Raw genomic sequence first — 72089 nt, 5'->3', positions numbered from 1 at the left:
TAGCCATGTAGTGTTTTTGGTGCTATCAAGCAGTAAACATAATGTATATACTTTCTGTTATTGTAATACTTTTAGCTGCTATACTGTGATATTGCGGTTGGTATTGGGCAACTAGTATGGGTGGCCAAGCTGAACATTAATGACTAATCTGGGTCTGGTCACAAACATTAATGCTATGCTAAATAAATAAGGACAACAATTGCTTAGGCAAACTGATCACATGTGAGCAGTGGCTTAGGTTTTCACTTTTATCTTTCTTACTCAGGTTTATGACTGGAGATTAGGTTCTATTAGGCTTAGGAGCAAAGCAAAAACAAAAGTATCTTTGCACCTGGACAAACCATGTCATATTGTAAGGGGTGCAATGCATTCTTTGGGGGGCTATCTAGTGTAAACACTGGCTGCTTTTGCATGTAGACCATTATTGCTGGACAGCATATTTTTACACTGCAATTTAGAATTGAGTTTGGAAATGCCTCCCAACTCTGAATCAGGACCACTATCTTTAACCAAGCATTAGCAAACACTCTGTACTCTCACATAACCATAGTGAATCAATCTACCTCTCTTCTATGTAAACAATATCTCTTGCCGTAGTCCTGCAGAAGGACCAAGTATTGGCAAAAACTCTGGTGCTAGTTGGCAATAGTGTGCAAATGGAGTTGACGTAACCAGTGGAAGGTTTATTAACCAGGTACAAACAGGAACAAAAGAACACAGGGTTAACGCAGGTACAAGTTCTAAGACTTTCCCCACTTGACGCCAGGAGCATTTGTAGGGTTATGATGGGCATTGTGGTGCGCTGGGTATTTGCGCACTCACACCTTCACTGTAATCAGTGGTGGAAGCGGGATGCGGATGCTTAATATATTGTGCAGTAGTCGGCAGCTGGTAAGTAACAGAGGCAGCGCAAACTGCGCCTCTAACACCAAGTACTTCCTAATTTACAGACTGGTTAGTAAGGGACCTACCGACAGCTTCATTAGCTCTGAAGAGTTAGAACTTGTAGGCTAGAACCTTCTAGTCAAAGCTGACTACAAAATAAAAACACAAGCTTGTATTTGCTACCATCAGACTTGAGTTTCAGTAGGACTCCAGTGGCGATGTACATCATATATAACCCTGTCATATATACCTGTTTACAATAGAGGGCCTGATTCAGAGATGTTCACTAATGCTGCCACTGCTGACAATTTATATGCAGCAGGTGTGTGAAATTATGCCAAAACCGCAGCCACCGGGATTTGTATTGAGGTTCCCAATGGTGTCTTCATAGATACTAGTGAATGTGTAGAAGGACACTTCAACTGTCATAGCTCAATCAATTATTAAGTTCCTGATTAACCATATGAAAGCTGCACAACCAGCACCAATGTAACTGATGCAGGGGTGTGGCCATACAGAAGGTTTTTTTTGTAAACATATCAAATTCACAAACGAGTCAAGGTCAAATGTGGTGTTAGCATAAAACCTTTAGTGAAATTTAGGCTTATTTTCAGTTCCTTTGCAGCGCCACAAAAGGAAAGCACAGAACAAGCCCATCCTCAACAGAGGAAGGTGAAGTGACAGGTAAAATAGATTTAACAATTTAGCACACATATAGGGAAATTTACTAAGGTCCCGATTCCATTCGAGTTTGTGTTTTTTTTCTAAGTGGCATCTCGGTAATTTACTAAACATTAAACTAGGCAGAGTGTTGCCCATTTGTTTTGTTTTTCACGGCCGTCTACACAAATATGACCATCGGTCAAATACGGTTGTTATTTCATGCAACACAGTAATTTACCAAGGATTCGTATTTATGAATGCGGATGGAAATACCTTCAACTTGGCCGCAAAAGGCCTCAAAGCGTAGAAATTAAGACATTTCAAATAGAACTGCTTTTGGCTAGCGTGTTTAACAACTGTCACTACTGTCCAATTACTAAGGTAAGTGTTATAACATCCCTGTATGGTTTTGAGCATAGTGTATAAGTTTTATTGTAGTATTGTTATTTTTTAAACATACCACTTTTTACTGTATGCATTATACATTGCAATCTATAATAACTGCAATAAAGTTAGTATAAACATTATAGTAGCACAGTATTCTATATTCTATGTGGTTTTTTTCTGCTTTGTGTATGTTTGCCCATGCTTTTACATCTCCTTAAGGTCATTTTTATGAATAGAATAAACTGTTATTAAGGACACTCTACTCTATATCAATACTTTACTACTGCTGCATGTGTAATCTATGGTGCTTGAATGTGACCATGCATATTGTCGAAGTCAAAAATATTACATAATGAGAACATACAAACTACACACATCATAAGTCGCTATACTTGCAAATATGCACAGCGAGCACAGCAATATATGGTAACACACGCATTTACACGGACATGCCACAGAGATGGATTCGACACATTTCATGCAGTACATAATTGTGGTGGTATCAAGCGCCAGACATCATGATGATTTAAAATTATATATATTGAAGTAATGTCAGGTATGTGTATTATGTGAACGAAACCAGATAGACCGGTCATGTTTACTATTGAAGCAACCAGATTGATGTGTAGATTCATTTGATGCTTGTTGTGAAGTTGTGGGACATTGCAGCGAATAGTTATGATTACATGTATAAAAGCTAAAATCAGAACAATAGATATTCCAAACAGGTAGAGGAGAAGAAAATCAGGCCAGCCCTTTGGATGTCTTCAAGGCTGAACCTGATCAGCATATACAAAGAGAATAGTGACTCATCATGAATCCCTCCCCCAGAAACTAGATAACACATTGCTGACCACACAGGAAGCTCAGTGGCTTTTTGGTCTCAGGATGATGGACTTGCTGTCAGTTCAGTTCCTGTATTTATTTACAGAGAGAGAGAGAGAGAGACATAAGATGCATTTGGAGGGAATGGTAATTGTATCGCTGGCATGTAACTGTATGTAATGGCATGTAACTGTATGTAACTATATGTATTAACTGCTTACTGTGTGAGTTGTAATCATGTAACTCTAGGTATACTGTACTTTGTAATATATATTGAATCCATATCCTTTTAATAACAAATATATACTTCAATGAGCTTTGGAACTCAGATAATGTGTGGGTGTATTGTTTTCTCTTATGGGATACAGGGTTTTGCGATGTATAGCGCACTATTATCGTATATGGTAATAAGATGCACCTGGCGTCTGCAATATATATTAGAGCGGGCATTTTAAATATTTGTGAGAAATCAATTTGGCATTCTTAGATGGGGGCTGGTCCGCGATATCACGTTCTTAATGATGCACTGCACATTACAAATGCGGCTGTAATTGACCGGCTCTGATGGACGCATCGCGAAGCTGATGAAAATAACATCCACGTTAATGTATTGTTGTGTTATCAGTAAGCCGCTGATATGAAATTCAAGGGACAATGCGTTTCTCATAATATTTAAGATGCTAAAATTTATTTTTATTGTTGCAAAACAAGGTTCAAATAAGTCATATTGTGTTCGATTCAGATTGGATTGTTTATCTGTTTAAGTAGGTTTAAAAGTATATTTAAAAGTTGCTGCATAGCCTTGATATAGTTTTTATTTTTAACTCAGGCCTAAAATAACTTCTGGTGCTTGTATGATGTGTGATTTCTTTGTGACAAAGGAAGCCGCATGGTCTGTCCTCCATTTTGGACTAGCCACATGTCCTGTCCACCATTTTGTGTAACCATCATGGATGTGGAAGGGGGAGGAGTAGTGGCCATTATGGGAAGGTCATTTTCTAAATGGCTGATTTTCACTGCTCAGAATAATCAGCTTTCCTTGGTCACATCAAACACCATTTCTGAGTTACCAATGCATTTATTTAACCCATGCCATAGTCAATTACAAATAGTTTCAGCTGGGCCTAGTGAGAGTTAATACATGAATACTTGATGTAAGAATTACACACAGATATAAACAAAGTTTTTTTTCCCCTTCCAAGACTTGTAGAATCTGCTTGCTATAAGATAGCCATTGAAATGTAAATTAACATGTGTAACTGCTTTTTATTAGCAGTAAAAAAAAAACACTTTTACAGGCAGGCAAAAGCACATAGCTTTGATATGCAAATTAGAAGCACTGAATGGGTAAATGAGTCTCATAGGAGACCAGTGAATGGTACATATATATATATATATAATATTATTAGAATTATGTGTGTGTTTATATCAGTGTATGTTCTGCAGGATAGCTATCCAATCTGAATAATATCATTTAAATTATTGATTATTGCTAGATTCATTATAGATCTGTGTGAATCCAAATACATTTGTTGCTATATAGTTAAAACTAAAATAAATGTTTAAGGAAGTAAGTGTAAAGCACAAACGCAGTCTGGCCTGGTTGTAAAGATTTATACAGAAAGAAACTGTGTGTTGTGTTAAGTGAGCGATTATAGTTAATATTGCTCACATTTATCGAAGTTGTGTGAGTTGTTTTATTGTGTACGCACATTGGTACGCGTAATACGGAACATGAGGACAGCGTACAAAAACGTGCACGTGGCGCAAGGCCGCACACGTGGCATAGAGGTACGCACGGTTGCGTAATTATGCAAGCTTGCATAGGGTTGTGTGCGCATAATAAAACTAAACAATAGTTCGTTTAGTTTAAAGGTGGGACAGTAGCCACGCTACAATAGCACAAAACTACTCGGTTTCCAAAAATTAGTATAAAACTTTTTGTTTAAACTGTATTGCATCTGGGGGTAAAGCTGCTTATCTGAATGAATCAACATTTTCTGTACAGAAAAATAAAGTATACCTGAGTGAGCGAACGTAGGAGTGAGTGAAATTCGAACCCCGGAATTCGGGATCCCGTCCTTTGGTACACCAAGTGAGTGGAGGCTTGGTGCCGTGAGAAGGCTGACTCACGTTATTATAAGGTTTAATACGCAAATCGTGAGGTGATTTGCAGAGGAGCGTGATAGTGCATAGTATTGAGAAGTATTGAAGTTAAAAGGTTTTTGTATTACGCTCCGGACTGAGGGTCGCAGTTTGTACAATGACCCGTGGTCGTACGGCAGATAAGTATCAAGTATCTATACGCTGTGCGATTGGACCCAGTGGCGCACCCAGGGGGGGTTTCCGAGTACCCAGAAACCCCCCTCCACTAAAAAAAAAAAAAAAAACAATTTTTTTTTTTTTTTTTTCCTTAGCTGCATGAGTATTATTAATGACTGTCTAGCGTCCTCAGCAGCCTGCTGTCTTCCTGGTGGCACTTACAAGTGCAATAAAAGTTTACTTTATTTTAATTATAGTACACATATATCCATGTGCCTACATATATACACATGTATATACATACATACATACATATAAACACACACACATATGATATATATATATATATATATATATATATACATGTGTATATATATGTGTACTGTATGTGTGTATATATATATATATATATATATATATATATAAAAAAGTATGCATGTTTAATATGCTATGTATATGTGTATATGGGTTCACTACGAACTCCCGGCGGCCGGCCTCCCGGCAACCGGCATACCGGCGCCGGGAGGCCGGCCGCCGGCTTACCAACAGTGTGGCGAGCGCAAATGAGCCCCTTGCGGGCTCGCTGCGCTCGCCACACTATTCTACTCTCCCTCCAGGGGGGTCGTGGACCCCCACGAGGGAGAATAAGTGTCGGTATGCCGGCGGTCAGGCTCCCGGCGCCGGTATGCTGGTCGCCGGGAGCCCGACCGCCGGCATACTGAAGACCACCCGTGTATATGTATGTGTGTGTGTAGATATATGTATATATATATATGTAGATAAATATATATATATATATATATACACACACACACACACACACACACACACAGACACACTAGTTTTACGGACCCAGCATATACTGGGTCACCTCAGTCCCCACCCCCGTGATTGGCTCCGCCCAGTTCTGGAAACCCCCCCATGCAAATCCTGCGTTTGCCACTGGGACCGCACGTTTGTTGGTGCGATACAAAGCGCAACGTGATATCCTTTTAGGAGCTTTTGCGTAAAATCGCGGTATCATTAGCGCTATATAGAGCATACGCAAGCGTGATTTGTGTATAATAAAGTGCATAGGGAGTTTTCGCTGGTCTCTCTCAGGAAGATCTCCAACGACTGATACTTTACTGGAAAGGGTAAGTTATTCCTAAAAACTTCCAGTAAATATAGGTCAGATAGGGCCCTAGGTTGGGTACATTGCCTTCGCTATTGACAGTGTATGGTAGTACTGGCCAACGTGGGCGTGAGTGGGTGACAGCGCTCTAAGAACTTTCACCGTCTATTCGTATTGTGCTTTGGGGATTGCGTAAAAGGAAAAAATCCGTGATGGGATCCAATTGCACAAGCGGTGGACGTTTTGTAACCAGGGTTCAGGTTGAAGAGCCGCGGCCCAAGGGGTCAGCGAGGTTTGTTATGTGTGGAAAATATGGATCACACACGGAAGACTTTTTGTCTGAATGGGTACGTATGACTGACAAAGATAGGGTACCATTCCCTAAAGTGGGCAGCTTTGAACCAGAGATATAGCTGAACTTAAGGATAAGAATATGTCTGATAAAATCCTGAAAACAAAGGGTCAGACATACAAAGTGTTTAAACCTGTGACAGCAAGAGGGGTTGGTGAGTTTGATCCTAAGGTATTGCAGGTGGTATGTCTAACCAAAGTCATATAAGACAAGAATGGGAATATGATAACTGTTTGAACTTGTAGCAACAATAAATAAGTAGGAAAAAAAAAAAAAAAAGAGAATGCAAGTACACCGCCTTATGTAGATGTGGAAGCAGTTACGGCCAGCATACAAACTATAGAAAATAATAAAAATATGAAAAATATGACTGTAACCTATATATGTACTAATGAATGTTGAAGTGTTATTTAGGAGGAGAAGGTGACCTGATTGTTTTCAGCCATTTCTCATGCACTTAGAGGAGTATCCAACTGGTAAAAGAAGAGCAGTATCCTGTGGGGGAAGTGGCTGAGACCAGTGGAACAGGTAAGTATGGCATCATTTGTGTACATATATAGTAAAACAAAAAAATAAAACTAAAAAAAAAATCAAGAAAGTAACGTCAGAAATGGATAAAAAAACCTGTCCGCACATTAGTATTTGCCAGTAGGAAAGTGGACAGAGACAAGGTAACCCCAGGGTATTTCTTTCAGTTACCATATAAGAAGTATTTGTTCCTATTAATGCCCCTAGTAAAGATGAGCTTGGAAATGTTTGTTGGACCATGTACAGACCCTTAATACGGGATGAGAAGGATTGAATGAAATACTTCGCATGACCTAGAAGCTTGTTAAACTTTTTTTGTTTTTGTCTCTTGCAGAAATAGAAAACTCTGCATCTGGATAAGATCACAGGTAAACACTAATTCGGTAAATGGGAGGTGGCTGTCTCAAATGGATGGGCTCAATAAGGCATTGAGTGTCAGGGTGCAGACATCCTTGCAAAATTGGAAAGGGGTCACAGTAGCTAATCTTAGATAGTGTGCTATTGAACATCACAAGAATAGTGCTAGGCGCAGAGAACAACAGGTGGAGAGGTTGAGGACGGTAAGTATACTGGCACATACAGGAAAGACCCATCAGTCCAAACCCCAGATCCCTAATGATCAATATTATGTTACACTTGTAGGAAGGAAGGGCATTTTGCCAGAGATTGTAGGAGTAGTAGGACACATAGTCAATATAGATCCCCTAGACAGAAAACACAAGCCACATTATTAAACACATAGACGGGACCAAGGGACATATAGTAAGGAATCATAAGCCATATAGAAAACACAGATTCGGCAAATGGGAAGAACAAAATAAATGCAACATTACCCTTTGACAAAACTTGAAGACTAATGTCGCATTCTGCTGTTCTAGATGCATGTACATCACAGGTAGAGGAAATTACCTCACAGATACCGGGTTCCCTATGAACTTAGGATGGACAGGACACTGGATTGATGGCTGGGATTGTCCCAGTAGAGATAAGACACACAGAATTTTTTTTTTTTAAGGGGAGTAGACCAAGTAGAGAATCACTTCCTCGTAGTGCCCAATCCAATTGTCAAATTTTTATAAAATCTTCTCCACCTCTACAAACTCATCTGTCACCAACCTCTATTATGTTTCTCTATAGTTTTCCTCTTCTTTTTTTGCGTTCACACAGGGTGGTACAATACATGGACCCAAGTACAGTTCAAACTCCACATGCCTAGGTCCTTCAGAGTTCTGCCCAAACCCAGTATATCTCAACAGCACGATGACACCAGTATTACTGCAGTGTGCCTTGTCATGCACAAAGGGTGGAGAATGGGAATACTGGTGAAGGGAAATTTTGTATAGACACTGATATGCCTGTTGGTGAATGGCAAACCTGACATTTTCTTTTTCATTTTCTTCTTCTTTCTTTCCTCTAGAGATGTTTCTTTTTTCTTTTTTTTTGAGTTATGCTCATGGTACTCTACACTGCAAACACACGATAGTTAAATTAAGATACAAAAAAAAAATTGTGTTCCCTGCAGGAAGAGGCAGTCTGGAGGACAAAGGGGTATGGCCAGGAGTCCTTAGGACTGTGGGCAGGTGGACACGGTAAGCCAGTAGCCCCCAGAGCATACCTTCCAAGTCTAGATGAGGTGGCACATGGTCTGACTCATCTAGGCAAAGAGGGTAGATGCAGGCTGATGAGAGTCTACTGGTGTGCGCCAGGATTCTATTCTCATGCAGGTAAGAGAGCAATGACCTGTCTTACTTGCTTGAGGAAGAATATTGGTAAAGCAATACCAACAGAGCCATCCCATATCCCTCCTGCAGTCGGATCTTTTCAGGAAATACAAATCGACTTTGTACAGTTAACACCCTTTAGGAATTATTGTTATGTATTGGTGTGCACTGATGTTTTCTCAAACTGGGTAGAGGCATTTCCTGCTGCCACGGATGCTGCTGTGTTTACCGCAAAGAAAAATTGCGCAAAAATTTGTGTGTAGATAATGGTACCCCTAGAAGTAGGAGCAAAGCTTGAAATTGTACTATTGTGATCATAGATACTGCCACTAGTATTATGTAGCTTCGGATCCACTCCCAGATCTTCACTCGACGAATCACCCTCTTCGAAATTTGTTTTTGTTTTGGTATTTGTGTCTTTTTTTGGGGTTGTTTTTGGAAGACAACCTCATGTCATGATTGATCCGCACAATGATCAGAAATACACCAATGAGGTGACAGTACAGTACCTTGTTGAGATGAGCCAGCATTTGAGAACTTGACAAAAGAACTTGAAACTGTTGATTGCTGGTATGCCAAATGCTAACTGTCTTGATTATGAACCAAGAAACTGTGTGATTGTCCTTACGCTCAGGCTGCCTAATAGACGGGTGGGAAGGACCATACCAAGATTTGTTGACAGCACTAAAGGTCGCCGAAAGAGAGACTTGGGTCAACTCATCCCACTGCAAGAAGGTCGCTGACCCGGAGAGAACTTGTGACAAAGTAGTTTATTGCTCACATTCATCGAGTTTGTGAACTGTGTGTTCCAAGTAAACTGTGTGTTCAAAGAGCAAGGCAAATAGAACCTCGTATCACTAGAGACTCTGTTCCATGAAGACTGAGAAGCGGCACTGTTGAACACTACCTGAGTGAACTAAAGGATTGCAGAAAGACCAGTCATTGTAATTGATTTGTTATGAACAAGAGTTGTTTTGTTCTATTTCTCTTTTCTCTCTTTCCCGCTGACAAACATTTTCTTTCAGGATATTCTATTTTTGCGAGGTTTTTTTTATGAGGAGTCGAGTGTGAGACTGGTACTGGTTTCTGGAGGAAGGAGTGATTTCCTTATAGGATTCCAGGGTTAGACGATCAGTTTGTTAAAATCAGAGAAGAAAAATCAAAGGTCTAGTAGTTATGGAGTTCAGAGGTAATCAGGAACAATCAGACAATGGCTATTCGCACATTGCAGATAAGGAGCTCATTAATATATGTGGAAGAAAGGTTTATGAGTGTCTCTCCCCGAACTCCGAAGGTTTATGTTATTTAGGAAGGACACTACTTATAACCCTTGTTCAATGATTAAACAGACCTAGCATACGTTCCAGAAATGGAAACAATGTTCAGAAAATGATAGGAATATGTAGATCATGAGAATTTTATATGTCACTGTCACGATTTGTTTGTGTCTTCTTTATCTACCCAGCAGAACCTCAATCGAATCCAAACATCAGTGTACAAAGACGTAGGTACATGTATGTGTGAAATGTTCATCGCAAATCAGACATTATAGGCCAAAGCACTGTCCCAGCATACTCTATAGGTTGAATGTTGTCCCACACCCAACCAGTGGTCCCGTGACCGCTGAGTGCATATAGAGGATGTCTCGTCCTCCTCCCTGTCTTCCCCAAATATGGTCAAGTGTCTGATTTGCGAAATGAATACATACTTGTGTCTAGGTCACCGATTATTGTTTGAAATATTTTTTCTTATGTTAATAATTGATGGCAGTTATTGTTTACTGCCAAAGGGTGGACTGTCGAAGTCAAAAATATTACATAAAGAGAACATACAAACTACACACATCAGAAGTCGCTATACTTGCAAATATGCGCAGCGAGCACAGCAATATATGGTAACACACGCATTTACACGGACATGCCACAGAGATGGATTTGACACTTATTTCATGCAGTACATAATTGAGGTGGTATCAAGCGCCAGACATCATGATGATTTAAAATGATATATATTGAAGTAATGTCAGGTATGTGTATTATTTGAACGAAACCAGATAGACCGGTCATGTTTACTATTGAAGCAACCAGATTGATGTGTAGATTCATTTGATGCTTGTTGTGAAGTTGTGGGACATTGCAGCGAATAGTTATGATTACATGTATAAAAGCTAAAATTACTTTTATTAGAACAATAGATATTCCAAACAGGTAGAGGACAGGAAACTCAGGCCAGCCCTTTGGATGTCTTCAAGGCTGAACCTGATCAGCATATACAAAGAGAATAGTGACTCATCATGAATCCCTCCCCCACAAACTAGATAACACATTGCTGACCACACAGGAAGCTCAGTGGCTTTTTGGTCTCAAAGGATGATGGATTTGCTGCCAGTTCAGTTCATGTATTTATTTACAGAGAGAGAGAGACATAAGATGCATTGGAGGGAATGGTAATTGTATCGCTGGCATGTAACTGTATGTAATGGCATGTAACTGTATGTAACTATATGTATTAACTGCTTACTGTGTGAGTTGTAATCATGTAACTCTAGGTATACTGTACTTTGTAATATATATTGAATCCATATCCTTTTAATAACAAATATATACTTCAATGAGCTTTGGAACTCAGATAATGTGTGGGTGTATTGTTTTCTCTTATGGGATACAGTGTTTTGCGATGTATAGCGCACTTTTATCGTATATGGTAATAAGATGCACCTGGCATCTGCAATATATATTAGAGCGGGCATTTTAAATATTTGTGAGAAATCAATTTGGCATTCTTAATATTATATACTTAAACAACTAGACTTAAATTCCTCTAGAGTTAATTGACAGACAACTATATCTTTTTTTCGGGTTCCGGATGACACGCCGACCGGAAGAATGCAGACAGCAAAAAGACCGACAACAGAAGACAGACAGACACCAGTCAGACAGTGGTGAAACACCGACAGATAAAACTCAGACAAAGTTAATATATAGACAATGGAAACACCGACAAGGCCAACAGCCCTACAGAACAAAGACTGACAGTTCATAAGTCAGACAACAGTCACATCGACAACCCCAAAACCGAGAGCGCATACATCGACAACAAAACAGACCGACACGTCATCCATCAGACAACAAGGATACTGAACCACCACAGACCGACAGCATATACAGACACATAAAAGACGACAGAACACACATCAGATGTGCATTAGACCGAAACACAAAAGACCAACAGCGCATACATAGACAGTAAAAGAGACTGAAATGTCATTTACCAGGCATCAATTAAACAGACAATCCCAGAATGCAGACAACACATACATAGACAGCTAAATGACCGACAATATATATAACAGACTCCAATAAGACCGACATGTAAAGTCCGACAGCGTATACATAGACAGCTAAATGCCCGACAATACATAACTCAGACCCCAATAAGACCGACACGTAAAAGACCGACAGCCCATACATAGACAGCTAAATGACCGACAATACATACTGTACATATAACAGAATCAAATAATACCGACACGCAAAGACCGACAGATTATTAGGACAGGGGCCCATATATCGATGTCATAGACTTCTGAGATTTTCATTTCCCCACACTACCCTCCTACACACAGACATGTCACCGCATTCACACACCTGCACCCTTGGCTCCAAATAGCTATTGCGGGTGGACGGGGATCCCAGCGTTTTTAAAAAAAATTACCAAAAAATAAACCATGGCCTTAATTGTGACCAGAACATGTGAAATGCTACTTGCATAAAATTACCAATCTACATTTCAAACACATGATTAAGATCAAATATTTGCAGGTCATCCTCTGGAGCTGGATGTCCCTTTCCCACTTGTGTCTGGTCGTGTTCAGGCAGAACGTCTTGGTGGTGAAGTTACAGGTGACACTAGGGGGTTGTGGCTGTAGAACTGGTACTTGTTCGCTCAGATTGATGAGTGAGATGCTGGGTTAGTGTAGTTATAGTGAGATTTAAGTCTCTAGTTGCTGTCGTGTGGCTTTCCATGATTTGCACCATGCTCTCTTGAGTGATTTGTGTTGCTGTTAATATCTGTAGGTAGGTTTGATGGAGCCTCTGATTCTCATCAATGATTCTTTGGTATGTGTCTAGCATCCTATTATTGTCTGCCCTCTGGTGATTTCTGTGGTTTGTCTACTGTTGCTTCTGCCTAATCCGGGACAGACTGTGATGGGACAGACCACCAATAAATTGGGTTTGCCTACGCAAACAATCTAAGTTGTTGGCTTGCTGGGTGGACCAGCTGTCCCAAAAAGCCTGTTCTTGAGACTGTGGTAGTGGTGTGGTAGGGCATATGTCCTGTTCTGGTGTCCTTTGAGTGGATGGAGTAGACAAATGTGTTGTGTTGGGTCAGGAGGTTGTATTGCTGTGAAATTTAAGATGAATGTGTCTTCATTATCAGGTTCCTGCACTTGGCCTGGCTGAGTTGGGTGGAGAATGGTATCCCCTGAAAGGAGAGACCACAGTAACATGTAAGTATAATTTGATAGACTCATGAAGATTTTTCTATGTGTTTTGCTTCCTAGGGCTACAAATGTTAAGTTACTTTAATTAAGAATTTGTGGATGTTGTCCATATCCACATTTGGTATATTTGCCATATTTTTGGGTAATTTATTTCCTACATTATATTCTGATTTTGTTTGATGGCTATGGACAACATATGCACCACTATTTTCTTTGTTTTATTTATTTAAGACCATAATGTGTTTTTTGTGGTGCATTATTTACGTCACCACTTTGACACTAAACTGACTCCTTAAACTGTGTAACTACAATGATGAATTTTTTCTAAGATGGGAGTTCTATTTTAGATTGGATGTTGCACATACCAACCGATCATATTCCATGTTTTTCCTTCTAGAAGGTGCTACATAAATGAGAACTAGAATGTGATTGGTTGCAATGGGCAATATCCCATCTTAAATGGAACTTCCATCTTTGAAAATTTTGCCCAATGTTTGACTTATGGTAAAGTGTGTATGTGAAAGTATGTGTCATTTTTGTGTTTTTTTACTTACTCACCAGGCAGATGTGGTGAATGTGGTGACAATGGCTGCGGACTGTCGAGGAGTTGCATTGGTGGCAGCATCATCAGCATCCTCAGGTTCAGTAGGAGTGGAGACAGGGCCAGAGGGTTTTTGTGACTTTTTGGAGACTGCAAATGGATATGATGCATACAATTATTAACCAAACAAATGATTCAACACACATATGTTTCTTCTCATGATTTCAAAACAGATGATTTACATATCTTTAAAGTTTTTTTTTTTTTTAAACAACAATATCCAAAATGTATGCATACTTTTTAAACAACTATAACACATAATGTGATTAACCATTGTAACAGAAGTCTTGCTAGAATGTGCTCTGCTACAAAAATTTCATCAGCGACCGACTCCAGGCTTGTGCAAAAACAACAAATACCTTTTATTCAGGTTGCTCAAAAACAAAGATACACATTCAATAAAGATCACTATCTTTAGTATAAACAACCAGGGAGGTTAAGCCCTGCCTCACTCCCTCTTACTTAATAAGGAACCCTTCAGGTCCCGGCATCCAGACACTAGTGCCCCAGTCTTCCGGATCCCACTGTCCCTAGCAGGCCTATCACCTGGACACTAACTGCCTTCAGGAGCCCTGACTCATGGAGAGACTCTGCTTTAAACCCAGCACCCAGGTGCTGGCAGATGAAGCAGCTTCTTGGGCTAAGAAGCCTATAAGACCTGGTCTGGGCCAAATGGATGGGAACCCAGTCCATCCACACTTCCCATCCACCCCCAGGACGCTGTGTGTAGCTTACAGGTGGCAAAGCACCTCTCCTGTCACACCTTGTATTTAAAATATCACCACCTCTCTATCAGTTTGGAAATATACAATGCATATTTAAACACAGTATGGTAGGAATACTATTTATGTACAATACCCAAATAACATATTTAAGATTGGTGTGCATGATTCTACAACAAAAGTCATGAAAAATGTATCATAAACTACATACTGAAAAAATGAAGACCAAAAAAAAACCAACTTCTCAACATACATTTCAATGTTGTCAGCATACACATTTAAAAAATACAGGTATTTAAAATTAACAGCGTTTACACAGGCAGCCCACTTTCGATACATAACTGACTGGATGACTGGTAGATTTGTGTACACGAATGGAGAACTCGAGGAAGCTCTGTTTTGCCCTTACTCACCTGTAGCTCTCTTACACTCCCCAAGGAATCTAATTCCTACAGATGTCTATACAAATGTCTTATTTAAGGAATGCTATATCACCTGGCGAGCTATCAATAAAAGATTTGACAGAAATTATGCTAGCTTTTACCACTCTTTGGGGCAACCTTCTTTTTACTCCTGGCCTCGAAAATCATACTCTTTTTGAGGTGAAACACAAAGGTATTTCAGCAATTAGAACAGTCTTTGATCCTGGGGGTACTATGACCTCATTTGCATCATTAGTTGAAACATTACAGATACCTAATAAGCAATTTATTATGTTTCTTCAGGCCCGTCATTTTATTGCAACTCAACCTCCAGCTTTTTTTATGATCCCTGAGTCCGACCCAATTCTCTCACTAATATCACATAATCATGAAATGGGTTATTGTATAAAATGTCTTTATTCTAACCTCCTGTTAGCTAAGAACAATTTGTTCAGGAACTCTTTGTGCTTAAAATGGGCAGATGACTTTCCTGATCTTCATACTTATTCTACTTTGCTGAAACATTGATCTGCTACCTTGAAACACTTACAATCTGCTTGTCTGCAGGAGACACATTTAAGAGTAATGCATAGAGCGTATGTGGCGCAAGCACAATGTAGTTATTTTGTGCCTGAAGAAACTGGGTCATGACCTAAATGTAGCGCCCAAAAGGCGACCTTCTTTCATAACTTCTAGGAGTGTGGCAAAATCAGAAAATTCTGGGATAAATTGATTGGATTTATCAACTCTCTTTTTTCTCTCGTATTAGTCAAACATCCACTTCCATGCCTCTTTATCTATCTTTCTTACTGGGACCTGGGCCCCGTCAGAAACAAGGTTATACCATTATTAACGGTAATCCTTACATTGGCCAAAAAACTGATCTTGATTTATAGGATTCATAAACAAACACCGTCTTTGACGGAACTTAAACGTATTTTATTAGACACCCTTTTCCAGGAAAGACAAGCCACACTCCCAGACGTGGAGAGAGGGGTTGCCAAGTTCTATAACAAATAGGACCCTTTTATATCTGACTTGGACCCAGATACCCAAACTCAGATACACAAGATTTTTGAAACCACTACTTGGTTCCTCTATCGTAGATTAGAGAGAGATGACTGACTTTGTTTCCAGGGAAAGGTTCTGAGGCAATGTATCGAATACTATGTCATTGTCTTGTTGTTGTCCCCATCTTGCGTATCCTACCCCCATTTCCCTCCCATGTTTATGTGTTTTTATCCTTTGTTCTTTTCAGTGTTACTTTTGTTCCCAATTGCTTTCACCAATGTTTGGGTTCTTATACATTACCTTTATGTCTACATTGAGTGCTGATATATCTTGGATATACTGTTACTTACTTTCATCGATAATATAGTCTGATGAAACCAGCCCTATCTCTCTGATCATTCATTACACAACAACTGAATTACTGTTTAGATATGACTTTATTTGAATGACTTTTGATATTTAAGACCCGACAATGTATGTTTATCACTCTGTATATGATATGAAATGCCTGCTTTTTCTGCTGGTCATTGCGAACTTATAACACTTGTCTGTTATTTCTGATAAAAATTTAAAAAAAATTGTTTGAAAAAAAAACATGCTTCATTATTACTGACCAATACATGTATTAAATGCACAGTACAAAGCATACTTAAAACAATTTACATATTAGTGCATATACAAATTAATAATAACTTACCAGCCTCCCTGGGCCGATCTGAGTCCCGGACATAAGTCCCCCTCACTACTTCCGGAGAAATCAGGTTCTGCAGGAGCTCCTCATACTCTAAATAAGAGGCCACAAAAGGACGCCCACCTCCTGTTTGGCGTGCAGATTTGGCCTTCTTGGCCATTTTGGCTTTTACATGCCGCTTAATAGCGTAAAACCTCTTTCTACAGGTCACCTCGGTTCGCTTCACCAAGCCCTCACTATTAACAGCATCAACCACCTTTTTCCAGATGGCTGATTTTTACAGGATGAGTCCTTAGGAGCCTCTGGTGCAAAAAGCTGCCAATGGTACCTCATAATCACTGGCACCAGGGCCACATTTTCATTAAAAGTGAATTTAACATTGCACCCTGTCTTGGTCCTGGTGCATGGCTGCGGAGCCACATCACTCTCACTAGAGGACTCAGGCGCATCCTGTGCCACCTACTCCCCCTCACCCCCCTCACTAACCTCCTCCGCCTCACCTCCCTCACAAACCTCCTCCACCTCACCTCCCTCACTAACCTCCACCTCACCTCCCTCACTAACCTCCTCCACCTCACTAACCTCTGCATGTGACATACTTAAGACAAACAACACAGAACAATCACAAATAAAGACAAACAAAACACACTCCTCCTCTACCTCTACATAGCACAAACACACACACATACATACATACATACATACATACATACAAACAAACAAACACTGACAAGAGACTAAATTTAAAAAAACACTGACAGAAAATGTGACAAACTAATAACTAACAATACAATAATAAAGACAAGACAACTTTCAAACACAATACAGCAATCAGAAATCGAAAAATAGAAAAGCACCACACTCACCAACTCCTCAGACCACTATCTCTCACCTCTCCACTAGCTAAACCCACGAGATGCAGACGGTTTGGGGCATATTTATATGGTTACGCTTAGACACTCCCACGTATTCTACACAACCAATCATGCATCACCTTTAAAATCGAAAGTAAATGTAAAAACGCGGCCGCACTGACCACAAAACACTGCCGCACTTTAAAAATACGAATCATGCATCCAAATATCCATGTTCGGCCGAACACAAACACGTACCACAAATACGAATGACGTCAACATCGGAAAATAGGAAAATAACAAACACGGCAGCTTAGTAAATTACAGAATTCAAATTTAAAAAGTTGCAATTTTGCACGGCTGATGTCAGTCGACTTCTATTTCGACTGAAATTGGCAAAAATACAATTCTTAGTAAATATACCCCATAGTGCCAACATGTAAACTGCTATTTATTGTGTAGGTCCATTAAGGACTGTGGCCACGACTCCAGCATTGCCGCATCTTCCTGAGGAGATAGAAAGACCTTCTCCAGTTACTGAAGCTTCAGTGGAGACATCCACTCCACCTTGTGCACAGCCAATAGGTAAGTTCCTGTTTCTAAGCAAAACACAAGAATAATTACTAGTCCACTGTACAAATGCACATTTGCTCTGACATACAGTAGCAGTGTTTTGTTTTCTTCTTCTTTTGGCCCAAATTGCTGTCCAAATGTTTATTTGATTTTTATGCTAATTTCTTTTTAAGAAAAATCAAGACTAATTTTTTGTAACAGATTTTTTTCTCTACTGAAAACATGTAATTTTGTTTGTCAGCTGTGTAATTTTCTACAAATGACAGACTGTCTGTGCATTATTCAGATTTGTTCGAAACACGCCATGATGCACTACTGTTAACAATTTTCCGAAAACTCTTCTTTACCCAACAGATACAGAGGGTTTAATTACACTCGCAACAGCTGCTGATCATGCTGAAGGCCCTTTTGATTGAGATGAGGAAGACATGATGGGTTTACGTCTTAGGCATCTCACCATCAAGTGTACCAAGCCCTACACCACCAAAGCAGCAACTGCAGGCACTCACTGTCACACCTGCTACAGATCCTATGGTTCTAATAATAAATGCTAGATCTGTATGTAGGAAAAGACAGGTAAAGTTGACGGGAACTTAAATCTGCCAAATAGGACACCTGTCTAGGTAAATGAGATGCAGGAACCGGGTTTAGTATGTTTGAATGGCGGACGGGATGCCGGCGGTTACAATACGGAAGCCGGCATCCAGATCTTTTAAATCCCGACAGGGGCGAGGTAAGTATGTTAACCCCTCTCCCCTACCCAATAACCCTAACCTTAACTTCCTCCCTTAGTACCTAACCCTAACCTCCTCCTGGTGGTGCCGAAACCTCCCCCCTTCCCTGCAGCCTAACCCTCCCCACTTAGTGCCTAAACCTAACCTCCTTCTGGTGGTGCCTAACCTTAACCCTCCCTCTCCAAAGCATAGCCCTAAGCCCCCCGGGTGGCACCTAAACCTAATCCCCCCCCCCTGGTCCTACCCTAAGCAGCCCGCTATACTTACGTTCGAGATGCAAGATGTCAGGATTTTGTCATCAACATTCTGAAGGGTGTCATGATTACAGCGTCAGTATTCTGGCTGCTGGGATCCTGACAGCCGGCATCTTAACTGCATCCCCAGGAACCATATATAGTCTGCCATTAATGTGAATATTAATAGGTTGTGTTCATGTGTTGAAAATAAAACTATGGCACTCTGCAGAATGCATAATGCCAGCCTTAGAATGGGAAAGCATATTTAGGATACAATCATCCAGGGCCGGTTCTAGGGTGTTTGGTGCCCTCCTGCAAAATATAAATTTGCGCCCTCCCATACTTTACATGCAGGGCTGAAGGGTTACCATGGCCTCTTGGGCCCCTGCGCTGCAGGAGATCCGTGTAAGCCTATGGATGTGAACTCTCTGCCCACCCACACTTTGTACAGCGCTAGTTACGGCTCTGCACACAGACAGTGCTGTAACTAGACATTTTAGCGCTGTGTGCAAGAGAGGGCATTGGCGGCCTCCCTGTATGTAAAATAGGGGCACTGCGCGCCGCATGCGCGTGCAAAAAAATAAGGGGCGTGGCATCATGGGGAAGGGGTGTGGCCACAAAATAATACCAATTCATATTACATATTATAGTAGTCTCCATTATTCAAACTACGCCGCACAGCAGCGCCACTACACCAGGTAGAGCCCCTTTTACACATTACAGTGGACAGATTTCCCTTTTTACACATTACGGCAGACAGCGCACCCCCTTTTTACACATTACGGCAGACAGCATCCCCTTTTTACACATTACGGCAAACTGCGTTCCCTTTTTACACATTACGGCAGACAGCGTCCCCCTTTTTACACATTATGGCAGACAGCGTCCCCCTTTTTACACATTACGGCAGACAGCATCCCCCTTCTTACACATTTCGGTGGACAGAGTCCCTTTTTACACATTACGGCAGACAGCGTACCCTTTTTACACATTACGGCAGACAGCGTCCCCCTATTTACACATTACGGCGGACAGTGTCCCTTTTTTACACATTACGGCAGACAGTGTCCCCCTTATTACACATTACGGCAGACAGCATCCCCCTTTTTACACATTACGGCAGACAGTGTCTCTTTTTTTACACATTACGCTCTGCATACAGATACACACATACATAAATACAGTATATACATAAATACAAACACACACATACCCAGACACACACACACACACACACATACCCAGACACACACACACACACACAGACACACACACACACACACACACACACACACTTTCTCTCTCACGCTCTTTTTATATCCACTTACCACAGTTGTGCTGGCCAGATCTTCAACAGCATGATCCTGTGTAGCTCCGCCCCTTTTCAGCCGAACGATCACTGACACTCCTCTCCCTGTCATAGGGGAGAGAGGAGAAGGCTTCATGCTGCCGGCGCTGCTGCGGCTGCCTGTCAGTGTGACAGGGCAGGCACAGCAGCAGCAGCAGGGGGGACAGGACGGCGCTTCAGCTGGGATGCAGAGCTGTGAAGGCACCTCTCTTGCCCGGCGCCTACCTGCTCTGCATCCCTTTGCTGAGCGGGTAGCGCCGGGCCTGCAATCATCATTTCTTAGGATGCAACAATCACAAAACAATGCTTTGCACATTAGGAGCACAATTGATAGCACGAATACCTGAGACACATACAGTATAATGACATCTGAAACAGCACACCACAAACTGGTCCTGCCTCATCAACACCAGCTCAGCATTGACCCCGCCCTAGAAGTGGACATGAGCAGAGAAGACCCGGAGGTCGCCCTCCTAGTCAACTTCTTAAACGGAGAAAAGAAATGATGCAATACACATTTTATTGCCACAGACATAGGTTACAACATAGATTATTATAAAATAAGATTTTGCTATTTTTGCAGTGTTTGTATGATGATTGGCCCTTATGTTCATAATTGTATAATTTAACATTGGTTCGTACTACTTTGAACTTTTGAGACATTTTTCTGTCTATGTGAAATAATCAATAGTTGGTCTGATGGTCTGTTCACATCCATTGCCTTCTAAAGTCTTTGTTTTGTCTGCAAATTACTGTCGGCTTTGCTTTTAGTAGATCTCCGATGTGGAAATCAACAGCAAATCACAGAAAAACCGATGCTTAGTAAGTTTATTCCCAAGAGTTGTGTCAGGACTTATTTTGTCTCGATTTTGCATGGTAAATGTTGGTTAGCAGGGACTATTTCTTTTTATTATTTTCCTATCATCATCATAAACATATGCCTAAAATACACAAAACATAATGTATAGAGAACGAAGGACATTTCATATGTCCATAGTGACATAAAATTCTGAGTAGTATACTGAATGAAGCAGCAAGGACAGGTGGAGGTGTGTCCATGATAACTGCTTGACCTATGAGATTGCTGAGGAATCAGGTGATGGGAGGGGCTGAGTTCTTATGAGGGGAGGATTGATTACGTTCTCCCTCTTTTCCTCAGGAAAAATTGAACAGTGAAGTGCTCTGTGTTTATGTTGTCCTGAACTATTTATAACTACGTTTTGTGGTATTTTCTTCTCATTTCCTTTCAATCTTTACTACTCTCTATTTTCTCACCCTTTTTTCTCTAAATCTTTCTTTATCTTACTATTCTATAATTTAACATGTCAAGGCCCAGTCGTGCTGCGGGTCCCCCTATCCGTTTTATTGAAAGCGGTGAAAGGGATACTGCTGAGTCTGTGTCAGGTGGGGACAGGTTATTTCAGCACAGGGAGGACAGCGAGGTGTATTAAATGTGGGTGGTAAATCCTCCACCAGGGGTCGGACTCGACAGCCTGAGAGGGCTGTGGCAGGCGGAGCTGCGTTACGCAGAGGCTGGGTGACCAGCTTGTCTGTGTCATGCACTGGTGGCGTACTTTGTGCTGTGAGTGCTAATCCTTTTGAAGTACAATCTGAAGGTGCTATGTCTTTGAGCGTGGGTGCTATGGTGGAGTCATGGAGCAGGGTGATGCGAAGAGCGGTAACATCAAGAGGGGTTACCTCATGAGTGCATGTGCCGGAGGTGTGGTGCGGTTGCCTCATGGGCCCACGGGGGACCGTGGCTGCCAGAGGCGCTCGTTGCAGTACCGTTATTTCCAGAGGTGAGCAAACTGGAAGGGGCACAAGTGAGCAATTGGTGGTGCAAGGAGTGGAAGCACCTAATAGAGGCGTTAACAGGGAAAGGGCCAGTTTAAGGGGTACCTGTGAAATCGTGGAGGGAGTTGGTCAGTGCGCGGGTACTTCAGGCATGGAAAATGCTGGTGGGCATCAAGGAATGGAGCCTGTTAACCTGAGTATGAGGGGCAGAAAGGTGGCGTCTGAGGTAAATAAAAACAGGTGCAGTTTCTAGGCATTCATATGCAGATGCTGTGCGTTTTGGGCGAGAAGCTGCTGGCTGGAACTCGTCTGAAGTAGCGTCTATATGCACTTCAGTAATATCAGCACTGGTCCCTGTTCTTACTGCAAGTCATACTGAGGGGAGAGTCTTGAGGAAGCAGAATCCCTCTATGATGAATGAGGATAGTGTAATGCTGCTTTCACATCGCAAAACCTGCTTTTGAAACGGTTCTTTAAACGGTTCTTAAAACGGGTCTGAGCAGTTAAACCCCCTTCACATCACATGTTGTAACCAGTATATTACCATTTCATTACCGTTTTGGTACCTTTCACACTGAACCCGTTTCACCCATACAAAACAGTGGTTGTCATTTTAAATGTTTATTTCCTGCTTCTGCCTGGTGAGATCACACATGGAGACAGCCTATCACCTTCTGGGGCTTGCAAATACCGTTTCAGACCCTTTCACATTGCACAATTAAACGGGTAGGACCCTGCTTTTTTACCGTTTCAAAATACCGGTATTTTGTAAACGGTAAATTGAAGGTGACCCTTTCACATCGCAGCTCGAACCGTTTAGGAAGCCGCGGGTTCACGTGCTAGAGCACGCAGGAAAAGAGGGGGTAATGTGATACTTAATGAGTGTCTGGTGGATTTCTCCCCTTGCATTTCTCCTGCAGAATCATTGATTGTCCCCGAACTAAAGGAGGATCCAGGGGAGTCGGCGGCTGTGGTCGAATCCGCTCTGGATGAGGGCGGTCGATTTTATTATGAGTCTGATGTTTACCCTAAAGTGTATCAGGAGGATGCAGTAGCCAGCTCGGGCAATAAGTCATTGGTTAAGGAGAAAACATGCAAGCAAAAAGTTGCGTATAAACAAAAGCGTAGGCGCAGGCTCAGGAGGGAGAGTGGTTCATCCTCATCTTCCTGTGAGTCATCTGATTCAGTAGACAGCGATTGCAGTGGTTGCGGGAAAAAACACAAAAGAAGGCACAGACACAGCAGTTCTAGTATGTCCTCGGAGGAGGGTCCTGAGAACTCTCTGCAATGCGCTAATATGGCTGCCTTGAGAGAAGTACGGTCCAGAATTAGGGATCGTATACGAGAGGGCAGATTTGTTAACATGTGTGCGTTAACTAGCAAAGCAAAGAAGGCTTTAGCTGCAGCCAGAAAGAAATCGGGTATAGGTGAGGAGGCATATAAATCATATTCTAACTGCCAAAAAGGCATGCTGGTCTTTGCGACCTGCTATTTAGAGACGAGACCTCAAGAGCACATGAACATAATCAAATATATGTATTTGTTACATGAATTGGTGAGATCAGGTCGCGGGACAGCTTGGAGGTCTATTGACGAGGAGTTTCGGAGAAAACAGAATGGTAGAGTGGTTATAGATTTTGGTAAAAAGATGTGGAGATTTTTGTAGATGTTACACAACCACTGAAGAGTGGTGCAGAGGTTATGGGTGTAAAATGTGGCAGTAACAGTAATAGATGGATAGCAGGTAAGAACAGACAAGGCAGGTGCTATACTTTTAATAATAGTCAATGCACCCTAGGGTCAAGGTGTCATTTTCGGCATGTTTGTATCCGCTGTGGGGGATCACATCCCATTAGAGACTGCTCGCGGACCCCAGGTGGTAGAGGAGGTTTTCACAGACCGCAGAACCATGCTCCCGCAGTTGCCAATGCTAAGTAGTGCCCTGACTCCTGTGAGATTGGATAAATTATCTTATTGGTTAGAATCTCATCCAAATAGAGAGGATTTCCGTTGCCTATTAAGGGCCAGGTTAGTTGTGGTTTTGTTCATAATTTGCGCTCGGCTGAGCAGTTTCCGGAAATTTTGAAAAAAAAGTTGATAAAGAGGTTGTTTGGGAAGAATGGTAGTGCCTTTTAGTTATCCACCAGTTCCAGATTGAATTTTGTCCCCGGTTGGTATTGTTCCTAAAAAGACACTGGGAAAGTTCAGATTAATTCAACATTTATCCTGTCCAAAGGGGTCCTCAGTTAATGATGCAATTCCCGAGTCTTTGTCCATGGTAGTTTATCAATCTTTTGAAGATGCGTTGGCAAAGATTATGTTACAGGGTAAAGGAGCGTCGATGAGTAAAATTGATGTATGGTCGGCTTTTCGACTTTTGCCCATTGATCCGGAATTTTTTCTTTATTTGGGTTTCCGCCTGAATGATGGTTTTTATGTTGATAGATGTCTTCCGATGGGTTGTTCTATATCTTGTTCGTATTTTGAAAAGTTTAGTAGCCTTTTACATTGGTGCATTGCAGAATATTCAGGTCAGTCTGGAATTGTTCATTATTTAGATGATTTTTTGTTCATGGGACCAGCTGAGTCTGATATTTGTGGTAATATTTTATCAAATGCTTTGCCATTGTTTACTGAATTTGGAGTCCCAGTAGCTGAGAAAAAGACGGTAGGCCCTATATCGATGTTGACCTTCTTGGGTATTGAAATTGATACGATTGAGCGTTGCTGCCATTTGCCCATGGAAAAGATAGCTAAGCTGAAGGAGGAGATAATGGTGGCATTGGCCAATGGCAAGGTGACATTGTAACAAGTTCAATCATTATTGGGATCTCTCAATTTTGCTTGCAGAGTTATCCCAATGGGTAAGTTCTTTAGCAGGAAGATGGAAAGAACGACAGCGGGTGTTAAAAAGCCTGGTCATTTTATACGATTATCTAAGGAAATTCATAGGTGTTTGCATACTTGGGAAGAGTTTTTGTCAAATTTTAATGGTGTTCACATTTGGCAGTCTGAACCCAGATCCAATGTTGAGTTGCAATTATTCACGGATGCAGCTGGTTCTTTGGGTTTCGGAGTGTATCTGGAGGGTAGGTGGTGTGCTTCCCCATGGCCTAAAGCATGGTTTGATGAAGGCCTTACTGGGAATCTGTTGTTAGAAGTGTTCCCAATCATGGTTGCACTGGAGTTATGGTATGAGGTATTGGCCAATGTTTCGGTAGTTTGTTGGTGCAATAATTTGGCAGTAGTTCATGCGATTAACAGACAAAAAGCTGCTGGTCTACCTGTTTTGCGATTGTTGGATCAGATTGTCCTGCGTTGCCTTCAATGGAATATAAATTTTTGCGCTGAGCATGTTCCAGGCATTGAAAATGGCGTGGTAGATGCTCTTTCACGTTTTGAGTGGCACAGGTTCAGCGTGCTAGCGCCGGATGCGAATGTATCTGGTGACCCTTGCCCGTCTTATACCTGGCAGGTGATACAACCGGATTGGGGGGCTTAGCGCTAAGATCCTTGGCGCCTTCCACCCTTCGGGGGCACCGAACTGCAATGAAAGAGTGGGAGAGATATGTCCACATGCATCGAGACCAAGGTAAGAACAATTATACCATGTTATTGGATTATGTTTGGGAATGTTTTAGCGCAGGCAGGCCAAGAGGATTCGTATCACGTTTACTGACTGCTCTATCTTACTTCTTGAGACTTGAAGGCCGGCATGATTTCACTACATATTTCCTTTTAATGAGAGTACTGAAAGGGTGGGCATGAGCGATGCCCCCTGTACCGGACGCACGAAGGCCAATAACCATTTTAATGTTGCAGCGCATGGCGGTCATTTTGCAGGAGGTCTGGGCATCTAATTATTAAGCACTTGTATTTAAATTGTGTTTTGTGATGGCCTTCTTTGGGGCTTTTAGAGTCAGTGAATTGGTGGCCGCATTAAAAACAGCGAAGTCACCTATGCTTCGTGAGCATGTGTCACTGGAAGAAGGATGCAACGTTCCAAAACCGATCAATTAGGTAAAGGGTGTTGGGTGGCCTTGAGGTGTGTTGACGATATTGAGATTTGCCCAGTGTCACTGGCAAAGGCATATTTGAGAGCAAGGACTGATATTCCAGGTCCATGGTTGCAACATATGGATGGTATGCCGGTTACTCAATTCCAGTTTAGATGGGTGATGGAACGTTGTATTTTCACGATGGGTTTACCAGTATCAAAATACGGTACCCATTCGTTCTGCATAGGTGCGGCGACAACAGCAGCTGCGGAGGGCTGTTCAAACAGGCAAAATAGAGCTCTTGGGAGGTGGAAGTCTGATGTATTTCAGAAATATATCAGGTTTAGACCTGGGGTATCTATATCAAACTTGAGGTTTCAGCCACTCGCCATATTTGGGGGTCTTGAGGAATTTTTTATCCTGTTAGGTGCCTTAAGCCTTGGGGTTACACCCGCTTGACAGGTGTGTTTTTTGCCTCTCGTCAAGTCTGATTATTCATATTCCCTTCCCCCAACTACCCTACCTTTTAAATTTGTCATCTTAGAGTCCAAATTAATAATAGCTTAATGAGTACAAATACCATGTTAGAAAGGTTATAATGGGAATAGTTGGGGGATTATTGTCTTGAAAAAAAGGTTGTTCTATAGGTTATCTTATTTTGAATTCTTGTAGTATAAAGGTTCTGTGAATATTGTTTTGTATTTTCAGATTGGTGTTTGGAAGAGTGTCCGATATGGATTGTGGGGCACTCGTATGTCTTCCACGGTGAAAGGTCTGGGTTGGAGTGCCTTCAGTTCCCTGATGCGAAGCTGATCAGATGGATTGGTGTGAGGGGCTTACGTTGGGAGCAAGTCATGCCCCTATTTTGGCAGCAGATGCAGAGGTCGGGATGCCCGTTGAGAGTGGTGTTACATGCCGGGGGAAATGACTTGACCAAAAGGTCGGGTCTTGACCTTCGGAAAACTATGGTTAGGGACTTAGCCTACAAAACAGGTCACCCTTCCTAAGTGTGGGATGGTCTGACATTGCTCCACGGTTGGTGTGGAGAGGTGCAGAGAGACCGGCTGCCATAGAGTTGGTCCAGCGCCGGATCATTTCTGTGGTGGGCCGGGCTGTGAGTGAGAATCGGGGGTTTGTGGTCCCGCATCCCTCCATTTCAGTTTCTGCCCCTCAACTTTACATGGCTGATGGTGTCCATTTGAATTTGAGAGGTATGGAAATCTTTCTGGAGGACTTGTTGTCCTCAGTTTGTAGTTTGGCATTTTATTACTTAGGTAGAAGGACTTTTAGGAGGAGTAAGAGGAGTGTTTTTAAGGTTTGAGGTATGGTGGCGGGGTTTCATTGAAACTGTGATGGGTTGGGACGGCCTGAAATTGTGGCTGTAGTTGAAAAAGGTTTTATAGGTGCTCAGGAGATGAGAAGGTGGTGGAGTTTGATACATTACGGGACCGGGGTACCATCGGACCAGGTGGGCTACGGTCTCCGGTGGAGTTGGTAGACACCTGAGCACCTTTTTGGTTTGGAGTTGGGGAATACCTTGAGTGGAGAGTTGGCCACCGTATCCCCAGTAAAGATGAATCAACACAAGGGGTGGCAAATGGCCCCTTATAGCCCCTTGTGATGCGATGGAGGCTGGGCTGAAGTTGGGCTCTTGCCCCTTTGTGATGCGATGGAGGCAGGGCTGAAGTTGGGCCCTTGTGTAATCTTCCTAATCCACATCTTTTTGTGTCTATAAAAAACATTTCCCTTTTGCTGCTTGAGCCTTGCTCTGCTACACGGTATATTCTTTTCATGTACAGTATACATCAGGAAATGGGTATCCGGACTCCAGGTCGACAACAAAAAGGTCGACACACCTTAGGTCGACGCCAATTGGTCGACACACCTTAGGTCTACATGGACAAAAGGTCGACATGGACAAGGTCGACATGGAAAAAGGTCGACATGAGTTTTTCACTATTTTTTTCTTTTTTGGAACCTTTTCATACTTAGCGATCCACGTGGACTACGATTGGAACGGTAATCTGTGCCGAGCGAAGCGGAGCGAAGGCACCATGCCCGAAGCATGGCGAGCGAAGCCAGTCATGCGAGGGGACGTGGTGCACTAATTGGGGTTCCCGTTCACTCTACGAAGAAAACGACACCAAAAAAACATAAAAAACTCATGTCGACCTTTTTCCATGTCGACCTTGTTCCTGTCGACCTTTTGTCCATGTCGACCTAAGGTGTGTTGACCAATTGGCGTTGACCTAAGGTGTGTCGACCTTTTTGTAGTCGACCTGGAGTCCCAGACCCCAGGAAATGTCTCCATTCTCACCAGTTCTGTATGTAAAGTCCTGTCTTCTGAATATAATGTTGCCAGATCATCAATGCTTAATAAATATTTACTCACAAAACCAATGGAATCTATGATTATAAAATGATATGTTTGTTTATGATTAAATGCAGGTTTCTTCTACCAGTCATAATCTGGTTGAAAATGTTAAAATACTTTTTCCTGCCAGGGCCAGTATTTACTAAAAATCTGAGTTTGTCCGATTTGTGTTTTTTTTTTCTAAGTCCCAATCCGGGAATTCACTAAGCACCAATCTCGGCAGTGTTTGGACTATTCGTAATGGTTTGAATGACAACGTTCCGAAATACGAATGAATAGACCATCGGTCAAACATGGCTGTTTATTTCATAGAATACGGGAATTCACTATTCATTCATATTTGGGTGTTAGTTTCTGAGTGCTTAATTGCGGTCGTATTTTTTGGGGAATCGGTAAAAAAAGCGGCAAAAAAATAGACCTGCTTTTTTCATCCGTGTTTACATGTGTTGACACTTACAAATCAATCTAACCTGATTTAGGATGCCTATAAAAGGGACACAAACTTCTCTCATGCAAAATAATTTATTTCCTTATGTTTGCAGCCCAAAACTTGTAGATTTGTAAGGCAATACACATTTTTCAACATATATCCATTATTACACACATTTGTGTTCAACTTTCAAATATTTCAAATGTTGTTGTTTCTGCATCATGTTTTTAAATCTGATTACTTATTTTTAACACACACACAAACATGGCACAACAATAATGTCAGTCATTTTCGGACTGAATTATCTAAATATTATCCCCAACATATTAGGACACTTTTAGCCAACTCAATTGTGTTTTTATTGTCAATTCATCTAGAGAAGAAATGTGAAACAGTTACAATTCACATTGTAAATTGTATTGGTCATGGATGAATCTGCCTGGCTGCCAATTAGTCTGTCTGCTGGCTCAAAGAATGATTAGAATCTAGAAAGAGTAATGATTAGAAAAAAAATCAAGTGGTCTGCTTTCTGCCTGCTTAAGACAATCTGCCTGGCTGCCAATTAGTCTGTCTGCTGGCTCAAAGAATGATTAGAATCTAGAAAGAGTAATGATTAGAAAAAAATCAAGTGGTCTGCTTTCTGCCTGCTTAAGACAATCTGCCTGGCTGCCAATTAGTCTGTCTTCTGGCTCAAAGAATGATTAGAATCTAGAAAGAGTAATGATTAGAAAAAAATCAAGTGGTCTGCTTTCTGCATGCTAACATCTATGTGCAGCTCAAACAACAGTTTCCTGCTAACATAAAATACAAAGATGATAAAGAGGAAATGTGCGTACAAAATTCCTGTTGTTGTTTGTACCAGTTATAATTAATGATGTTGTACAAATTGTGAAGGAGCTAAGTGTTATATATATTCTGTTAATCATACACTTGGTAAGTGTTTTGTTTCTCTTCTCTTTAAAGAAATGGGTGTGTGTTTTTTAAATGTTTATTTGGGTGGTTGCTTGTCCTGGCCTTTGCCTTTACCACTGTCGTGTTGGCGTGCTCTGGTGGAGCGCCTTGGTGGTGATGACACTGACGTTACATTTGTAGTAGTCGTACCAGAACTGCTGCTTGTTTGCTGTTGCTGCAGGGTTCTGAGTGTTTCATTGAGGTTAGTGAGGGTGGCATTGAGTTCACGTGTTGCAGCATTTTGATTGTCTACAATTCTGGACATGGATTCATTGATCATTTGATTGCTTTCTAAAATGTTGATATAGCTTTGCTGTTGTCTGTGCTGTTCTTCCATTATGCGCTGTAAGTTGCCCATGACATGTGTAATGTCTGCACGCATGATTTCCATGGTATTTGCAATTCTTTTGTTTGTTTCATTTTGTCTACTCAGATTTCTGCTGATTCGTCTGAGGTGAGATGGTAGGCTTGCAAACATTTGGGTCTGCCTACGCAGGCAATCTTCATTAGTGGCCTGCTGTCTAGCCCAAATGGACCAGAACACTTGATCAGGGCCTTGTGTTACTGGTGTTGTTAGGCTGTGTTGGGGTGGTGGTGTGCTTTGCTGTGGTGGAGTACTCACAGGTGCTGGGGGGCTGATTCCTTCGATTACTGGATGCATTTCTAACATGATTGTGTCATCCATGTCACTGTTTTGCTGTTGTTGCGGAGGGATGCTGGTAAAAGGACTAGAAGCTGAAATTAAAAACATTTATCCGTTACTTATCCATATGTTTAATACATTGGTACAAAGCACTAAACATGGAACACATGTAATGGACTGGTGCTTTCAGATATCTGGCCTAGCAACATCATCACTCATTACTTAAATACATACATACTGTATGCCTGTTTGTGGCAAATGTGTCTGGTTACTTCATTCTGAAAGCAAACACATGAGTTGTATGGTACATCAGACATACTCCTGCCTAAAAACACATTGTAATCCATAATGTGTTGCCTTATAGTGTCTCCAACCAAAACATAGTAATGTTTTTGTATGCAGTTGGCAATGTTAGGACAAACACACATGTGTAAATGAATCTAACAACCTTACTATTTGCAAAGCTTACACATGAGTTTCTGTTGCAGCATCTTCCACACATTGTGCTACTGTATGGCTGATGTGGACATACGTATCTTTACTGGATGTTGTGAAGGTCATTTTGTTAGGTTTCCATTTCATGTTTTACTGACTTGGGTAAGTATAGCAGATTTTGATGGGTATTTACTTAATGAGTTTAAGTAAATGGTTTTTTAAAGATCTGACATTTTTAATTGTTATCACAGTTTGTTACTCACAATCAAGATGAGGGGAGTGTGGTTGGCGTCTTGGAGGTGTGTCCAAAATTTGGAGTGGGGGCACCGAACAAACAGTAGATAATCTTCGTGGCGGGGTAGCCTGCTGTAGTTGGCCCTGGACATCAGACCTTGCTTTCTTTGCTGGCAGATGTTTTTTGTGGTGTGTTCCAGAAGTGCACCTTCTGCTGCTTAAGACTTCTTTGGATGGACCTAGTATTGAAAGTGACATTTTGTTATGGCCATTCATTTACAAACCTAACCTACACTACAATGGACACTTTACCTGCTTCCGCAGCGTCATCATCATCAGATGTGATGGGAGTGACTGTAGGATGACCAGTACTGCTTTTTTTCAACACTGTAAATCCAAAAAAAAAAAAACATATTAATGATATTGTTAATACATCCACCCATTATGCTTATAAACATTACATCTTTAAAAAATGGATGTTTTATTATGAATTTAAAAATAAGGACATTAAACACAAAAAGCACAACATCAAACCCAAAACATCGTCCAATAGCCATATGCACTATGGAAAGTGCAATACAGGGAATCATATACAGGACACAGACATAGGACACAATTCCAAAAACATACACTAACAAGTCAAAACACACACAGCTTAATTTTCTAATAAAAGGAAAAAAATTACAGATGCAATATAGAAATAGGTCTGTGATGTGGCACTCCAAACACACATTACCACACATGTTTGGGCTTTATATTGGTGTGTAGTTTAGCTGATTTTAGCGTAGCTGAATCATTGTGTGGAGAAAGATCTCAAAGGGAGAAAATCTCTAAGGGATTCGTCTGGCACTTATACTGGACTTTAACTGGACGGAAACTGCATGGAAACTCCAAACAAAAGCAAATCAACACAATCCACCAAACCTTGGACTGCAGCTACAAATGTATGTACACACCTATTATTCTCCAAACCTCACTTACCCGGACACTAAACATTCACTTTCTGCAAAAAACCTGCAATACAACTTTTACTCTGACCCTGCAAATACCTGGAAAACAAATGTTTAATTGAGAAGCATATTTGATGAAATAACACTGACTTGTGGTTTGCCAACACTGTATAATTTTCCATCTAACATCAACAAATATTTGATTTACTGGTAATCTGTAGATATTAACATCATTTTAATTACTTGCAAATCGTATTTCTTTCTGCAAACTTCACTGCTCTCTCATACAGCCACCACTCCTCCCCCTATTCTCATTACACTACCAGTTTACACACCATCCACACTATGGCCAGGCTGGCAACCCCCCTTACTCATTGTCCTTCTATTCCTTTATTCTGTCCCCTGTTACCACCTCTATCCCTCTCTCACAGTCTCCTACATCTCATCCTCCCTCCTCTCCTCTGTCTGCCTCCCTACCCCTCTTCTGTTTCCCCATTGCAATTCACTTCTGCCCCTTCACACCACTTATACCCGACCGCTCAACCCTACTCTTTCCCTCCTCTGCCTGTCTCCTCACCTCTCCTCCACCAGGATCAAACTGCACTCCCTCCCTGTTTCACGCATGCAGTCTCCCTTCCTAGCCAAGGCCCCAGCACCATCATCACACCCTCTTTATCTTCTCCTTCCAAATTACTCCTACCTCAACGCTACAGCAATCCTGATAATCTCATTCACATCTCTCCCACAAACTCATACCCCCTATCTTGTGCACTCTGGAATGCCCGATCTATTTGCAACAAACTGACCCCCACTCATGACCTTTTCATTTCCAACTCCCTGCACCTCCTGGCCATTACAGAAACCTGGATTACTCCTCATGACACCACTTCTCCTGCTGCTCTCTCTGCTGGGGGCCTCACATTCTCACACACACCCCGACCCGGGGGTCGCCATGGGGGTGGTGTTGGGATCCTTTTACCCTCAAGCTACACATACCAACTTATACCTCCAGAACCTTCTCTTACATTCTCTACATTTGAGGTCCATGCATTACGCCTCTACCAACCAACTAATCTTCGAGTTGCTGTAATTTACCGTCCACCTGGCATTTCCTCCAAATTCCTTGACAACTTTGCTTCCTGGCTACCTCACTTCCTCTCTTCTGACATTCCCTCCATTATTCTAGGTGATTTCAACATCCCTATCGATAACCCCACAAAATCACCTGCCTCTAAACTCCTTAACCTCACCTCTTCACTTGGTCTCTCCCAGTGGACCACCTCACCCTCCCATGTGAACGGGAGCTCACTGGATCTGGTTTTCACTCACCGCTGTGATATTTCTGATTTCTCCAATTCCCCTTTTCCCCTCTCTGACCACCATTTGCTCTCTTTCAACTTATCTATCTCTGCTTCCCCATCTCTCCCTCCTAAGGCTACCATCACGAAGCGTAACATTGAGGCTATTGACACCTCATCCCTGTCCTCCCTGTTTGACTCCCTTCTCTCTCCTCTTCTCTCTCTCACATGCCTTGAACAAGCCACATCCCTATACAATGCATCTCTTACTTCTGCCCTTGACTCTGTTGCTCCGCCAACCACTATTCACCCTCGCAGATCAACACCTCAACCCTGGCACACCAAATGCACCAGATACCTACAAAAATGCTCACGTACTGCCGAGCGACAGTGGAGGAAATCACGCTCTAAAGCAGACTTCCTCCATTTCAAATTCATGCTCTCATCCTTCAGTACTGCCCTTTCCCTTGCTAAACAATCATACTTCAAAATCCTCATTTCTACACAGTCTTCCAACCCCCGGCGCCTCTTTGCCACTGTTAACTCCCTCCTCTGCCCACCACCACCTCCTCTCCCTTCCTCATTGTCTGCTCTTGACTTTGCCACTTATTTCACATCCAAGATTGACTCCATACGTCAGGATATCACTTCCCACCAGACCAGCAACCAGCCACCACCCATCCCTTGCCACCCCTCCCCTTCCCTCTTACCAACTCTGACATCTTTCTCCCATGTATCTGGCGAGGAAGTCATGGCCCTCATCCATTCCTCCCCCCCCACAACCTCCCCGCTCGACCCTATCCCCTCCCACCTCCTCCGTTACCTCTCCCCTTCTGCCTGTTCCCATCTTGCCCACCTTCTCAATCTCTCCCTTTCATCAGGCACTGTCCCCTCTGCCTTCAAGCATGCTCTTGTCTCCCCTATTCTTAAAAAACCTACCCTTGATCCTAACACTCTCTCCAACTATCGACCCATCTCTCTCCTCCCCTTTGCCTCCAAACTTCTTGAGCGTATTGTCTATAATCGCCTCACTGCCTTTCTTTCCTCTCACTCACTGCTTGACCCATTCCAGTCTGGTTTCCGTTCTCTCCACTCCACTGAAACTGCCCTCACAAAAGTCTGCAATGACCTCCATGCAGCCAAATCTAAGGGCCACTACTCTCTGCTTATTCTTCTTGACCTCTCTGCTGCTTTTGACACTGTGGACCATCCTCTCCTTCTGCAAATCCTTCACTCTCTTGGTCTGCGTGATACTGCCCTCTCCTGGCTGTCCTCCTACCTCTCTGATCGTTCCTTCTCTGTCTCCTCTCATGATGCTACCTCCCCCCCACTTCCACTAACTGTTGGTGTCCCCCAAGGCTCTGTTCTTGGTCCTCTCCTTTTCTCTCTCTATACGTCCTCTTTAGGTGAACTCATTAGTTCTTTTAACTTCCAATATCACCTCTATGCTGATGACACTCAAATCTACCTCTCCTCCCCTGATCTCTCCACGGCTCTCCTCACTCGTACCTCAAACTGTCTTTCTGCTATCTCTTCCTGGATGTCTCAGCGCTTTCTTAAACTCAACATGTCTAAGACTGAGCTGATCATCTTCCCACCCTCCCGCACAGCCTCACCTCCCACAATCTCATTATCCATTGATGGCACAACTATCTCCCCTAGCCCCCAAGTACGCTGTCTTGGCGTAATCCTTGACTCCTCCCTCTCCTTCATACCACACATTCAGCACCTCTCACAAACCTGTCATTTTCATCTCAAAAACATTTCTAGAATCAGACCTTTTCTCACACAGGATGCCACTAAGATCATTATTCACTCACTGATTATTTCCAGACTGGACTACTGTAATCTCCTCTTAACTGGCCTCCCTGACAATCACCTCTCTCCACTCCAATCTATCCTCCATGCTGCTGCCCGGCTCATCTTCCTCACCAAACGCACTACGTCTACCTCCCCCCTCCTACAGGCCCTCCACTGGCTTCCCTTCCCTTTCAGAATCCAATTCAAACTTCTCACACTCACTTACAAAGCACTCACCCACTCCTCTCCCATCTACATCTCTGACCTTATCTCCCTTTACTCTCCCACCCGTCCTCTTCGCTCTGCTAATGCACGCCGTCTCTCCTGTCTTCTGATTACTTCCTCCCACTCCTATCTCCAAGATTTTTCACGTGCTGCTCCATTTCTCTGGAATTCTTTACCTCTCCCCCTCAGACTCTCCACCTCTCTACAAAACTTCAAACGGGCTCTTAAGACCCATTTCTGAACCAAACGTAGCCAAATCTCAACATAACCCTCTGTTCCACGCTCTCTATGTACCCCATCTGTGTCATCCCTGTCTGTCTACCCCTCCCCTTAGAATGTAAGCTCTCACGAGTAGGGCCCTCTTCCCTCATGTGCTTATACTTTTCTTACTTTAATAATCCTCAACCGCCCAGATCCCACAGTTTTTTGACCACCTGGAACTTATCTCTATGTTTACTGGTGTAGTTATGCTTAGCTGCCCTGTACTTGTCCTATATTGTATTCAACTGTAAGTCACTGTTTTCCTATTTTTTATGTGCATTTGTACTCTGTAATCGGGCGCTGCGGAACCCTTGTGGCGCCATATAAATAAAGGATAATAATAATAATAATAATAATAATATGAGGCAAACAAAAATTTTTTTTTTTTTTTTTTTAAACAGTAAGGTAACTAAGTCTGCAGTTGTTGTGTCAGTGTACAAATAGAGACTCAAAATGAACCAGCAAATAGTGGCCTGGACTTAAACAATATTACATTGAGTACTAATGAAATTACACATGTAACTGCCTTCAAAGACACTTTGCACTACTCCAGCCTCTGACATATCAACCACTGATTTGGAAACATTGCACATGGATAACTGAAATAAAAAACAAAGTCCAACTTTCAAAATGTACAATATGCAAAAGGAAAACATTATTGCGGGACAATTCAATGACACACCAAGTCTAAACTACACATGGAAAATGTACTGTCCAAAAACCACATGACATACAAGCAAGTAAGACGTTACATTGACTTTTGTATGAAACATGACCCAAAACAATGTATTTGATGTCGCACACTTGAAGATGCAACGTCACATGACACACATTTAAAACATACAGTAAGCCAGAAGTAATGTCATAGAATGTTAAGGCAATTACACATGCTCACCATCCTTCCTGGAGCGATCGGAATCCCGGACATGGGTTGCAGACACTACTTCTGGAGGGATTATAGTCCGCATGGGCTCCTCATAGTCCAGATATGTGGCAATAAAGGGCGGACCACCACCGGTTTTGCGAGCCGACTTCGCCTCCTTGGCCATTTTGGACTTGACACTTCGCTTTATGTCATAGTACCGCTTGCGGCACGTGTCCTCCGTCCGCTTCACCACCCCCTCACTATTTACAGCAGCAACTACTTTCGCCCACAACACCGTCTTCCTCCGTGTTGGCACCTTGGCTGACTCAGGCCCAAATAGCTGCCGCTGATACTTCATCAGCTCCCGCACCAATGCCACATTTTCTGCATAACTAAACTTTACATTACGCCCAGTCTTAGTAGTGGTGCGTGGCTGCGGAGCTCTCTGACTGTCACTATCACTGTCACTTGAGGCTGCTGCAGCAACCTCACCCACCTCCTCCACCTCACTGACCTCACTCACACTCACCTCCTCTACCTGACCGACCTCCTCCCCCTCACTCACACCCTCCACCTCACCCACCTCTGAGTCACACATAATTGTGTGTCTAAACACTTAACACAGAAAAATAAAAAGACAAACAACACACGCCTCCACTACCACTGCACAAATCACACACACACACACACACACACACACACACACACACACACACACACACACACACACACACACACACACACACAGTGACAAGGGACTATAAATAAATAATACTTGGACCAAAAATTAGACAAAACCACAAAAAACAAGACTACAAGAATGACAAGACTACTTTCAAACACAATACTACACTCAGAAATTGCCCAAAAAACTCCTCACCAAACCAACTACTCACCAACCTCCACAGCACAACCTCCCTCCTCACCACTAACTAAACCCACGAGGTGCGGACGGTTTGGGGCGTATTTATATGGTTGCGCAAAGACACTCCTACCATCTGAAACACAACCAATCACGAACGGGGATGAAAATCGAAACTAAAAGTGAAAATGCGGCCGCGGGAAGAAAAAAAAACCCTGCCGCGTTTAATTTAGAAAAGAACCCAGCAAAAACAACAAAAACACGTACGCAAATGACAATGACGGCCGCAAATGTGCCAAAAAAAAACGACTGGCATCGACATCGGAAAACACGAAAACAATAAACTCGAATGCTTAGTAACTTGGCGTATATGGATTAAAAAAATTGCATGAAAATGCACCCGATACAAAACGAGTTTAAACACTACACAAACCGACTCAAACACGAATATTAGTAAATATTGGCCCAGGTTGTGAACACAAGAAGCAAGGTATACAATTTCTGCTGTCATGTTACTAAATATTTATTCTACCACTCAGGACAGATAATGTCTATTGGGGGTAATTCCAAGTTGATCGCAGCAGGAAATTTTTTAGCAGTTGGGCAAAACCATGTGCAGTGCAGGGGAGGCAGATATAACATTTGCAGAGAGAGTTAGATTTGGGTGGGTTATTTTATTTCTGTGCAGGGTAAATACTGGCTGCTTTATTTTTACACTGCAAATTAGATTGCAGATTGAACACACTACACCCAAATCTAACTCTCTCTGCACATGTTATATCTGCCCCCCCCCCCCCCCCCCCTTGCAGTGCACATGGTTTTGCCCAATTGCTAACAGAATTCCTGCTGCGATCAACTTGGAATTACCCCCATTGTTCTATGAGATACAGACCTCAATATCCTGGATTGTAAAGTGCAGGAAACTGATACTGTATGTGCAGAGATTTACAGTAATAAAATACTTTCCATCTTTATTTTTAGCAGTATCGTAGTTTGTAGCTAATGTATTTTCTATTTTATTTTGTCTTTTAACTGATTTAGGGGGGTATCTAATTACAGCCGATCTGTTATTGGCTGGTGAAAACAGCCGGATATTGCAATTAATGACTGATGGTCATTATCGTGGTATCCTATTACAGACCGAAAACGGACCCGCGATCACGTGAAAACACATGGGATCGGGGATAAGTCTTCGATCCCATGCACTATCACAGCTCCGGAAGCCACTTATAGTGTATTATCTCAGGCACCCGAAGCATAACCTGCGATAAGTGCTGGCATGGGGTGGGAGGAGACCGCCGCATAGGGGCTAATAGGATAGCCCCAGGCGATACAATTACAATTTGTCATTGACTGAGGGTAATTGGATAACCCCCTTGAACTAACGATATCGTTCAGTGATGTCATCCTGCCTCCGTCCTATGCAAGCATCGTCAACGACATAGTAAAAATTGACCTGCATGTACAGACGACAGAAGCCCTTTCAACTGTTCTTTCGACCATTCTTACGATTGTATACCTAGCCAGGACCACCTCTGTGGGTGTTCATAATTAAACTCAGTTCAGAAAGCTCCTCTTCGTGTAAACATATACACTGTTTTCATTTGTTCTGCACATTTTCTTCAGCCCATACACCCACCCATTCACCCGTTACCATATACCTATACAAAGCACATAGACTCCAATTGAGGGGTTGCTGGTATATATAGTTCCACAACTTGCTGGGATGCAAGGGCGTAGCTACCATAGGTGCAAGGAGTGCAGCTGCTATGGGGCTCAGAGCTGAGAGGGTCCCACCCTCCCTGTCACAGTTACATGTGTTATATACAGGGCGTAGCTACCACAGGTGCAAGGAGTGCAGCTGCTATGGGGCTCAGAGCTGAGAGGGTCCCACCCTCCCTGTCACAGTTACATGTGTTATATACAGGGCGTAGCTACCACAGGTGCAAGGAGTGCAGCTGCTATGGGGCTCAGAGCTGAGAGGGTCCCACCCTCCCTGTCACAGTTACATGTGTTATATACAGGGCGTAGCTACCACAGGTGCAGGGAGTGCAGCTGCTATGGGGCTCAGAGCTGAGAGGAGCTCACCTTCCTTGTTATAGTTAAATGTGTTATATACATTTCTCACCATTGGGTGGCACATAGAGGCCCTTACAAACTTTTGCCTTGGGGCCTACAATATAACTAGGTGTGCCCCTGACCCTGTTTATCGTAATGTGGTATAAAATGAGCTGGAGGGCATTACAGTGTTACGTAATATGAACTGAGGCACTGTAATGTGGTGTAATATGAACTGGGGACACTGAATGTCATAATGGGAATTAGAGATACCTAGTGACATAATAATGGGGCAGATGTTTTAAGCCTGGAGAAGTGATAAAGCAGTGAAAAAGAAGTGATAAGTGGAAGATGATAACGCACCAGCTATACAGCTCCTAACTGTAAATTTACATATTGGAGCTGATTGGCTGGTGCGTTATCACCTTGCACTTATTCCTGCTTTATCACTTCTCCAGGCTTAATACATCTGCCCCGTACTGGCAGCTCTTCAATGTTACATAACTAGAGCAATACTAAGGTTTGAAAAATAAACTTGGGCACTACTGTGGGGCATAACATTAACAACTGCTATGTGTTGTCGGTCCTCAAGTACCCCCAACAGTTCATGTTTTCCAGGTCTCCTCACAGGATTGCAAGTGAAATAATTAGCTCCACCTGTGGGTCATTTATAATGTGTCAGTGAGTAATGAATACACCTGTTCAACTGCTAGGTGACCTGGAAAACATGAACTGTTGGGGGTACTTGAGGACCGAGTTTGAGAATCACTGATGTAGACAGTGATAAAATGTCGATATGTTAGAATGTCGACTTATCGTTCCTGGTGACCCAGCAGTGACTTACCTCCTCCTGGCATCAGCGGCTCCAGCGGCATCATCTGGGTCACAGTTATGTGACTGCCACTTCTGAATCATGTGACTGTCACTACCTTCAATTCTCTGTTGTTCTGGTAAGTATAGCTCCCCTGTACCTAACCCTATTCCCTGTTCTTAATCTTAACCCTCACTCTAGTGTTTTGCTCTCACCTCCGCAACTGTAGCCTAACCCAAACCTTCCCCACCAGCCTAAGCCCTACCCTAATGTCGACATTCTGACATTGTCGACCTTTCACCCGAAGCCACATTTTAACAATGTCGACATAATTACTGTTGACATTGTGGTGTTGACATAATGAATGTCAAGGTGTTGACGTTATATCACCATTGTTATTGTTGACATTTTGCTACATCTCATAGAAAGGGTAATTTAGAAACTGCATCATTTGCAGAACATGTGCCTTTTACCTTTGAACAGCTCCCAGTAAAATTAATCTGTGTCAAGTTTTGTTGGTTGAGGCATACACCAGAAGAATGCACATTATTGTTCAAACTCTGTCTTAACTGCTCAGTTTAACTTCATTTGTGTCTTACGTAAACAATAAGTTTGTCTTTTTTTACATGTGTCAGTTTTGTGTATTTTAAGCTTTTTATTACTTTGAAGGGCAAACAGAAATGTGGTTTTCTGCAAAAGTTCAAATGAAAGGTGAAAAAGACATCCCGTCATATCAATTAAGCAGGTTTCCGTGTTTGTTCTAACATTTCAGGACACTTAGTGTAACTATATACATTTACTTTTACTTTTAAACTTTATGCCTACAAAAATGTGGCAAATACTGTACAGGGGCCCTCATTCCGAGTTGTTCGCTCGGTAATTTTCTTCGCATCACAGCGATTTTCCGCTAATTGCGCATGCGCAATGTTCGCACTGCGACTGCGCCAAGTAAATTTGCTAAGAAGTTTGGTATTTTACTCACGACATTACAAGGTTTATTCTTCGTTCTGGTGATCGGAGTGTGATTAACAGGAAGTGGGTGTTTCTGGGCGGAAACTGGCTGTTTTATGGGTGTGTTTGAAAAAACGCTGCCGTTTCTGGGAATAACGCGGGAGTGGCTGAAGAAACGGGGGAGTGTCTGGGCAAACGCTGGGTGTGTTTGTGACGTCAAACCAGGAACGACAAGCACTGAACTGATCGCACTGGAAGAGTAAGTCTCGAGCTACTCAGAAACTGCACGGAAAAATCTTTTCGCAATATTGCGAATACTTCGTTCGCAATTCTGCTAAGCTAAGATACACTCCCAGAGGGCGGCGGCTAGCGAGCGAACAACTCGGAATGAGGGCCAGGGTGTTAAGCTAATTGAAAATAAGGGTGAATATGGGGGGTAATTCCAAGTTGATCGCAGCAGGATTTTTGTTAGCAATTGGGCAAAACCATGTGCACTGCAGGGGAGGCAGATATAACATGTGCAGAGAGAGTTAGATTTGGGTGGGGTGTGTTCAATCTGCAATCTAATTTGCAGTGTAAAAATAAAGCAGCCAGTATTTACCCTTCACAGAAACAAAATAACCCACCCAAATCTAACTCTCTCTGCAAATGTTATATCTGCCTCCCCTACAGTGCACATGGTTTTGCCCAATTGCTATCAAAAATCCTGCTGCGATCAATTTGGAATTACCCCCATTGTTTGGAATCCTTTCTTGCCAGTCACCATTATCTGGGTATGGTTTGAATACACTACTTTTATTTATCACCAGTTCTGTAGATAACACAAGACACTCTAACATGTCCCCTGAAAGATCTATGGTCACTGGAGGTCATCAGGGTACCCAGTAGAACAGTGGCACCCTGAAAAGCAGAAATGTACGCCAACCACTGGCATAAGGCTTTGCAGGACTTTCTCTGATGATGGTTGGCTACTGTACAGTATGTTGTGCCACAATGTATTATGGCTCAGAGCAAGAATGAATGCAGTCACTAATTACAAGAGGGCCTTTGAGAAAGATGATTGGCGTCTTTCATTTTGGTTAGGTACTGATTTAATCTGTTACTGTTTTGATTAGATACTGAATTGATCAGTTACTATTATACCCGCAGCATGCAGATGTATAGCAGCGACAGACTGCTGATTTTAAATAAGAAGCTGTACCAACAAGCAGGTCTGGCAAGGCATGCCACTGTCGGAGATGTATGGGAGGTTAGTGATTTTTACTTTTATAATAAATAACCTCATTTATCAGTAACTTTTCACTTTGTATTTAAATCAAGAGCTGATATTTTCACTGACATTGTCAAACATTGTTTGTACTTCTTACGCTTTCTTCCCACAAGACATTTTTGACTAATACATGTTTAAAAAGCTATTTCCACCAGTAATAGCGCTGGGACGCCTCTTTTCTGTTGAATGATCCCTAAATGACAACAAGAGTGAATCTACTTATAGCTACCACCACACCAGGGCAACGTGCAATGAAATAGGGAAAGGATATAATATTGGACCTACAGCATTGGTGTTTCTATAATGGGTGCAATGGGTGCGGTGCACACGGGCCCCTGGGTCCAGGGGGGGCCCACACCACACCCATTGCACCCATTTTAACACTTACCTTTCCGGGGTCCAGCGCCGGGACCTGCAATCGTGGCAGAAATCGCCGCCAAAATGGCCGCCGCGAATGTGCGGTAGCCAAATTGGTCTCCGGATCATGGCAGGCGCCATGTTTCCGGAGACCTGCGCATGCGCAGTAGACTCCGGCACAATGCTGGAGTCTACAGCGCCGTACAGAGGAGGGGTCCCTATCGGAGGTGCACACGGGCCCCCTCCTCTGTAGAAACGCCCCTGACCTGCAGTACAAGACTTCCATACCTACAGGAGCCCTATAGGACCATACTTTTCAGTGTATAACATGGTAACATAAGCCACCCACGATGACAGCAGTTAGGCAGAAGGTGGTGCAAAACAATCAGTTGTGCAGCAGCCCTGTACACACCCTACCCCCTGACTATCAGGCTCTCCATATACTCTGTAGACCAGTGTTTTTCAACCACTATGCCGTGGCACACTAGTGTGCCCTGAGCAGTCTCCAGGTGTGCTGCCATAGATTTACAGCCAGGCCGTCAGTGTTTTGCCGCTACTGAGGCCCTGGAACGATCAATACTGGTGGGTTTAGTGGTTGCAGAGCCAGTTCTAATTTTGGGCCTGGGCAGTGTAGGGCTCTTCTGGCTTTCTCAGATGTGGCTCAGGCATTACCTATGGAGAAGCTGCGAAATGACATCCTAGGACACGCAACTGCACCATGCATCACCATTATATTTGAGTGTGCCTTGACAATATTTAAATCTTGTTCAGTGTGCCGCGAGTTGTAAAAGGTTGAAAATCTCTGCTGTAGACTAAAATGAAAGCTTCTCCAGTACATGTTGATTGTGCTGTAACCTACTTTTGCAACACAGCATTATCACATATCATCCTTGCCACACACTTTTAAGTGCAAAAGTGTAAAATTGAGCCTCGAACAGGAGGGTGCGGTTATTAAACAATCCAAAGCACTTGTAATCTGAGATTTCAGTGAAATTACATTTTTGCCCCAGCTCTCCAAAATGTGGTTATGTCGGATTCTTCTGAACCCAAACCACTCGATCTCTACCAGTTATTGCTTTTCAATACGTTAACATATCTATTCCTTATTTCAGAAATGCATAAAACTGTATTTTCATTTTTCCAGGAACTTGCCTGCATAAGCTGAAGGGTCCTGCATGTGATACTACTCAGCGCACTTTTACAGTCTTTCACTTTCATATTTTACAAGTCCAATGAATCCAATATTTACTAAACATCCCTTCCATTGCATAATAAGTGATACATTTACACATGTCTAAAATAAACACCAGCAAGATTTATTGCATGACCAGTAAATTTAGTGTGAGGAAGTCTGGAAAAAAGACATTTATAAGCAATGTTGTAGGCCCTATTAAAGTACATACTTGATTTATGGCTTAACTATCTTATTCACTCTCTTACATTTTACACTTTCATTGACTTTTTGGCAAGTTTTACTTTTTATTTGGATGTTTTCTAGTCAGATTTTGTAATTGGACAGCTTACAGTTTTCTCTGCATTTTATCACATTGCCAACTGGTGTTCTAGTGCATAGTGTGGCATATAATATGAAATTGGGCACAGTGTGGCAATATGGTAGATAGGTTAAGCGCATCCCACCCCAAAGACCCTACACCATAGGCTGCAGCAATATCAGTCTAGTGGTTGCATAACAGGTGTCTCTCTATAAACATTTGGAGACCCTTTAAAGTTTTGCTATGGGGCCCACAAAATTAAAGCTATGCCCCTGACTTGAAATTTATTTTGAAATCATATAAAACAAATGGATCTTGGACAAAATACTGTTTTGATATGTATTGTAAAAAGGCATACACTCTAAGAAACTGGTGCTGTCAAGAATGTCTCTTAGAATATGTATGTCCCACCTGTATCAGTTTTTGCTATCAACCAGTGGTGGATTTTACCTATGGGATGCACCCTGCAGCCACCACCCCCACCATCCCCCCCCCCCACCCCAGGTAAAATTTGTCACCCCCAACAGTGAGCCAGATGCAGTCCATTACTGCACTGGCTTCATTGTGACTAGCAGCGACTTCCTATTGGATGTCCTACTGTCAGTCACAGACACACAAGGCAGTCCCATTGGGAGGTGTTTCCTCCTTCCGGGACTGTCAGACCGGGCTGCGATAAGCAGAGACCTGGCTTCCTGTAGGAATCTACTCCCTGTCTTTCACGTAGCCCAATCCAGCTTCTATGGGCTACAGTCGATGCAGTCCATAGAAGAAGGGGATTTGGACATGCCAGATTACTTGCGCAGGTGCTGGGATCCTGGTCTGGCTGTGTCCTCTCTGGACACACGGGGAAGCTGGCAGCCGCCATACTAAAAGTAAGAGCCAACACTGCTTTCAACATATCAATAATATAAACGTCGTCCAACTATAGACAAATGCTGTACTTTGTCCATTATACCAAATTACAAGTACTGTGCAACATGTCCAGAAAAGTGGTAAGCCAAATTACAGACCACAGAGGTCTGCATTCAGGCAAAACAATGGGGGCTATTAGAGCAGTCAGCTGGTGACCACACATTGAGGTAGGTCATGGTTGCAAGTCATCAATTTTTTTGCATGACATGGATGCCCATTATAATTTATGTAGACAAGAGGCTTGGTTTAATTCGAGGACTGCTATCCCAAGGTTAGAGAGGAAAACACTACACCCATCCAGAGTATTTTGCTGCAAACTGAAAGATCATTGATCCCTAGCCTAATTCATAGTCAATGTTAAAAATTGATGACAGACTAAAACAGACTAGTAATATTTATAATGAACATAAAATTCAGTTCTAAGTATCATTGCATTCTGCACTGAATAAAACAATTGAAATATGTATGAGAGGTAAATATGGTTCTGCTATGCTTTCCAACACAGTAACAAAAGCCGTTAAAAGTTCAATAGTAAACAAAAAGATACTTATTTTACACAATGACTATGGGGGTAATTCAGACCTGATCGCTAAGCAGCGATTTTTGCACTTCTGCGATCAGATAGTCGCCGCCTGCAGCAGGAGTGTATTTTAGCTGTGCAAGTGTGTGATTGCATGTGTAGCAGTCTGGCACAAACTGATATTGTGCAGTCTCTGTGCAGCCCAGGACTTAGTCAGCCGCTGTGATCACATCAGCCTGTCCGGGACCGGAATTGATGTCAGGAACCCTCCCTGCAAATGCTTGGACATGCCTGCATTTTTCCAAACACTCCCAGAAAACGGTCAGTTGCCACCCACAAGCGCCCTCTTCCTGTCAATCTCCTTGTGATCGCCCGTGCGTTCGGAAATTTCACACCATTTCGTCACTGACCGGCGATCCCCATTGCTGCAGTCCGTTGCGCCTGCGCATTGCGGTGCATACGCATGCGCAGTTCAGATCTGATCGCAGGCTGTGAGAAAACGCAGCCTAGCGATCAGGTCTGAATCGGCCACTATAATCATTGAAAACATATGGAAACTTCATAAAACCTAAACTTGAATAATACACTTTATAAATTTCTTGTGATCCCCAAAAGAAGAAGCAATATAGCTGTAGAAAAGTTTCCACCCCACCAGAATGAGCAGCAGAACTTATTGGTGTGTTTGCGCTAACTAACCTAATTAATCATCTTGCTAGATTCACTTGATAAAATGTAGACTTGATATGGGATTAAAAGATTACCAGCAACAGTTTGGAAATGAAAGCTACAACATGTTATCTGTCAACACACTAATGATAACACAAACTCAGCAAGCCCCTTACATACTTTTAAGCTTCTTCAACTTAACCTGGGTTTATGGAATTGTAATGTCAAGACCGATTTCAAGTGAACGGCTTTCAGGTTATTCTGGAAAAAAAGGAAGTTCAGAACCAAAAACTCCTGAAATGTATCCATGGTAATAATTCTAATGAAATCCTCTCATGGACTACTAGTTCTGAATCATATAATAAAATAAATCAGTCTCTATCTATCTATCTATCTATCTATCTATCTATCTATCTATCTATCTATTTTATGTTGTTACATTTTTCTGTACTCTTGTGATATATCTCATAATAAAGTTGTCAGGGAAGTGAAAGTGTAACATTAAGTAAAGGGAGATATAAAAAAGAACATACATGTGTAACAAAAATATTACATGGCCATGAAAGATAACAGCAAAATATTCCAAAATCTAGGAGTGGGATGCCATGTATTTCTTATTCACCAGCAAAGCAACTCACACGGAAATACTGACTGGGACATGAAGGGCCCTCAAGGGGAATGCAGTGTTAGGGGCCCACACCTAGGGATGTGGCTAGTCTACAAAGCCTTGGCTAACCATTAGAGAGTGCATGGTGTATATATATATATATATATATACACAGTACCAGTCAAATTTTGGACACACGTTCTCATTCAATGGTTTTTATTTTCCCATTATTTTCTACATTGTAGTTTAATACTGAAGACATCAAAACTATGAAAGAACACATATGGGATTATGTTGTAAACAAAATCATGTTTTACAAATCAAAATAGTTTTTATATTTTAGATTCCTCAAAGTCTTACCTTCAGGCAGTGTGTATAAGGTGTATATATGAAACATAAATGGATTCTGTGCTTAGACTTGGGTCCCATCGTCATGATCTCTCATTATGGTATGCAGTTATTCCAATATACAGACAAATACGATATCCAAAATACTTCTGATGCCAAGCATTTCGGATATGGGATTCTCAAGCTGTATTACAATCAGGGCCAGCGACACGGGGGTTAAACGGGACACCTGTACCGGGCCCCAAGGATCAGAGGGGCCCCAAATATATGCGGATAGTGCCAGGCAGGGATGTCAGTCGTCTTGTCCAAATAGGACATTGAGCTGTAGGTGGTGTGGGCACAGCCTGTGGTGTGTGTGTGTGTGTGGGAGGCAGGAGAGATATACACACACACACATATATATATATATATATATATATATATTTACAAAAATGAACAAGATGGCGCTCTATCATGCATAAAAATTTATTTTCTATTATTAAAAATAGCAATTCCACTTATGTTGTCTATGTTTTGGCATGCCCATGTGGGCTAAAATATATAGGCAAAACTAAGAGAATGTTGAAGATTAGACTATTAGAGCATTTTAGAAATATTAAGCATGGTTGTCTTAATCGCAGCATGTCACGTCACTTTAAACAGTATCATAATAGTGACCCTGAAGGGTTAAAATGTATGGGTATTGACTATGTACCCTCTTTAACAATGGGTGGGAACAGAGATAAAATGCTTATTAAACGTGAAACCTTCTGGATAACTACATTAGACACACAACACCCAAGGGGACTTAATGCAGGATATGAAATAACTCCCTTCATTGAATAATGTGTTCTCTGTCTAATGATTGGGCTTGTTATATGTTTCAGTTAGAGCATAAGTAACAATGTCTCTAATATGTCAACTCGGAATCAGTGGGGGTGATTCCGAGTTGATTGCTAACTGCCGTTGTTTGCAGCGCAGCGATCAGGCTAAAAATCGGCATTTCTGCACATGCGTATGGGCCGCAATGCGCACGCGCGACGTACGGGTACAGAGCCCTTTGTGGTTGTGCACAGGTTGTAGCAAAGTTCTCAGTCACACTGACGGCCCCAAGAAGATTGACAGGAAGGGGGCGTTTCTGGGTATCAACTGACCGTTTTCAGGGAGTGTTTGCAAAAACGCAGGCGTGTCTGAAAAAATGCAGGCGTGACTGGGCGTTCGTTGGGCGGGTGTATGACATCAAATCCGGACACAAATAGGCTGAAGTGATCGCAGGCGCTGAGTAGGTTCATAGCTACTCTGAAACTGCACAAACTTTTTTTGCAGAGTTCGGCTGCACAAGCGTTCGCACTTTTGCTAAGCTGAAATACACTCCCCAGTGGGCGGCAGCATAGCGTTTGCATGGCTGCTAAAACTAGCTAGCAAGCGATCAACTCGGAATGACCCCCAATGTCTCTAATACAGTATGGCAAGTTGTTTTCTGTAGATAGTAATGCATCTCTTTTACTGATTATTTTTGTGGACTGTGTATTAACAATGTATAATAACTTATCATTGTATCATTATAAAACTCTGTGCCTTGTTCTAAGTACAATGTGAGCTTTATCAGTGTTTCTTTCTTTTCAAAATGATGCTGCCAGCTGGACTTTATTGTTCGTTTGAATACCTCTGTTGTTTCATGTGTTTTATATGATTGGTATACTGTATGTCTAATTGCTAATTAGCTATGGGCATGTATAAAAGTTGTCTATAGCGTCAGCAGTACCAGCCTCTTGACGAAGTCTCTGACGCAATCTTCACCTGGTGTGCTGTCGTCTCCGTCTCCTGCGGCTCCTGGTCCCGGCGTGCTACTGGCTACTGACAAGCGTTGTGCGGTCAAGGATTCCAGTGGATGCAGGCGGTAAGTTGAAGCACACACAACAGTTGTTTCTACAATTATACCATGTGGTTTTAAGCCCACAGAGCTATTTTATTAGGTACTAGCAACGTACTTTATTAGCTTTGAAAACTACTGCTATTTTTAATAATAAAAAATACGTTTTCATGCATGATAGAGCGCCCTCTTGTACATTTTTCTGCACAGAGCCATAATCCTGGTGGGTTCAGGGATAAGAGAGGAGCTGCGGATCATATTAAGAGATTCCTCGTATTGGATTATATTTTAGCAAAAGACTGTCTGTGGACTATAAGAACTGTGTTCTTTTCTTTCCAGCACACAGCAGGTGCTGATTGGTAATAATTAAGCGCATGGTGTTTTTATTTTTTGTCACATATATATATATATATATATATATATATATATACTGTATATATATATAAATAGATGTATTAACAGTTTCTTATACAGCACAGCAACTTCCATTGCACTTTAACACTCACACACGCACACACATACAGATGGTGCCATGCTAGTCGTGGCTCCGTCTGTGTGCGCCTAACGCTGAGAGCGTCTCCGTGAATGGGAGAGCGTCTCTGTGCCCTAACGCTGAGAGCGTCTCCGTGAATGGGAGAGCGTCTCTAGTGAATGGGAGAGTGTCTCTGTGCACTCCCGGCGGGGCATGGCGGACGGATCGCCTAGTCACGCCGGGAGTGCGTGCCTGCGATGGAGCTGCCTCAGATGAACGCGTCTCCATCTGTATACATATATATATATATATATATATATATATATAGTCTGTGGGGGCCCTAGAGAAATCACTGTACGGGGCTCCAAAAATTATGTTGCCGACCCTGATAACTATAACTGATTGCTATTACAGTCTGAATTTTGAGACTTAGGGGGGTATGCATTTAGCTCTGATCATTTTGGAGTGAATTACTTCGCCTCACTGAGTATTCAGTTAGGGACATTTTGATCCATTTTGAAGGCATTTTCGCCAATGCCTTTTCACCTATTTTTTAAGTGAAAAGGCACTGGCAAAAAATGCCTCAAAATCGGCGAAAATGGTCCGCATTTTTGACGTAGAACATGTGGATTCACCAATCCACGTGTTTTTCGCCCCCTCCCCCTGCTGCATTTTACGCCTAGGCGAAAATCCATCCCTGCTATTGCATAGGGCAAATCCCTATTCGCCCTAAAAATAGCAAAAAGCTCAGTTTTTTCGCCTAGGCAAAAAAAAAAAAAAAAAACAGAGCTAATTGCATACTCCCCTTAAACCGAATATAATAAAACTATATTATGAGAAGCATAGAGAGAACTAAGAACTCAGTCCCTGCCTATTCATAAAAGCATTTTGAATAATATATTTGCTTAGATGTTAGCAGTTCTAGCAATCAGATTTATTAGTGTTTTAAATTTATAGCAATCTAGTTTAACTTATCATGCAGTATAAAAATATATTATTTGAAAGTACAGTTTAATGCACTTAAAAACTTGCTTTCTTTCCCAATGTCCCATTTCCCTGACTTTATATTAATTTATTCTGTTTAAAATATGACATAAACGATGACAAATGCATTGTTGAGATCATCAGTTGGTACAGAGGATCTGTGAAACAGACACTGGTGGTCTGATTTATATAATGTGGGATTATCTCATGTGAGGTATAGCAGGATAGAAATACACTATGGCCAGGTATTTGTTGTGCACCATATATCATGCAATTAATGTACCAGTATTTTTTTTAGCATCTATTTATACAGGCAAAGAATAACTTAATTTATGTGACAGTAGAAATTAACTGAGAGAGTGGTCCAAAGAGATCGCAGGCAGGATTTAGAGACATGACACATATACAATGGGGGACCACAATCACTCAGATTTGGGTCCCACAGATTGTTCACACGCGGGCGTTCCCACAGTAGGAAAAAGGCATGATCCAATGAATGTGCTACATGGATAAAGAGGGATGTGTGTGCAAAATTAAATGTCCTGCTTATTCACATTGTTTGCACTTTTAGTTAATGAGCTTTGTTGCCTACAGCAACTTGCTCAAAATCAAGCAAAATGACTTGCTGGCTGGATGCTGCTAAGCCCACCTGCTGATCTGCAACTAGCACATGGAGGAGAATGAAAGCCTCCTGCAGGTATAGTATAGCCGTCAGTAAAGATGGTAGTTGGGACAGTGTATGGGATAGTCACAGTAGTAAAGACCACATCATGGCATGACTGTCATATGACACAGGGACTGCATTGTTCTGTTAATAGCAGATTTGAGAAGCGGATGGTTAAGCATCAGAAATTGTTTGTGTTATGCCAACTCATCTGTCTATCTTAAGAATCTTACACTGTGACTTATACAGTACTATAAATTCTGAGAATCTAACTGTAAATAAATATATATAATATATATATATTCTAAAAATAAAGATGAGGAGAAGGTGCGCTCATAGTGCAAATCAATACTTTAATGGATAAGACAGCAATATGTAACATCCAGGACAGGTAATTCAAAGACTCGTACCCTAATTACCCACACTGTGGGCTGATTACCACATGATTTAGAAATTTCCACAAGGCTGTAGCTGTGATCGCCTACCGCAGTCCGGGACAAAGCACCGTGTCCGGCCGTGGATAGACCAGGACCCGTCAAGCCACTGTGCCGAGGAATCGAGCAGATCCACCAGTACACTTGCAGGAGAGAGACGTCAGACAGACCACGCCCCTTTTAACGCGTTTCGTATATCACTTCGTCAGGAGGCTGGTCTGTCAATTAACAAGGAGGATTTTATAGGGGAAAAGGCCTCTCCCACAGAGCAACGTCATACTACAATTCACAGAGCCGCCGGCTATTTCAGCTTGCCGTGGTTACATAATTACAACAAGAATAGTAATTCAAACATACACCAATGTCTATCTAAAATTTGTTCATATAAAAATACATAAAAAATATATATGTATACAACCATATATATTGCACGCAAGTGGTACACATACAACATTATAATCAATAAAAATAATAATAAAGCACACCTCTAAAGACATTTAATGCATGATCACTCATCCTGTTTGGATATACCCAACAGTTGTCTTTATCTTATTATAATCAAATATATATATGTAGAGTCTCTTATCTAAAAAGGTGATGCATATATATATCTAAGCAAGAGAGAGAAATATTAAATCGTTGTTGGATGACAAATATTCGGGTCAAACTCTTCATCAAAGATTTGATGATTTCCAACCTATATACTCGAGCCCAATAGAGTTACAGAGAAAATTCATTAACTGAAAAGGAATGTAAAAATGTTCAACACAAAGGAAGTCCAAACAATTAATAATACCTAATAATAATAAATAAATAAAAACTCTACTCGCATTCTTTTACCAATCAATTAATTAAATAATTGATTAGTTGAATTATTTCTAACATGAAAGAGAATAATACTTTAAAACTCGGGGATGATAATTCAAAACTCAAATACAATAGAATGCACTAAATTACCGTCTTCTAATAAAGGGAGTGATCTCATAATTTTCGTTCAACCCCCTGGGCACCAAAGTATCCAGTGACAGGATCCAGAAAGTTTCTCTCCTTAATAGTTGTTCTTCCCTGTTCCCTCCCTTCTTATTAGCGGCCACATGTTCGATCCCCATAAACTTAAGTACACTTGAATCAGCATTATGGAATTCGGCAAAATGGCGTGGAATACTATGATTTAACACTCTGTTTTTAATATTCCTACAGTGCTCCAGGATCCTGATCTTAAGGACCCTTTTAGTTTTCCCCACATATCTTAGCCCGCAAGGGCAAGATAACACATAAATACAAAACGTTGAATTGCAATTCATAAATGATTTAATATATATAGGCTCTTTTCTTATGTTGTTGCCTTGGAAAGTTTTTTTCTTTTCTACTAAACTGCACACTTTGCAACTACCACAACTAAAAAAACCTTTTGTCGTTCCCAAAAAATTATAATCACTATTCTCAGTTTCAGCTGTAGGTAACGTACTTTTAGATAACATCGATTTAAGTGTTTTTGCCTTCTTGTATATAATATCTGGTTTCTTTGCTAACTCGGGACCTAAAATCGGATCCATCTGTAGCACATGCCAGTTCTTCTTGGCTATTTTTTCCAGATCCCTAAAACCTGTACTGAACTGGGTGACCATCGGACAAAACCTTTTCTTTTCATTATTGGTCCTGTTCTTATAGGTCAATAAGGATTCGCGATCTTTAGCCTTTGCCTTTTCACATGCTGAATCCAACAATCTGGAGGGATAGCCTCTTGCTTTAAATCTCTCTGTGTATATATCTGACTGTTCATCAAATTTTGCCAGGTCAGTGCAATTTCTCCTGAGCCTTGTATATTGCGAATAGGGAATATTTTCCTTCCACTGTGGGAGGTGGCAACTGCCAAACTGTAAATAACTATTACTATCTACACTTTTAAAGTGTGTGTACGTTTCAATCTTCCCTGTAGAGCAGAAATTTTCAGTTGACAATACCAGATCTAGAAACTCCAGCCTGTTATGGCTGAAGGTTCCTGTGAACTTCAAATTATACGTGTTCACATTTATTCTTGCCAAAAAATTTTCCCAGTCTATTTCTGTACCCTTCCACACAATAAGTACATCATCTATGTACCTCTTGTACATTATAATGTTTTCCTTCAAATCGTCAATAATAGTTTCTAATTCCCATTGGCCCATATAACTATTGGCCACACTCGGGGCACAAATACTACCCATGGCCGAACCACACACTTGTTTATACCAATCATCTAAGAATGTGAAATAATTATACTTCAGTACAAACTCTAGACATGAGCAAATAAAGGAACGTTTCTCATTGCTGACCAACGGATCTTCCCTTAATTTTTTATCAACAGCTTCAATACCTTTATCATGTGGGATTGATGTATACAAAGATTGTACATCTATAGAGCACCATTTATAAGACTCATGCCATTGCAAATTGTTTATGAGTTGAAGCACAGCCGTAGAGTCCTGTACATAAGACTCCAGATCTGGAACATAATGCTTAATACAGGTATCTACATACTCAGATATACGGGACGTTAGTGATCCAATCCCACTAATGATTGGTCTACCAGGGGGGTGGGATAAGCTCTTATGGATTTTGGGGAGATGATAAAACGTAGCTATCCTAGAATGTTTATTCAGAAGGTAGTTATATTCAGATAGTGTAATACATTTAGAAAGTAAACCTTCTTTCAATATAGTCTCTAGAGTTTTTTCAAACTCTTTTGTAGGGTCATCTTTTAATTTTACATATGACTCACTATCATGGAGAAGTCTGTGTGCCTCCTCCACATAATACTCCCTATCCATAAGAACTATCCCACCCCCCTTGTCAGCATTCTTTATTACCACATCAGTGTTAGATGACAATTTTTTTAGTGCCGCCCATTCAGCCTTGGTTAAATTAGTGTTTATATTTTTATTTTTAACTTCCAAAGCTTCTATATCCTTTTTCATCATTTTACTAAATAATTCAATATATGGGCCCCTAGACTCAAGAGGATAAAAGGTTGATTTCAATTTTAGACGGGACTGTTGTTCATTCTCCTCCCAATTCCTAACTACAGCATCACTTTTTTTAAGAAAGTGTCGTTTGAGAGTTAAATTTCTCACATATAAATTCAAGTCAATATAGGTTTCAACTTTATTTAGACTTGATGTAGGGGCATACGACAATCCCTTCTTTAAAACGTTTTTCTCTACGGTAATTAAATTTATTTTTGATAAATTAAAAATACCCATATCAGGATTATCTAATCTAGACTCCTTATTTTTGATTCCCTTCCCGGCAGTTCGTTTTCCCCTTTTTCCCCTAGTCTTCTTTTTACACCTCCCGGAGACCTCTGCAATTCTAGAGGCCTTTATATTCCCTGAGGGAGGAGATTGCGTCGCCATCTTGGCTCTAAAAAATACTGTTCTTTTTCATTATTGTGCCGGAGATTTTCAAATCTATTATTATGTACAAACTTAGTATATTCATTTTGTCTGTAGGAATAATTCCTGGGACGAGCAGTTCGTTTTGGAACCTCCCATTTTGGTTCCCATTGTGAGTATCTTAATATCTTTGTACATTAGCATTTTGATATTGGCCTCTATTAGTTCTAAATCTCGACTCTAGGTTATTAGGGACATAGGGTTTTCTTCTCGGTGTATATAAGTTGGTGGAAGTTTCATTTCTATTTTTATTTCTCTCTACATTCCATGTTCTTACTTGATCCCTCTCATAGGCGTGCGCAGGGGGGGTGCCTGGTGCGCACAGGCACCCCCTAATGTCTGGCACCCCGATCTCACAAGCCTGATGCAGCGATCGCCGAGCAGGCTGATTACTGTCCCCTCTGCATTGCACCCTGTCAGGACTGCATTACTGACCGGACAACTGGGTTAATCAAGGGTGCCACTGCCACTGGCTTTCAAACTCCCGGCTCCACCTCCATGTACAAAAACAGCGTGATGTGAAGTGATGATGTCATGCTGCTCGCACGCCCACCCGTCATACCTGCCACACGTCCACCTCTTTCCTTCTATGCTATGCCAATGCCAGCCACTGATGAGGAACAGCATGCAGCCAGCGTTCCTCTTAGGAAGACAAATTCAATACTGGCAGGCGGTCGGCAGCAGCATTGACACGTCACTCATTTTTCCAGCAGCAGCAGTACTAGTCTGCGACTGTCAGTGTCAGTGAGTCACTGCAGCTTGCAGGGGAAAGAGAGGGGCAGCCAGACCAGGCTGAGGAGGAGCAGTGTAATTGCAGTGAGTGCCATCCGGGGTGTTTTTTTGGTGTACACCACAACATCTGACAATGTATCTGCATTATTAGGATTGGTACAAAGGTGGATATTTTATATGCATTGACCATCAATAGATGGTGTTAGACACGCCCAAAGGGCGGTGCTAGACACACCCCTCCGACAGTGCACCCCCTTATAAAATGTGCTGCGCACGCCAGTGATCCCTCTGATAATCTAATTTGTCCCTCTGAAATTTTTTTGCCTTGGTATCTATAACCTTATCCTCTATTGTTGCCACCTTAATTTCAATTTCTTTTCTTAAGCGAATGAATCTCTCTGTATCTTTAATTGGTGCTACTCTAAGTTCAAACTCTTCCAAGTCTTTTTCTATCACTTTTAAACCCTTTTTCTTTTCATAAACCAGGAGTCTCATTAATTCAAGTGAGCACTCATCCTGGATCCTGAACCATTCTTTCAGAAATTTTATATTATCTGTATCAGCAATCGGACTTTTATTAATTCTAAGTCCCCGTGGTCTGTCTGACGTCTCTCTCCTGCAAGTGTACTGGTGGATCTGCTCGATTCCTCGGCACAGTGGCTTGACGGGTCCTGGTCTATCCACGGCCGGACACGGTGCTTTGTCCCGGACTGCGGTAGGTGATCACAGCTACAGCCTTGTGGAAATTTCTAAATCATGTGGTAATCAGCCCACAGTGTGGGTAATTAGGGTACGAGTCTTTGAATTACCTGTCCTGGATGTTACATATTGCTGTCTTATCCATTAAAGTATTGATTTGCACTATGAGCGCACCTTCTCCTCATCTTTATTTTTAGAAAACTTATCTCCTGGAGTTCGGAGTGAATATAGGAGAGACGTGCTGCGGTAATTAGACTTACCTGTGCTCCAAGCCCGGACTGTTGGTCTGTGGATTGCCTATCATAGAGTCACCAGCGCACCTGTACATGCTTTTCTAAATATATATATATATATATATATATATACATTGTGACTTATACAGTACTATAAATTCTGAGAATCTAACTGTAAATATATATATATATTAATGTATATATATATGACTTAAAGCTACTGCATCTTTGTCTTTTTTTAAGTCTCCACGAGTGCCAGCCATTTGTGATTCTATATATATATATATAATTTCAGTACAATATATCACTGTTTCACCTGCGTTTGTTAAAAACTTTTTCTGTTGGAGTCAGGAATAAAAAATCTGTTGAAATTGCATATTATCCCAGTACTGTACTCTACTTGTAAAATACTCTGTTGTAGCATACATGTACTGCTCCCATATCTTTGCTAAAAATTTGACATTTATTTTAGGTATCGGACTGCTAAGTAGAATTGTTATGTTTTCACTATTGCAACGGCTATAAGCATTAGTGCATATTTACCTACTCTGTTGGAACATCCAGGAGACTTGCAAATCATAGGGAGTCCTATGGACTCCAAGGAGAGCAGGTCACCATCCCGCACTTGGGATGATGCAACTATCAACAAACAGCATTTTTATAGCCATGCTAACCTCTGTTTGATCCCACGATTAAGGGAGCAGGTATATGATGAGGCACGTTGACCCGCCCCCTGCACTGACCATCTTTATCTTCCCTCTGAGAGCTCCAGAGAGGAGGAGATAAATGTAGGTAAAACATATGTAAGTTAATAATGACAATACAACCAAAGCTAGGGCTGTTTCTAGACAATATGGCTCCCAGTGCAAACAGTGAAAATAGGAATTCCCCCCGTAGTTAAAAAAATGTTTACACACGGGGGAGCGCACATCAAAAAAAGAGCCTTGCCTCACAGCAAGGGTGTGGCCTCACAGGAAAAGACTACAGTTTTGCACCCTGAACCCCCAGGATCCATAAAGGAAAAGCCAGATCCACAAAAAAAATATAATGTAAAAGCCAAATCTTCATTAAAAAAAAACAAGCCAGATCCAAATAAAAACCATTGACAAAGCCAGAATTCACATAAATAGTTTTTTTTAAAAAGCCAAATACACACACCCTTACCTCTAGGATCTCCACCAGGTCCCTCACATTCAGGCAGGTGGTAACTGGGTAGTGTTGGCTGGGTGAGACAGAGCCCCTTTCACAGCTGTGTCACATGGGAGAGGTCCATGTCACTGGCCCCCCTGGCTGAGTACCCCAGTATGGAGAACCCAGCAGCCATGGAAAGTGAGACAGCAGGCAGCCATAAAGAGAGTGACAGCGGGCAGCCAAGGAGAGAATGACAGTGCCAGTGGCATTTCAAATGTGGCGCTGGCCACCGGCTCTTTCTCTTCATGACACCTCACTGGCTAAGAATAACACCTGTCTGTCCGAGCCCGGAACAAAAGTCCCAAGGGTCCCTTCCTGATGGTGACAGCGGGATCCCATGTGATTGCTAGAAACTGCCCTGACCAGAGCTTTACTTATGACATGCACTGAATGCACACCTCTCAGCGATAAAAAATTTAGCATCAATTAAACTTTTCAGCATTGTTAGTGCCTTTATTCCATTTATTATCACCCATCAACTACAGTAGCATCATTTTGATCTGCAAACCTAATCACTTAAGGGCCCATTTATAAAAAAAAATGTGCGCAATTTCCCAGATAACACCCAATTTTGGAGGAAAGTCACAAATATTTAGTATTCCCTGAATGTGTAGAAGGGACCACAGCAGGCACCTCTGTTCCATGCTGTGATCACTCCATTCCCGCACATTTCTATGGGGGATGTATCAATTTCCGTGATGCAAAGATCGCGGTAGTCAGTAGCGGATCTTGCCACGGGCAAGCAGTCTTTTTGCCTGGGGTGCCACTGTCCCGAGGGCGCTCTCGCCGCAGCCGTGGTAAGATCCGCTACTGGTGCCGTGCGGTGCATGATGATGTCAGGTGCACTACACGGCATTGTGGAAGTGGCTATAGACGCTAGAGGTCATAATTGACCTCAAGTGTCTGTGCGGTGCTATGAGAGAGATGTCATGATGTCTCTCCCATAGATCAGAGGAGTGGCTCCGGTGGCTGGAGACGGAGGACAGCAGTGGTCGAAAAGCAGGAGCGGGGCTGGTGAGTATTTTTTTATTTATTTGTTCTTTTTATGTTTTGTTGGTAAGCGGCGCTACTAGGGGCATTAATATAGGGGGCACAGCTACTGGGGGCACAACTACTGGGAGTAAAACTAATGGGGCCACAACTAATGGGGACACAACTACTGAGGGCACAGTACTGGGGGCAAAACTACTGGGGGTAAAACTAATGGGGGCACAACTAATGGGGGCACAACTACTGAGAGCACAGTACTGGGGGAAAAACTACTGGAGGCACAACTACTGGGGGTACAGTTACAGGGGGCACAACTACTGAGGGCACAGCTACAGGGGGCAAAACTACTGGGGGCACAACTCTACAGGAGGCAAAACTACAGGGAGCACAGCTACAGGGGGCATAACTTTGACCTCGCCCCTTTCCTTATAAAGACACGCCCATATTTTTTTACGCGTGCCTACAGCGCGCACTAACCCTGTTGTACCTGTCATGGGGGGCGCAAAAGGAAACTTTCACCCTGGGTGCCACAAGGTCTAGAACCGGCCCTGGCGGGAGCCCAATGTGGCTTATACATATGCAGCTGGCATAGGGTTCCCCCAGAATGCTCCACGAAAATGGCTGCTGTGCATGTGCTGTCAATGGGACCATGCATGCGGAGTAGTCCCACTGTCACATCACAGGGACCAGCTCCTTTTAGAGTCCATGTCCCTGTGGGGCTCAGTAATACATAACAGCAGTACATTTACAATTGCAATGTGACCCTGGGCGTTAATATCATGCCTAGATCACAATGAATATGCAATTAATGATAATTGGGCCACCGAGATAGAAACCTATACACACCTCTGCCATTCTGCACATTGTATACTGTATGACCTCCTTGGTATGTAAATCTGCATCCAAATTTTTTTTCTATGAAACCAGAAATCAATTAACACTGTGCATAGAAAATTATTAAATACAATATACTTATGAAATTATTCTACAGAAATACAATTTCACAATGATAACACATCTCACAAATACTAATACACATAGTAAATACTTTAAGAAAGATCTTTTAGGAAGAGCGCCCTAGAGGACCCGTCATTAAAATATATACTTTTGTTAGTTTATAAAATTGCATGAAATGTAATGGATACAATCTCCAATTTGAAGGGAAAATCAAATATGTGTCAAAACTGTCATTAAGAATGTTATAATCAAATATGAAGTCCATTCATGCAGTCACATCACATGCACCTGACGTATGTCATGTTCCATGGCGGTTGGCATACAGTGTAAGTGACACATTAAATTCATGAACTGTAAATTTTCTGTAAGTAATTACTGAAATGTTGGTAATGTTTTGTTCGACCATGACAAAAATATGCTTATTACCGTATCTCGCAAATAAATCAATTTCCCAGTTCAAATGGCTCTTATTCAAAGTTGACTGGATGGATCTCTTGAATTTTCAAAAGGTATATCGTTTCCTCACATTCCAATTTTCACTCGGATATATACAGTTATTAGTGGCTTAAAAAATTGGCCTCTATGTTACTCATAAAGAAGTAGAGAATTTTAGGTAATTAAAAGGTTGAATCTCATCCAGTGGGGGAATTCAATTGATTTTGGGTGTTCATATGTAATGGGCTCCTGACGGGCAATATTCAATTATTTTGTCAATGAGCATGAGTGACACGTGTGCCCATTATTTCTGCTCGCACCCTCCTGTGTCAAGCACAAATGCAACGCGCCCAGTACTTTGCACGGGTTTAACTGCCTTACGCGTCTCCAGATGATACATTTGGGAGCAAAATGCATGATAAGTAATAGGCACCTGCGGTACTTGCGACCATTGGCAAAACAATTGAATATTACCCTTTACTATTGAATTCCCCCATGAGTAATATAATTGGATAACATAATCAATCTGTTTATTGTCTTTAGACACATTTAATAAAAACATTTTTTTCCCAATGATTCTACATATAGGCAGTCCTATAAAAATAAATGTATTTACCTCCTAACAAAGGAACCCTTTGCATACTGTACACCTACAGTAGCACATATTAATTAGGGTGTACAATTGTAAAACACTACTTTTACGCAAATCAAATGTTAAGCTGGTGTTTATTTCTGCTATCCATTTTCTATATGAAATGAAAGGTATATTTTTGTAAATGATTATTTTTTATTATAGTAAATACATCTATTTTGTTTTTACCTTTCTAATTATGCTGCACTAATGTTATTAATTTATTTTTCTTTAGTCATTTATCCTATGACTGTCCAAATGCATGTGCACACCATATGACTTTTATTCCCCAGTTGCCCAGACCTCTACTGACATTAGAATAGCACTAAACTATGTTTGCTGACATGAAGATTGAGAGGAGAAGGTGTTTTTAAAGTTTAACACAGCTATTTGATGTAGGAATATAGTCACAGCAGCCTTGTGCAAATGTCACAAGGCAATATAGATATAAAACAGTGGCATATTCATACTCACAAATACTGTATTGGGCTAACGAAAAAAGGGGAGGTGGGGGAATTAACAAAGATGGATTTACAAATCAGTAATGATTATTTTGGTGCAGTTTCTTGAGAAATTAAAGCTATGCATGGTGAAATCTCCCCAAACAAAATGCATTTTATTCCTCTGCAGTTTGTCCATCAGGTTTTCCCCTGACAACATAATCCTAAACTAATCCTCAGCATTCAGCTTTCCTTGTTGGCTCTCCTGCAGGCTGCTTAGACAAATCCTGCTACCTGTCAGCCCTCCTGAATGTGCCAAACAGGCAGCCAGGTTAACCCCAGGGGAAGCCACGAGACCTTCTGACTTAACCCCTGCTTTCCTCCTTAAATAATCAACTGTAAATACACATTCAGACCAGGGATGCTCCACTTCAAATTTGTTTCATAGACAGCTCTTAAGAAGTGAGGATCTGTGGATCATTGCAGCTACTGTGATGATATTTCAAAGCCCAGCTTCAAACAGTAGGCGATAGATGGATAGGACCTATTGATAGGGCTAAATCCCTTTATGCAGTTTGTCACCTTGATGAGTTCTGTACATATCCCCCCAAATCAGAAAAACACTGCCAAAGTAGTTCAAGCTTAATCAGTATGCCAAATGAACCTAATTCAGTGTATTTATTGTGCACATGCAACAAACATCATCAATAAATGTTCAGAAAAATAGTAATAAAATCACCAATGACAACATCAAAAATATAGCAAAATAAACAAATAACAAAAACAACCACCAGAAAAAACAACACTAAGACAAAGCTCTAGAAAATACTCACTCACTTTTTCTAAGCCTTGTCCTCATTGGAATTCTGGTCACATCTTACCATGGGTTAGTAAAGCAACCAGAAATCCACAGCAGATAACTTGCAGAGGCACGGTGTACCAAAGAACACTGGAAAGCTCTGTTAAGCTACCCACAAGAGAAATGCAATAAAACATCACTCATCTCCTTTGATGTGTTCAAGGCATCTTGTCCAGGTAATATCCAAAAAGAGGACAGGAAAGTTAATGTAAGAGCAGCGAATCCTTAGTTTTGCCACTGGCAATCTCCATTGTGACTTGAGATAAGAACATTTATTTTACCTCAATTAAATGTCAGACATTCTCTTTAAAGAAAGGGAAGCTTTGGTGCCCTCCCCCCTTCTGTGCTCACTTGCTGCCCCCACCTTAGTTTCACACATCTAAATACATGCTGCACATTATATGTGTATTATTTGTCAGAATAATGTATTGCATCTGCATCTTTCATTATATACAGAGCAATATAAACATCAATACATTTTACTACTAAGTTAAAATTATTATTATTATTATTATTATCATTATGTAGCATTCCTGTTCCTTATCACACAGACCACTTTTGTCTGATTCATATTCAGTGGCTTTATAATTAGATCACTTTTGGAAATATACCACCTGCTGTAGAATGTAGTATCTAAAAGTAGACTTATATAGAAATGACAATTAATCAGTCACATGTGGTATATCGAGTCCATGTTATGCTGTATTTCTATTTTCTACTTTGTTAAAGAAAAATATTTGTTTGAATAATGAAATGAAGGTTCTACTGTATGCACGCAAATCACTTAACTATTCAAAACAAAAACCCTCTGATATATTATTTATTAAATTAATTAATGTGATTGGTCTAGCTCAGGCATTCCCAACCTCAGTCCTCTAGGCACACTAATACCTCCTTTCCACCTTAGTCCCAGGTCTGACTCGAGATTTGGAACACAGTTCCAAATCGGGTCAGACCTGGGACTGGCCCCTTTCCAGTTCCACACTGGTGCAGTAGCCGCTGGGAGTCTCAGCTGCAGTGAGACACCATCTCCGCTCTCCTGATGTCACTTGCCCCGCCCCCGGATAGCGTCAAGGCTGCAGGAAGCAGCCAGCAGCATCGCCCTCCTCCCCAGGCTCTAAACGGGACCGAGTCGGATGATCCGGCTTACCCATTTACACTGCCCCTTAATTCAGGTCCTTCCCGGGACCAACCCTGCAAGCTAGCCAGGTTGGATTCCCGGTTAACTGGAAACCTGATTAACCTTTTTCCACTGAGCTGCGACCCAGGTTATCACAGCAATAAGTATTACAGTGCAGTTTTTAGTGATATCCAGGATTCAGCACAGATTGTTAAATCAAAATAACTGAGGTACCATATAAGTAGTGCCCAGTGCCCTCACTGGAACTGAGCATTGGCTGCTGGTAAGAGACACCAGTGCTAATCACTATGACACATTGTTACCATTACAATTATTTAACTCCAATTTTAAAGTAGCACTAATAGGTAATTTTGTCTGTATTTCTGTCTGTGGAAACAGGATAATTAGTGACCCAGCAACTTACCTTGATTGATAATTATTAATAATTATTAAATAAATCCTGAAAACATGACCTGTTTGTGGTTCTTGATAAACTAAGGTATTTTTAGCACAGAATTATGACTGCTATTTCCCTTCAGTATTATTATGTGTCTTAATAACTGTTGATTATAACAAGGTTATTACTGAAGTTGTACTATCTATGCTACAGTATTCATAAATACTTGACATGTGCACTTTTATTAAGATTTAATAACATATACACTTAAATTAAGGCTGCATCGCCAGAGACGTAAGTAATGCTATATACCCACCGCATATTCATTAATCCCTGCGCTACTAAACAAAATATGCCGCTAGTATAACTGTTTGATAAATGTCATGGGTTCCCAAATGTGGTCCTCAAGGCACCCTGGCAGTCAAAATTTTAAGTATATCCATGCTTGGCCACAGGTGACTTAATTAGTACCTCAGTCAATTTGATTTAACCAGCTGTGCTGAGCCATGGATATCTCCAAAACCTGGACAGTTAGGGTGCCTTGAGGACCGTATTTGGGAACCTCTGCTCTACGCATTAAAAGGAACTTTGTAACATTCACAATATATGTATAAAACTTCCCAAATCTTAACAGACATGAGACATGGCTACATCTTTCCTTGTTAGGCGGGACTGCATGCACGTCTGGGGCGCACACGCCTCTTAGACACGCACTTGCCCCATTCACATGAATGGGAGCAGCAAATGCCCCAACGCGGCACGGCTAGGCATGGGCACGTCTAGCCGCGCTGAAAGTGGTCGTTCGGCGCAGATGTAGCCACGATGAGTGTGGCTACATCTATACATACATTTGCTGCACATATGAATGCATCCTGTTCTGTTACCACTCATTTCCCACTCTGAGAGTCAGCCTACAACATTTAGACTTTAATACAGAAAGTCTGTTGTGCATAGGAAAAAAATATCCATCTGAAATAATTTGTTAATTTTATCTTCTCTTTTGATAGGTTCTTGAAACTTTGACATATCCATTTTGAGCAAATACATCTACTGTGTATATTTTGTTTGTGAGATCCCTTTACTTCTGGGTCTTGAACCATTTGACCGGCAAGTGTAGATGGCTTTCCAAAAAATATTGCAATGATGTAAAATTCTAATGCCTTCAATAGATTTCATTACTTAATGGGTGCAAGCTCTAAAAAATATGCTTTTCTGGGCTTAGTTACTGTACATTCAGTATTTTTGCAGTCCACGTAGACGCCTAATCCCAAGAGACCGCATCCATTGTCCCTGAAATCTTCTGTGGTACCCTTTTAATACAAACCCCCAACACTTAATACATTTTCAATCCTCCAAAACAGCTATTTTCAGAGGATTGGCCACAAAAATAATATTGTCCACCCCTCACCATCCAATTTTATTATTTTGAATGTTTGGATATAAGCAATCATTTGGCGATTGGCAGTTTAATATAATATAATAATAAAACAAGCCATGAGTTGTGATATTTTCTTTTCTTTTCTTTTATTATGTATTAGGACAAATTAAAAAACATAGAAATTGACAGCAGATAAAAACCACTTGGCACATCTACAGATGGAGCCATGCTAGTCGTGGCTCCATCTGTGACACTCGCAGAGAGCGTCCCTCGTCCAGCGGGGCGCATGCGCGACAGAGATGCACCCCATTCACTTGAATGGAGAGCATCTCCGCCCGCGCGCCTGGACAGAGAAGCTCAGAATGGAAGCATCTCTGTGCACTCCCGGCGTGACTAGGTGGATAGATCGCCTAGTCACGCCGGGAGTGCACATTTGTGATGGAGCCACCTCAGATAAGCACGGCTCCATCTGTAGTTTGCTCCTTTTTTTACTTTTTGGTAACCTCAACCCTATTTGATTCTTAGTTCTACTTAAGGATAGTCTTGTGATGTTGGTCACAGTGATTATTTATTCACTAAGTGAGTGTCAGGCAGGGAGCATGTCGAGAGTGACCTTTTCAGGGGTGTGTTACATGATGTGATCCCCTTAGCAGTTACGATGGCATTGCCATCTTACTTCCGATGGCCACTCTGCCTGAGCATAGAAAGTTGATTATCGAGCCACGTGCATATGATGTTTGCATCTTCATACACAAGAGGCAGATCTCAGATATCTCCATTGAGTGGCTCAGTACAAATCCCAGTGGCTGTGACATTGGCATGTGTACGCACAGCCGCTGTGTACTGAGTAGCAGCTGCAAAGGCATTTGTGCATATCTCTGAGTCAGGCACTATGTCATTAGGTGGTTAGTACTAGTGATGTGCACCGGAAATTTTTCGGGTTTTGTGTTTTGGATTCGGTTCCGCGGCCGTGTTTTGGATTCGGACGCGTTTTGGCTAAACCTCCCTAAAAAAAATTTGTCGGATTCGGGTGTGTTTTGGATTCAAGTGTTTTTTTACAAAAAACCCTCAAAAACAGCTTAAATCATAGAATTTGGGGGTCATTTTGATCCCATAGTATTATTAACCTCAATAACCATAATTTACACTCATTTTCAGTCTATTCTGAACACCTCACACCTCACAATATTATTTTTAGTCCTAAAATTTGCACAAAGGTCGCTGGATGGCTAAGCTAAGCGACACAAGTGGCCGACACAAACACCTGGCCCATCTAGGAGTGGCACTGCAGTGTCAGGCAGGATGGCACTTCAAAAAAATAGTCCCCAAATAGCACATGATGCAAAGAAAAAAAGAGTAGCAATGAGGTAGCTGTGTGACTAAGCTAAGCGACCCAAGTGGCCGACACAAAGACCCACGTGGCCGACACAAACACCTGGCCCATCTAGGAGTGGCACTGCAGTGTCAGACAGGATGGCATTTCAAAAAAATAGTCCCCAAACAGCACATGATGCAAAGAAAAAAAGAGGCGCAATGAGGTAGCTGTGTGACTAAGCTAAGCGACCCAAGTGGCCAACACAAACACCTGGCCCATCTAGGAGTGGCACTGCAGTGTCAGGCAGGATGGCACTTCAAAAAAATAGTCCCCAAACAGCACATGATGCAAAGAAAAAAAGAGGAGCACCAAGGTCGCTGTGTGACTAAGCTAAGCGACACAAGTGGCCAACACAAACACCTGGCCCATCTAGGAGTGGCACTGCAGTTTTCTAGCGAGAGGATGAGTGCTTCCATCCTCATGTGAAGCTGAACCACTAGCCATGAACATAGGCCAGGGCCTCAACCGTTCCTTGCCACTCCGTGTCGTAAATGGCATATTGGCAAGTTTACGCTTCTCCTCAGACGCTTTTAATTTTGATTTTTGGGTCATTTTACTTAACTTTTGTTTTTTGGATTTTACATGCTCTCTACTATGACATTGGGCATCGGCCTTGGCAGACGACGTTGATGGCATTTCATCGTCTCGGCCATGACTAGTGGCAGCAGCTTCAGCACGAGGTGGAAGTGGATCTTGATCTTTCCCTATTTTACCCTCCACATTTTTATTCTCCATTTTTTAATGTGTGGAATTATATGCCAGTATCAATAGCAATGGCCTACTACTATATATGCTGCGCACAACTGAAATGCACCACAGGTATGGATGGATAGTATACTTGACGACACAGAGGTAGGTAGAGCAGTGGCCTTCCGTACCGTACTGCTATATATACTGGTGGTCACTGTCAGCAAACTGCAAAACTAAAATGCACCACAGGTATAGAATCTAGATGGATAGTATACTTGACGACACAGAGGTAGGTAGAGCAGTAGCCTTCCGTACCGTACTGCTATATATACTGGTGGTCACTGGTCAGCAAAACTCTGCACTGTACTCCTCCTATATAATATACTGGTGGTCCCCAGTCCCCACAATAAAGCAGTGTGAGCACAGATATATGCAGCACACTGAGCACAGATATGGAGTGTTTTTCAGGCAGACAACGTATACTGGTGGTCACTATCAGCAAAACTCTGCACTGTACTCCTCCTATATAATACAGCTGCTCCCCAGTCCCCACAATTAAGCAGTGTGAGCACAGATATATGCAGCACGCTGAGCACAGATATGGAGTGTTTTTCAGGCAGACAACGTATACTAGTGGTCACTGGTCAGCAAAACTCTGCACTGTACTCCTCCTATATAATACAGCTGCTCCCCAGTCCCCACAATTAAGCAGTGTGAGCACAGATATATGCAGCACACTGAGCACAGATATGGAGTGTTTTTCAGGCAGACAACGTATACTGGTGGTCACTGGTCAGCAAAACTCTGCACTGTACTCCTCCTATATAATACAGCTGCTCCCCAGTCCCCACAATTAAGCAGTGTGAGCAAAGAATTATGCAGCACACTGAGCACAGATATGGAGTGTTTTTCAGGCAGACAACGTATACTGGTGGTCATTGGTCAGCAAAACTCTGCACTGTACTCCTCCTATATAATACAGATGCTCCCCAGTCCCCACAATTAAGCAGTGTGAGCACAGATATATGCAGCACACTGAGCACAGATATGGAGTGTTTTTCAGGCAGACAACGTATACTGGTGGTCACTGGTCAGCAAAACTCTGCACTGTACTCCTCCTATATAATACAGCTGCTCCCCAGTCCCCACAATTAAGCAGTGTGAGCACAGATATATGCAGCACACTGAGCACAGATATGGAGTGTTTTTCAGGTAGACAACGTATACTGGTGGTCACTGGTCAGCAAAACTCTGCACTGTACTCCTCCTATATAATACAGCTGCTCCCCAGTCCCCACAATTAAGCAGTGTGAGCACAGATATATGCAGCACACTGAGCACAGATATGGAGTGTTTTTCAGGCAGACAACGTATACTGGTGGTCACTGGTCAGCAAAACTCTGCACTGTACTCCTCCTATATAATACAGCTGCTCCCCAGTCCCCACAATTAAGCAATAAGCAGCACAAATATTATTAATAAACGGAGAGGACGCCAGCCACGTCCTCTCCCTAACATTTCCAATGCACGAGTGAAAATGGCGGCGACGCGCGGCTGCTTATATAGAATCCGAATCTCGCGAGAATCCGACAGCGGGATGATGACGTTCGGGCGTGCTCGGATTAACCGAGCCATACGGGAGAATCCGAGTATGCCTCAGACCCGTGTAAAATGGGAGAAGTTCGGGGGGGGGGGGGGGGTTCGGTTTCCGAGGAACCGAACCCGCTCATCACTAGTTAGTACCCAGTGTCAGAGATCACATGTGAGTGTGAAGAGGTCAGAAGTATTCCTCTGTGCAGGCTGTCTCCGCATATACACTCTCTTTGTGCAGCTGAGTCCTCTTATTTTCTTCTCTACTCATTTCCCTTCACTGGCAGAAATTCTGTCTTTGTCAAAACTATTTATTATTTTGCCCTGGTCCATGCTTGCCTACCTGACCCTCTCCATGAGGGAGAAAATGCTCTGTTCCTGGACTTTCCTGGTAATGTATGATTGCCATCACCTGTGGTGAGCTAGTTTATTGATAAGAAAGGTGTTTCACCACAGGTGATGGCAATCATACATTACCGGGAAGTCCAGGAACAGAGCATTTTCTCCCTCATGGAGAGGGTCAGGTAGGCAAGTATGCCCTGGTCTAGTCCGTGTTACTGCATTCTATTGCTACACCACTACCTTCAGTCTTCCATTGTGAGATCATATTAATCAAGATTAGTGTACAGGAAAAAGGTCTCAGACGTGCACACAGCATTCCACAATCTGCAACACCACCAGTGCCCCTTCAGAGCTCTGCTCAGGCAATTCTTCCACACCTGTTCAATGAAAAAAAAAAATATCAGTCTTCTGTGATGAGGACAGATACAGAGGCCAGGATAAAAATATCCCTTATAGCGCTTAAAAAAATCTCACTAGCGGGAAACACTGAAAACCTGGCAATGCTGGCAATGGAAGGGTTACTACTGAACAGTAGCCAGTAATTAGTAACAGGCATTCCCTGTATCATGGCCTTTAGCCTTTTCACCTAATAACTGTTGGTGGAATGAACAACAATGGATGAACTCCACTCTGCCTGTAACAATTTTCCATGATATTAAATATATATGAAAGCCTCATGTGTACTGTATTTCTAATTAAAGAGATAAAAGGAAATTGAAATCAGATAAGTTTTGTCAAGTTAATACACATATGCCCGCTGGCCCGAGTTTAAGAAAAGAAGCAAAAACATTCTCTGAAAAGAATACCATCTGGCAGCATTGTAAGCCCAATGTCTGACTGAGGTCTTACAAAATATAGCAAAAGTACATTTGTATACACGTTTAGCTCTCAGCAACTATAGTAGTTCCAAACACTGAACAAATGCTTAATATAACTACTGAATATAGCTACAGGGATGGGTTAAATTATGTGAGGCTTTCACCAAATAAACAACTTCTTCTGCTTATTTGAGTATTTGGAGTTTACGATGAGATAAACGGGATTTGCATCTAAATGAAAAGCACAAAATGCACCTTGGAAAAGGAGCAATTTGCACATATTTTATTCCAGTGTTACCCAAATGTGGTGCTCATGACACCCTAACAGTTCAGGTTTTAAAGATATCCATGCCAAAGCACAGGTGACAATAGGCACAGGGGTGTATCAAGGAGACGAGCGCCCCTGGCAAAGTAAGGGGCTGGCACCACCCTACACCCTACACACATTTGAAATAAGGTGTGAGTATTGGAAATGGGGCATGGTCTTGTGGGAGAAGGGTGTGGACACAAAAGTACCCCAATTCAAAGGATGCCATACAATAGTGTCCCTCATTCACATTACACTGCAAAGTAGTGTCTCATATTCATGTTACACCATCCCTCCCCTCTACCCCTAACCCAACCTTTCCCACAGCCTGACCATAATCCGCCCCACCCAGCCTCTTCAGTGGTGCCTAACCCATCCTTCCTAATCTCCCTCCCTGCAGCCTAACCCTGACCCTCCCACGCGGCTTGCCAGTGGAGACTTTGGCACCAACTCGATTCTAATTTTGGCATTCTGCATCGCTATCTATGTTGGGATGCCAGCATCAGCATTCTGAGCAGTTTTGCGGAGGCTGGCGTCAGCTTTCTGACCGCCGAGATGCCAAACGCCGGCATCTTGACTGCATCTCAAATGAAATGCTAATGAGATGCTGTGAGATGAGCCTCAAATGGACCCAGCCATTAACCAAACACCATTAGTTGGATGGTAGAAGTACTTCCTGTTAAAAAAAACATTAGGGTGCCATCACTTCCAAGATAAAATGATCAATTATACAATTAACTGATATACATTTCTTTGAACCTGGCCTTGAAATAGGTAAGATTTGTATTTTCTTTAATACGCTCAAGTTAAAGTTTTCGCTTACTTACTACTAGAGATGTGCACCGAAAATGTTTCGGGTTTTGTGTTTTGGTTTTGGTTTCGGTTTCGCGGGCGTGTTTTGGATTCGGACGCGTTTTGGCAAAACCTCCCTGAAATTTTTTTGGCGGATTCGGGTGTATTTTGGATTCGGGTGTTTTTTTTACAAAAAACCCTCAAAAACAGCTTAATTCATAGAATTTGGGGGTCATTTTGATCCCATAGTATTATTAACCTCAATAACCACAATTTCCACTCATTTCCAGTCTATTCTGAATACCTCACACCTCACAATATTATTTTTAGTCCTAAAATTTGCACCAAGGTCACTGGATGCCTAAGCTAAGCGACCCAAGTGGCCGGCACAAACACCTGGCCCATCTATGAGTGGCACTGCAGTGTTAGACAGGATGGCACTTAAAAAAATTAGCCCCAAACATCACATGATGCAAAGATAAATAAAAATAAAAAAGAGGAGCATGATGGAATTGTCCTTGGGCCGTCCCACCCACCCTTATGTTGTATAAACAGGACATGCACACTTTAACAAACCCATCATTTCAGCGACAGGGTCTGCCACACAACTGTGGCTGAAATGACTGGTTGGTTTGGGCCCCCACCAAAAAAGAAGCAATCAATCTATCCTTGCACAAACTGGCTCTACAGAGGCAAGATGTCCACCTCCTCCTCCGATTCATCACCC

The 72089-nt window shown here is 41.9% G+C and overlaps 1 long non-coding RNA gene across 1 annotated transcript; it reads left to right on the top strand.

Moving 5' to 3' along the window:
- Positions 1 to 21202: 21202 nt before the first annotated feature.
- Positions 21203 to 44380, top strand: LOC134948326 (uncharacterized). Its single transcript, XR_010182944.1, has 3 exons — positions 21203 to 21255; positions 42523 to 42622; positions 44145 to 44380. It is a non-coding gene; the product is annotated as an uncharacterized LOC134948326 (long non-coding RNA).
- Positions 44381 to 72089: the final 27709 nt, after the last annotated feature.

This window comes from Pseudophryne corroboree, chromosome 1 (assembly GCF_028390025.1).
Source record: "Pseudophryne corroboree isolate aPseCor3 chromosome 1, aPseCor3.hap2, whole genome shotgun sequence".
Taxonomy (NCBI): Eukaryota; Metazoa; Chordata; class Amphibia; order Anura; family Myobatrachidae; genus Pseudophryne; species Pseudophryne corroboree.
Note: the sequence above shows the minus strand (reverse complement) of the source record. Positions and strands in the feature narration are given on the sequence as shown.